This window comes from Oncorhynchus kisutch, linkage group LG8 (genome assembly GCF_002021735.2).
Source record: "Oncorhynchus kisutch isolate 150728-3 linkage group LG8, Okis_V2, whole genome shotgun sequence".
In the NCBI taxonomy this organism is placed as follows: domain Eukaryota; kingdom Metazoa; phylum Chordata; class Actinopteri; order Salmoniformes; family Salmonidae; genus Oncorhynchus; species Oncorhynchus kisutch.
The window spans coordinates 61,969,307-62,041,395 of record NC_034181.2 but is presented as its reverse complement, the minus strand read 5'-3'; the positions used below and the strand labels follow the sequence as shown (position 1 = coordinate 62,041,395).

Here is a 72,089-nt window from a genome sequence, read left to right as displayed (position 1 = left end):
GAGGGAAAGAAATTCAACAAATTAACTTTTAACAAGGCACATCTGTTAATTGAAATGCATTTCAGGTGACTACCTCACGAAGCTGCTTGAGAGAATGCCAAGAGTGTGCAAAACTGTCCTCAAGGCAAAGGGTGGCTACTTTGAAGAATCTCAAATATAAAATACATTTAGATTTGTTTTACACTTTTTTGGTTGCTACAAGATTCCATATATGTTATTTCATAGTTTTGATGTCTTCACTATTATTATACAATGTGGAAAATAGTTTTTAAAAAAAGAAAAACCCTTGAATGAGTAGGTGTGTGCAAACTTTTGACTGGAACTGAATGTATTAAGTAAGAAGTCGTCAAGCATTTGAGAAGAACAGAAAAAGTCCATCAAAAAGCTACAGAGAAAATGTCAAGCAGAAATGATGAGAGCAGTCATTTCTGGTGTTAATCATGCTTGATAACTTTATTAAGAGCATGGCTCACCTCTACTCTCATCTGTCCTTTTTGAGCTTTTACATGCAATGCCCATGGAGGTGATAATAGTAAGAGCAGCCTGTGGTGGTTTGGGGCTCATTCTCTATGTCATTATAGACTCTGCAGGGGTGACAGGTGGCTCTGACCATTCTGAAGCAGCAATAAGAATAGTAACAAGCATAGCAACCTGTCTCCCCATCAGGCCCAGAGATAATGAGACAGCCGGTACAGGGGTGTGTCATTAGAAAAACACTCTGGGTGTCCTCATTATAATTATACTGCCTTAGGTGGATATGATGGTGCTGGAAATAAGAAGGCTATGTGAATGGACACTACGGTTTTGTGTTTGCTCTCTGGATTAATCTCTAGCAATTGTTCATTAAAACATGTCTTATTGGCTTAGAAAGTATTTTACATTCTCCCATCCCTGTATATTTAATGTATTACCAATTCATATTCTGTGTTGTTATGATTCGGGAGTTTGTACTAGTTGGCGAGTAAATAATCAAGTTCATACTAACCAGAAGAGGGCAGTGGAAGACTATCTAACAGTCACATTAGGCTTGCAGAGACGCTCCTTCACTGGTCCTAATACATCTACTGCCTCCTTTTGCTTGTCGTTAAATCTGGATCGTCTTATTCCCTCCTCTCTTTCTCAGTGGCTATGAAGGATAATGTTAATCAGTGGTAATCTTCATCACCCCGTTTAGTTTCTTGTTTCACCTCAACTATGAGATACAATATTTAGGTTCAGCAAGCCCCATTTAGCATGAATGATGTGACCATTCATCCACAGCCTGTTGTAGGCATATACCCTAATGATCCTATTTGCAATCAACTGCAGATACAATAAAGCAGGGCTACTCAAGTAGGGGAGACCGGAGATGGTTGGAACACTTTTAGATTTTTTTAGTAAATTTCTCGGAGATTGTTTGAGTTACTACATTCAAAATGTGATGGGAACAACCTCCATCTGTCTGCTACAAATTGGTATTGGTATTATCACTCTAAATCAATTAGACAAGCTGTGACTTTGTCTCAAATGCAAGGAGTGAAATGTTACAATTTACCCCACCTCATGGGTCAGCCGTAACAGGGCTGGCGGTGAAATGCAACAGTTTAAATCATGACATGCAACAAGAAATTGAAAGCCTTTATTGAGAACATGATAACAATATTGTGTAACATTTGTGTTGCAGAAATAAGGTCATAATACAAATCATAAAATGTATATGATTTTTACACTCCATTAACTGGCCCTTCTCAACTAAACAACAACATCTGTACTAAACAACTGAATATGTGTGTGTGTGCGTGCATGCATGCGTGAGTGAGTGAATTTGAGAGAGATAGAGCAGTGGTGAGTGTGTGTGAATGTTGGACATGTTCACTCAATCAGAGTCACAGTTGTGACAGTGGGATGGTAGTCCTGCGGCATATGCTTGGTGAAAATGACTTTCTTACTAAATCTGATGTTTATCAATAAAATCTGCAGAGTTTATCGAAGGGTCTTGCTTCTTCACATGAGGGTTGAGGAATAAACTGAGCATGTGCACAGTGGGTCACATGACTTTATCTTGTTTCTGATTGGAGATATTGAGAGTGTTACAACCATCCCCGGTCTCCCCTACAGTAGTTTTTTAGAAGGTCCGGTCACACAGATTTCCTAGGTGGCAAAGGTCCGAATGGATATTGTCATTTATCGGCATAGTAACAAACCCTCCCCATGTAACCCCAAACTGTTCACACCTTTTTTGTTGGCAGAGAGCACATTTAGCAGTTTTAAGGCACATTTCCTGTAGTTCTACACATTTTGCATTGTGCTGTGATTTTTTTGTTTTCTGTTTTAAAGCTAATTTCTGGCAATTCTACAAGTTTTTTCATGTCTTATGTGTGTGTTTACATGATACTAGGGGTCAAAGCCCGACCAGGTTTTTGTAGTCGAGAACCGCAGTCTGTATTGACCCCGTTCTGCCAGCTGAGTATGGAGGCAATAGAGATGTGATAGCTCACCAATAAATTCAGTTTGAGATTTTTGGCATCACCCAACAGTTCAAAAAACAATAAAGTGTTAGAATTCTGCTGTTTCATGTTGTTGAAGTTGAGTCCATTCTAAGGTTTCCAGGAAAATCTACCCGTTGACACTTCTCTTTGTTATGAGAGCTCATCCAGGTCTATGGTCCTGAATGAGCTTAGCCGAGGTGCTTTCAATGTCTTTGTTAGATTCCCTTTTAGAAATGAACAAACGTTATAATATCTGTCCGCATTATACATAATTATCAATATCAGCATTAATTTGAATATGGTCTGTCATTAGATTTATTTCTCCAATAATTGTATGATTTTATAACATGATAATAAAGACAGAGGTCAAAAATAACAACATATCATATGCCACATATCTTCAAGTTAATATATATTGTTGATAACTAGAGGAGCCTCCAGTTTTGGAGAATAATTCATAAACGAATTTCAAATCAATCCTGCTCTGTGAAGTGTCAAAACCAGCGTGTGTTGGTGCAGAAAAAAATGATGGTTTCTAGCAGTGAAACTAGATCAAAGTCTGTTTGTTTTTCTTTTTGATTCATCTCTTGCGTACTCTGTATTCCATCTCTCTCTTTATAAGACAGACAAGGCTATGCTTTAAGGGGTCTGAGAGTAGCATACCCATCAGACCCCCTCTACCCCTGCGCCCAAACACACAGGCCAACCACAACACAAACGGAGCACAGACGGAACACAGAGAGGGGTGTTTCTAGACTGGCGAGGGTTAAAACCTACAGCCACCTGTCCAACCAGACATGTCCATTCTTCCTCCTTTAATGACCTCCCTGAACAAGAGAAGAGCGGAGAGAGAAAGGAATAGACACCCAGACTCGGGAAAGATCGCTCCATTCTGACATTAATCACTACCTACCTGAATAAGATCAGTCAGGATCAGGAGGGTCAAACAGCTATGGGAATAAAACACATGTAATAGCAAACTATTAACAATGACATGGGATGAAGCTGTGGGTTTTGAAGAGGGAGCACGGTTTTATTGAGAGACAGTGGTGGGCAGACAGACAGGGGAGGTTGAGCTAGCTGGAGCTCCACTAGCTAGAGCCAATTAGAGCTAACACATATGACACACTTGACTCCCTCGTTTGAACCGTGGGCTGGGATAATGGGCCTCTTCCTGCAGCTCAATCGATGACACCGAGTCCCTGGGCGGACATCTACCTCACTACACACACACACACACACACACACACACACACACACAGAGAGAGAGAGCATCTACCGCCTGTCAGGAAGGCAAATGTCAGCTCTCTCTTGTACACGTGGACACAATCAATCAAATTCAATCAAATTTATTTATGAAGCCCTTTTTACATCAGCAGATGTCACAAAGTGCTATACAGAAACCCAGTCTAAAAACCCCAACAGCAAGCAATGCAGATACACACACACACACACACACACACACACACACACACAATACATTGTAGGATAACAGATGGACAGGTAGACACACACAAATACATACTCACAGATAAACATACACAAATAACACAAGAGCCTTTCAGAAAGATGTTCCATTCTACAGCCAGCCATAAGCAACAAAGCATTCCTGCATCTATCCCCAGGGGGGTTCCTGGACTGTCTGAGGGCAGCCGTGTCATGGGGATTACACACATATTAATGCATATGTAATATACTGTATATAAGCCCACTGCTATAGAAAGGCCTCTGTCTGTGAGATACAGTTACTGACTGGGATCAGATACCTCTCTGCTGTTATTAGTCAAGACGTCAAGATGCTGTCATATGGTAATGTAGTACTGTAGAGTAACCATACCATGTATACTCGTGAGTCATTTTGAAATAGGCAAAATGAGAAGAAAACTAACCAAATCCAACTGAACCAGTGGTCAGTTTTTCCACAGTAACTCCAGGGCTGGCTAACAGTATTGTGAGAGCAATGTGACAGAAGAGTTGATTCGGGACTGGGTAGGTGTGTGTGCTTGTGTGTGTATGTGTGTGTGGTGTGCGTGTACATGTGCGTGTACATGTGTGTGTGTGTGTGTGTGTATGTGTGTGTGTGTGTGTGTGTGTGTGTGTGTGTGTGTGTGTGTGTGTGTGTGTGTGTGTGTGTGTGTGTGTGTGTGTGTGTGTGTGTGTGTGTGTGTGTCAGTGGGGACCATCCTCAGTGAATTTCATAAAAGTTAAAATAGAGTAGCCTCAACAGCACTCTGTAGGGTAGCACCATGGTGTAGCCGGAGGATAGCTAATTTCCATCCTCCTCTGGGTACATTCACATGGACTTCAATACAAAACCTAAGAGGCTTGTAGTTCTCACCCCCTTCCAAAGACTTACACAGTAATTATGACAACTTCTGGAGGACGTCTTCCAACCTATTAGAGCTCTTATAGCATGAACTGACATGTTGTCCACCCAATTAAAGGATCAAAGAATTAATCTAGTACTAAAAGCATAAGCTACAGCTAGCTAGCACTGCAATGCATGAAATGTGGTGAGTAGTTGACTCAAAGAGAGAGAAAAACAATAGTTCAACAGTTTTCAACAAATGAATTTCTTCAAAAAGAAGGAGAAGAAAGAGAAATAGAGCTAGCTATATTTCGTTAGATTTTTTTTACTTTCACTTACTTAGCTAGGGAATGCAGCTAGCTTATTTAGCCTACTCAAACACCCGGCTCAAACGGAGAGGGATGCTATGTTAGTTAGCTAGCTATGGCTATTCAACACTGGAACTTTTCCAAGTCAATGTAAGCTTCAGGTTTGATTAATTTATTGCCACCGGGGTCCACCAATGTAACTGCTAAACTGTTTGCTGTACATTGTACTGCATGATTGTAGGGGGTTTACTAACGTGTTAGTTCTTGGAGCTATGTTGACTATGAGTTTAGCTAATATGGTGACAACGATGCAGGCTGTGTGTAGCGGTTAGCGGTTAGCGGTTATGATATGAAGCTTTGACTTGGAAAGGTTTTTTCGCCTGGTCACAGACAGCTGTTGTGTAGTGCAATTCAGTCCACAAGCGAAAAGAATAGGTGAGAGGAGGAGAGTGCCTAGATTCAAGAAAGAATTATACAATGAGCAAAGTGATCATCCTGTTTTGTATGTGGCTGCTATGAAAGTGAACTGTATTTGCGGGTGATCAGGAGTGTATTAATTCCGCCAATTCTGTTGAAAAACGTTTCTTAAAGAGAAGCAAACAGAACAAAACATACCTGCATTGTCCAATAGACAATAGACTCTTGTTTACAACTGTTTTGACTAATGATTACACCCTAGATTAACTAGATGCAGGCAAAAGTGTGCAAGGCGGTATTCAATCAATCAATCAATCAAATGTATTTATAAAGCCTTTTTTACATCAGCCGATGTCACAAAGTGCTGTACAGGAACCCATCCCAAAACCCCAAACAGCAAGCAATGTAGATGTTGAAGCACTGCAGCTAGGAAAAACTCCCTAGAAAGGCCAGAACCTAGGAAGAGACCTAGAGAGGAACCAGGCTCTGAGGTGTGGCCAGTCTTCTTAAATACTCCAGATATAACAGACTAACACTAGCCCACCAACACATAAACTATTGCAGCATAAATACTGGAGGCTGAGACTTGAGGGGTCGGGAGACACTGTGGCCCTGTCCGACAATACCCCCGGACAGAGCCAAAAAGGCAGGATATAACCCCACCCACTTTGCCAAGGTACAGCCCCCACACCATTAGATGGATATCTTCAACCACCAACCTTCTACCTTGAGACAAGGCTGGGTATAGCCCACGAAGACCTCCCCCACGACATGAACCCGAGGGGGGCGCCAACCCAGACAGGAAAATCATGTCAGTAACTTAACCCACTCAAGTGACGCACCCCTCCCAGGGACGGCATGGAAGAGCACCAGTAAGCCAGTGACTCAGCCCCCGTAATAGGGTTAGAGGCAGAGAATCCCAGTGGAGAGAGGGGAACCGGCCAGCCAGAGACAGCAAGGGCAACAGTGCCTTTCCGTTCACCTTCACACCCCTTGGCCAGACTACACTCAATCATATGACCTACTGAAGAAATGAGTCTTCAATAAAGATTTAAATGTCGAGACCGAGTCTGCATCTCTCACATGGATAGGCAGACCATTCCATAAAAATGAAACTCTATAGGAGAAAGCCCTGCCTCCAGCTGTTTGCTCAGAAATTCTAGGGACAGTAAGGAGGCCTGCGTCTTGTGACCGTAGCGTACGCATATGTACGGCAGGACTAAATCGGAAAGATAGGTAGGAGCAAGCTTTGTATGCTTTGTAGGTTAGCAGTAAAACCTTGAAATCAGCCCGTGCCTTAACAGGAAGCCAGTGTAGATAGCCTTGCACTGGAATAATATGATCACATTTTTGGGTTCTTGTCAAGATACTAGCAGCCGTGTTTAGCACTAACTGAAGTTTATTTAGTGCTTTATCCAGGTAACCGGAAAGTAGAGCATTTCAGTAGTCTAATCTAGAAGTGACAAAAGCATGGATTAATTTGTCTGCATAATTTTTGGACAGAAAGTTTCTGATTGTTACAAAGATAGAACAAATCTGTTCTTGAAATATCCTTGATATGTTTGTCAAAAGAGAGATCAGGGTCCAGAGTAAAGCAGATGTCCTTCACAGTTTTAGTTGAGATGACTGTACAACCATCAAGATTAATTGTCAGAGCCAACAGAAGATCTCTTTGTTTCTTGGGACCAAGAACTAGCATCTCTGTTTTGTCCGAGTTTAAAAGTAAAACATTTGCCGCCATCCACTTACTTATGTCTGAAACACAGGCTTCCAGGGAGGGCAATTTTGGGGCTTCACCATGTTTCATCAAAATGTCCAGCTGTGTATTGTCCACAGAGCAGTGAAAGTTAACATTATGTTTCCGAATGACATCACCAAGAGGCAAAATATATAGTGAAAACAATAGTGGTCCTGAAACGGAAACTTGAGGAACACCAACATTTACAGTTGATTTGTCAGAAGACAAACCATCCACAGAGACAAACTGATATCTTTCCGACAGATAAGATCTAAACCAAGCCAGAACTTTTCCATGTAAACCAATTTTGGTTTCCAATCTCTCCAAAAGAATGTGGTATCAAAAGCAGCACTAAGGTCTAGGAGCACAAAGACAGATACAGAGCCTTGGTCTGATGCCATTAAAAGGTCATTTACCACATTCACGGGTGCAGTCTCAGTGCTATGATGGGGTCTAAAACCAGACTGAAGCATTTCGTATACATTGTTTGTCTTCAGGAAGGCAGTGAGTTGCTGCGCAACAGCTTTTTCTAAAAACTTTGAAAGGAATGGGAGATTCGATATTTTCTGGGTCAAGGTTTGGCTTTTTCAAGAGAGGCTTTATTACTGCCACTTTTAGTGAGTTTGGTACACATCCGGTGGATAGGGAACTATTTATTATATTCAACATAAGAGGGCCAAGCACAGGATGCAGCATTTTCAGTAGTTTAGTTGGAATAGGGTCCAGTATGCAGCTTGAAGGTTTAGAGGCCAAGACTGTTTTCATCAATGTGTCAAGAGATATATTATTAAAAAACTTGAGCGTCTCCCTTGATCCTAGGTCCTGGCAGAGTTGTGCAGACTTAGGACAACTGAGCTTTGGAGAAATACGCAGATTTAAAGAGTAGTCCGTAATTTTCTTTCTAATGATCATGATCTTTTCGGCAAAAGATGAATGAATTTATCACTGCTGAAGTGAAAGCCATCCTCTCTTGGGGAATGCTGCTTTTTAGTTAGCTTTGTGACATGATCAAAAATAAATTTTGGATTGTTCTTATTCTCCTCAATTAAGTTGGAAACAGGATGATCGAGCAGCAGTGAGGGCTCTTCGATACTGCACGGATCTGTCTTCCCAAGCTAATCAGAAGACTTTCAGTTTAGTTCCAATTTTCTGGGAGCTTGCTTCAAGGCTCGGTTATTCTCTGGGAGCTAGTTTCTTATGACAAATGTTTTTTGTTTTTAGGGGTGCGACTGCATCCAGGGTATTACACAAGGTTAAATGTAGTTCCTCAGTTAGGTGGTTAACCGATTTTTGTACTCTGACGTCCTTAAGTAGGTGGAGGGAGTCTGGAAGGGCATCTAGGAATCTTTGGGTTGTCCGAGAATTTATAGCACAGCTTTTGATGATCCTTGGTTGGGATGTGAGCAGATTATTTGTTGCGATTGCAAAATTAATAAAATGGTGGTCCTGTAGTTCAGGATTATGAGGAAAAACATTAAGATCCACAATATTTATTCCACGGGACAAAACTAGATCCAGAGTATGACTGTGGCAGTGAGTAGGTCCGGAGACATGTTGGACAAAACCCAGTGAGTCGATGATGGCTCCGAAAGCCTTTTGGAGTGGGTCTGTGGACTTTTCCATGTGAATATTAAAGTCACCAAAAATGTTTATATTATCTTCCATGACTACAAGGTCCGGTAGGAATTCAGGGAACTCAGTGAGGAACGCTGTATACGGCCCAGGAGGCCTATAAACAGTAACTATAAAAAGTGATTGAGTAGGCTACATAGATTTCATGACTAGAAGCTCAAAAGACGAAAACGCAGCCATTTTTTTTGTAAATTGAAATTTGCTATCGTAAATGTTAGCAACACCTCCGCCTTTGCGGGATGCGCAGGGGGTATGGTCACTAGTGTAACCAGGAGGAGAGGCCTCATTTAAAACAGTAAATTCATCAGGATTAAGCCATGTTTCCGTCAGGCCAATCACATCAAGATTATGATCAGTGATTAGTTCATTGACTATAACTGCCTTGGAAGTGAGGGATCTAACATTAAGTAGCCCTATTTTGAGATGTGAGATATCACAATCTCTCTCAATAATGACATTAATGGAGGTGGTTTTTATTCCAGTGAGATTGCTAAAGCGAACACCGCCATGTTCAGTTTTTCCCAACCAGACACTATCTCAATGGGGATAGCTGAGCTGACTACACTGACAATGCTGGTGGCAGACTCCACTAAACTGGCAGGGTGGCTAACAGCCTGCTGCCTGGCCTGCACCCTATTTCATTGTGGAGCTAGAGGAGTTAGAGCCCTGTCTATGTTGGTAGATAAGATGAGAGCACCCCTCCAGCTAGGATGGAGTCCGTCACTCCTCAGCACACCAGGCTTGGTCCTGTTTGTCGGTGAGTCCCAGAAAGACGGCCAATTATCTACAAATTCTATCTTTTGGGAGGGGCAGAAAACAGTTTTCAACCAGCGATTGAGTTGTGAGACTTTGCTGTAGAGCTCATCACTCCCCCTAACTGGGAGGGGGCCAGAGACAATTGCTCGATGCCGACAATTACTCTAGCTGATTTACACGCTGAAGCTATGTTGCGCTTGGTGACCTCTGACTGTTTCATCCTAACATCGTTGGTGCCGACATGGATAACAATATCTCTATACACTCTACACTCGCCAGTTTTAGATTTAGCCAGCACCACCTTCAGATTAGCCTTAACGTCGGTAGCCCTGCCCCTAGTAAACAGTGTATGATCGCTGGATGATTCTTTTTAAGTCTAATACTATGGGTAATGGAGTAGCCAATGACTAGGGTGTTCAATTTGTCAGAGCTAATGGTGGGAGGCTTCGGCATCTCAGACCCCGTAATGGGAAGAGTAGAGACCAGAGAAGACTCTGATTCTGACTAGTTGCTTAATGGGGAGAACCTTTTGAAAGTTTCTGTCGGCTGAATGAGCGACAAGCATTCCTACAGCATATCCTTCCAGAAGCCATGAGAAAATTGCCCTGCTGCAGGGGCTGTGTGAGAGGATTTATACTAACGTTACTATCTGTACTTACTGGTGGCACAGACGCTGTTTCATCCTTTTCTACACTTAAATTACCCTTGCCTAACGTTTGTATCTGAAGCTGGGCTTGCAGCACAGCTATCCTCGCCGTAAGGCGATCTATCTCCTGTATATTATAGAGTACAGCGACTGCAATTAGAAGGCATCATGTTAATGTTACTTCTTAGCTTCGGCTGGTGGAGTTCATGTAGAGTCATGTCCAGATAAAGTGTCCGGGGTGAAAAAGTTGAATGAATAAAGTTGAGCGAGGGAAAAATAAAATATATAAAATGGTCATTAAAGTTGGCAGGTAGCAAAGAACGTTAGCAACAACTGCACAGCAGCACGTCAACAAGTTTCCCACCCAAACCGGATATTGAATGTGTTACTGTCTGTTACCTTGATTACTACAATTTTCTCTTGTCCTGTGCACCTATGTTGTAAACTTTTATTATTATTGTAGCAACCTCATGATGGGTATAGGGAAAAATAGAGTATCATGTAGTAGCCTAAACCTATTAATGTTAGATTGAGCTGGGTGAATGAAATATGAATGACAGTCATGCAATATGCTGTAATAGAAATGTGTGTGTGAGACTGCCATTTTACCTTATATTTATAATATCAGCATGCCTTGTTATTTTGCCATCATCTCTATTTACAAGAGCCTTTCACTCAAGTGAGCTGTGTGTTACAATGATTGCCTCCACCTAATTTCTGACATCCTCACGTGTGAAATTGAATTGCATTAACTATTTGCTCACTCTCATGGTGTACTGTAATCTCCCAGATAGACATGAACTACATTGACTGGAGACAGCTTGTGCCAATTCCCTACGACCTCCTCCCTCCCCAAACGAATTGCTATACGGGCTCAGAACTAGAGTTAAAAGGAACTGGAACTTACCTTCAGGCGTCATTCGGACCGGGGACCTCTCAACTTATGGACGTCCACATCGTTATGCTGCTGCTCCTCTCTGCCTGCTGTGGGAAAAAGACACAGATCACAACGCTCTCTATAGCACTACTAAAGGAAAGTGATTGTTTCAAACGTCTGAGTGTGACTCCAATTGTTAGGCAGTACATTCTGTAATTGGATGTTTTCTGACCCCATGACTGCAGACACAGGGGAAACTGCGAGAGGCTACATCCAACACTACAACCCAGCAGGCCCGGCACAAATCGAGAGACAGACCAGCAAGCAGCCACCAGCAAATGATCCAGGCTACCAAGAGCTCCTCTTAACGCTCTCCATAGCACTACTAAAGGAGAGTGCATGTTTCCAGTGGCCAGTACATCCTCTAATTGTATGTTTTGTGTCCCCGCGACTACACACTACATGCCCAACGCAGCTGCGAGAGGTTACACCCAACGCTACCACGCAGCCGGGCTAGTGTGGAGCGAGAGACAGCCGGCGACCTGCCATTGACCACCGAACCTAATGACCCCTGTTCGGAAGGAAGAACCGAACCCTGTTCGGGTAGAGCTGAACAAATTAACCCTGCTCAGAAAGAGACAAATGAACGAACATTGGCCTCCGCTCTGTGAGTGAATTGACAACTATTGCATACATTTTCCCCCAGTGCTCATAGTTACCTTATAGCCCTAAATCCTAGCCCTTCGCCAAAGCAACACAGAGTTCCTGGATACAGCCCTTAGCCGTGGTATATTGGCCATATACCACAAACCCCCGAGGTGCCTTATTGCTATTATAAAGTGGTTACCAACGTAATTAGAGCAGTAAAAAGAAAAGTTTTCATGTCTGTGGTATATGGTCTGATATACCACGGCTGTCAGCCAATCAGAGTTCAGGGCTCAAACCCCCCCAGTTTACAATTGTATACAGTGCCTTCACAAAGTATGCACACTCCTTGACTATTTCCACTTTTTGTTGTTACAACCAGAATTTAAAATTGATTACATTTGGAATTATGTTTGTTTGTAGAAATGTTTATAAATTCTGCTGAAATGTCTTGAGTCAATAAGTATTCAACCCCTTTGTTAAGGCAAAATAAGTTAAGGAGTAAAAAGTCACATAAGTTGCATGTGCAATAATAGTGTTTAACATGATTTTTGATAGACTACCTCATCCCTGTACACCACACATACAATTATCTGTAAGCTACCTCGGTCGAGCAGTGAATTTCAAACACAGATTCAACCACAAAGACCAGGGAAGTTTTCATATGCCTTGTAAAGGGCACCTATTGGGAGATGGCAAAAAAAAAAAAAGCAGACATTGAATATCCCTTTGAGCAAGGTGAAGTTATTAATTACACTTTGGATGGTGTATCAATACACCCAGTCACTACAAAGCTAAAGGTGTCCTTCATAACTCAGTTGCCGGAGAGAAAGGAAACCGCTCCGAGATTTCACCATGAGGCCAATGGTGACTTTAAAACAGTTAGAGTTGAATGGCTGTGGTAGGAGAACTGAGGATGGATCAACAACATTGTAGTTACTCCATAATACTAACCTTATTGACAGTTAACAGAAGGAAGGCATTAAAGTAATACTGCAAAATAATTGACAAAGCAATTCACTTTTTGTCCTGAATACAAAGTGTTATGTTCGGCGCAAATCCAATACAACACATTACTGAGTACCCCTTTCCATATTTTCAAGCATAGTGGTGGCTGCATCATGTTATGTGTATGCTTGTAATCGTTAAGGACTGGGGAGTTTTTCAGGATTAAAAATAAATGGTGTAAGGGGTGCGTACTGGCGGCAGAGAAGTCAGACGCAGGAGAGCAAACACTGTGTTTCCAACGGCACAGTTTAATAATAAAAACCCACCGGAAAACAGAACAATCAATAAATGGGTACAAAACCCGACACACACCAGACATAACGTGCACAAGCACTTACAATAAACAATACCGGACAAGGACATGGGGGGAACAGAGGGTTAAATACACAACATGTAATGATGGAATTGAAACCAGGTGTGTGGGAAGACAAGACAAAACAAATGGAAAATGAAAGGTGGATCGGTGATGTCTAGAAGACCGGGTGACGTCGACCGCCGAACGTCGCCACAACAAGGAGAGGGACCGACTTCGGAGGAAGTCGTGACAAATGGAATGGAGCTAAGCGCAGTCAAACCTGGTTTAATGTGCTTTCCACAGACAGTTGAATTCACCTTTCAGCAAGACAGAAAACTAAAACACGAGGCCAAATCTAGACAAGTTGCTTACCAAAAAGACAGTGAATGTTCCTGGGAGGCCGAGTAACATTTTTGACTTAAATCTACCTCAATCTATGGCAAGATCTGAAAATGGTTGTCTAGCAATGATCAACAACCAATTTGACAGAGTTTGATGAACTTGGAAGAGAATAATGGGCAAATGTAGGAAAATTCTTACCCAGAAAGACTCAAAGAAGGTGCTTCTACAAAGCATTGACTTATGGGTGTGAATAATTATGTAAATGAGATTTCTGTATATAATTTTCAATAAATGTGCTAAAATTATTATGGGGTATTGTGAAAAAAAATCCTCTATTTGTCACGCCCTGGTCTTAGTATTTTGTGTTTATATATTTATTTGGTCAGGCCAGGGTGTGACATGGGGTTATTTTGTGTTGTGTTGTGGTATTGGGGGTTTTAGTAGGTATTGGGATTGTGGCTGAGTAGGGGTGTCTAGCATAGTCTATGGCTGCCTGAGGCAGTTCTCAATCAGAGTCAGGTGATTCTCGTTGTCTCTGATTGGGAACCATATTTAGGTAGCCTGGGTTTCACTGTGTGTTTTGTGGGTGATTGTTCCTGTCTTTGTGTTTGCACCAGATAGGGCTGTTTCGGTTTTCATTATTTCATTTCGTTAGGTTTGTAGTTTCTGTATGTATAGGTTTTCCTTCATTAAAATATATCATGAATCATCATCACGCTGCATTTTGGTCCGATCCTTGTTCTACCTCTTCGTCAGAGGAGGAGATAGAAGAGAGCCGTTACACTATTTAATCCATTTTGAATTCAGACCGTAACACAATGTGGAATAAGTCTAGGTGTGTGAATATTTTCTGAAGGCACTGAAAGTGTGTGTCTGCCTGCATGCTGAAATGGGGAGACAGAAGACAGTTTGGGGGTCAGTGCACACCGCTCCCATCTCGCTGCAGGGCAGGTGGAGGGGGCAGCGAGCGGCTTTTTGGGGTTGACAGTTGCCAGCGAGCGTGAGCCTAATCTCCTCCATCAGCTGTCAGAGCACGGGACGTCAGGGCCAGGGAGGCTCCACTCCTCGCCTCCTCTCCTCGCTCTCTCACTCCACCGGCAATGTCATGTTGTCATCCCACATATGCTCATCTGCACTGGGGGAGTTGTGGGGGAGACATGGGGACACGGGCAGCTTCCGTCTTTTTCCTGTCGCTCCGAACTCATCTCCTCTATGCTCCAACGTGGCTGCTCGCGCTCGCCTTTAACCCCTACTACTCTCCCCTCTCATGTTCTATCTCTCCCTCTTTCCCTCTCTATCTGTCCAAAAACACTTACATTCATGCTAGAATAGTTCCTCTGCCATTCAGTTTACAGTACTTAGGTAAAAAAATTATAATATTGAAAATCACACTGATACCAGCTTTTCTGATATTAGTCCTAGGTTTTTAAAACAAAGTGAATAAACGGTAAGTCTGTGTCCTAAATAACAGGAAGGCCCATATACCAATGACAGCTGAAGGGCATATGTCTGTGTTATTTAACTAAGGCTGAGGCTGCCCCAGTGAACTGTCCCCCAGCACCAACCACAGGGGGGTAAAATAAGCAGTGTCAATCATACAGAACACATGCAGAGCCCCTCCTTCAGTGTACAGGGCATTGGTAACTCATTACATATGAGCCTGGGATAGAGACACACATATGCCCTGATAAAGTGTTTGGAGCCGCATGTAGCGTATATGTGCCTACCGGAGCGCACAACATCTCTGTCTCAACATGCATGTTGAAAGAAATGAGCCCATGCATCATGCATGTTGGAAAGGTGCAGTGTAGCGTGTCACTGTACATGCTGTTATCATGCTCCTCTGCAGCAGTGCATGGGTCACGTCCTTGTCTAGGACAATTCACATTCATGTGGTGTTTTAGATGTTAAGCAATATTTGGTCAACTATCACACCACCGAGCCTAGACAGCCCAGGGGTATTCTGTGGCAGAAATGTGCATCTTCTGGAAAGGTGGGGAGGAGAGGTCTTCATTCTAGACCTCATTCTACTGCGTCTACCCATCTAACTTTCATATTGTGATATGGTTGACAGAGGGTTTATTCATGTACTGTTAATCTCATACAGCTTTTCATCAATAACCATACACACACACACACACACACACACACACACACACACACACACACACACACACACACACACACACACACACACACACACACACACACACACACACAGACATACAAAGCAAGGTTATTATTTTAATATATATATTTTTTTTTTCTTCTTATAATTTGAAGATTTGTATTGGAAACGTATCAATATTATTTATTTTTTGGTATATCTTACGAATCCAATTCATACAAAATGTTACAAGTTTTTTGTGCCTAAGATGCCAGACGTCATCTTAAAAGGACCCCCCCCCCCCACCTCAAAGGAAGTTGCTGCCACTATTTCAACATAATTTCCTGTCCTAGAGATGAAATGCACATTTAGGTTCTGACTCTCTGATGAATGACAAAGGCTACTTATACATATTCACCAATTGGGTCTAAGAATTCCCACATGGCGTTGATAAACATCAACAAATAGCTGTCAGTACAGCTAGGTATCTTGCTAACCTTATCTAACTAGCAAATGTTATCTGCAGTCGCTGTTGTTCACCGCATTCAAAAGATTAGCCAGCTGGCTATGGCTGATTCTGGAGCTGGATTTAACATAAGCATTGATTTGGGGAAAACTTCAACACAGATGTATAAGGGCACAAGGCCAGACCCAAATGCAGACACAGGAGGCAGATGGTTGAGCTCCCAATATTTATTACAGCAACAAAAGATGTAGGCAAAAGGCAGGTTGGGGACAGGCGAGAGTTCATAAACCAGGTCAGAGTCCAAACAGTGCCAGGCGATAGGCAGGCTCGAGGTCAGAACAGGTAGAGTGGGCAGGCAGGCAGATTCAGCGTCAGGACAGACAAGGGTCAAAACCAGGAGGGCTAAGAAAAAAACAGAGACTGGGAAAATAGGAGCTAGGAGAAACACTTGGCAAAACAAGACGAACTGGCAAAGAGAGACAGGGAACACAGGGATAAATGCACCGGGGACTAATGGGGAAAACAGGAGACACTTGTTCCATAAATTGCGGCCGCAAATCCGGCCTAGAAATAGTTAGAAAGAATAAGGTGAAGCTCCGCTAATGTGGATAAGAATAACTATTGAAAGATGGCTGGTATGTGTTTTTTTTACATTGTAATGGGCAGGGTGCAACCTTTGGTAGGCTGCTGGCAGGCTTCGGCTGCTGTACAGCAAAGCCAAGTCAGCCCGTGCTCATGGTTTTCATAGGGGAAGTGAAATGATAGACTACAATGACTTTACTCATGATCATGACATAAGCAGTGGTGTAAAGAACTTAAGTAAAAATACTTTAAAGTACTACTTAAGTCGTTTTGGGGGGTGTCTGTACTTTACTTTACTATTTATATTGTTGGCAACTTTTTACTTCACTACATTCCTAAAGAAAATAAATAATGTACTTTCTACTCCATACATTTTCCCTGACACCCAAAAGTACTCATTACATTTTGACAGGAAAATGGTCCAATTCACACACTTATCAAGAGAACATCCCTGGTCATCCCTACTGCCTCTGATCTGGCGGACTCACTAAACACAAATGCTTCATTTGTAAGTGTGCCCCTGGCTATCCTTAAATTAAATAAAAACAATAAAATTGTACCGTCTGGTTTGCGAAATATAAGGAAGTTGAAATGATTTTAACTTTTGATACATAAGTCCATTTTAGCAATTCCATTTACTTTTGATACTTAAGTATATTTAAAACCAAATACTTTTAGACTTACTCAAGTAGTATTTTACTGGTTGACTTTCACTCGAGTCATTTTCTATTAATCTTTACTTTTACTCAAGTATGACAAGTTCCTTGAATTTACGTTTGCGAGTACTTTTTCTTTATCTGGTTTCTAACTAAGCATTCACACGGAGTCACACGGAGTTACATGGAGTTACACGGAGTCACACGGAGTTACATGGAGTTACACGGAGTCACACGGAGTTACATGGAGTTACACGGAGTCACACGGAGTTACACGGAGTCACACGGAGTTACACGGAGTCACACGGAGTTACACGGAGTTACACGGAGTCACACGGAGTTACATGGAGTTACACGGAGTCACACGGAGTTACACGGAGTCACACGGAGTTACACGGAGTTACACGGAGTCACACGGAGTCACACGGAGTTACACGGAGTCACACGGAGTTACACGGAGTTACACGGAGTCACACGGAGTTACACGGAGTTACACGGAGTCACACGGAGTCACACGGAGTTACACGGAGTTACACGGAGTCACTCGGAGTTACACGGAGTTACACGGAGTCACACGGAGTTACACGGAGTCACTCGGAGTTACATGGAGTTACACGGAGTCACACGGAGTTACACGGAGTCACACGGAGTTACACGGAGTCACTCGGAGTTACACGGAGTCACACGGAGTTACACGGAGTCACACGGAGTCACACGGAGTTACACGGAGTCACACGGAGTCACACGGAGTTACACGGAGTCACACGGAGTTACACGGAGTTACACGGAGTCACACGGAGTTACACGGAGTTGGCAGTTCGGATTTGTCAGTTCGAGCCCAAATATATCATACTTTGACGAAAACGATGACTTATTGACTTAAAGCAACATCTGGCCATCGTCTTTCAACTTGAATAAGTGGTTTTCTACTGGCGTGTTTATTTAAGTTTAATAAAACATTTCAGTTGTTTTTATATTATTTACATTAGTTTCAGTTTTACAACCATGTTGTTGTCATGTTGTGTTGCTACCATGTTGTTGTCATGTTGTGTTGCTACCATGTTGTTGTCATGTTGTGTTGCTACCATGTTGTTGTCATGTTGTGTTGCTACCATGTTGTTGTCATGTTGTGTTGCTACCATGTTGTTGTCATGTTGTGTTGCTACCATGTTGTTGTCATGTTGTGTTGCTACCATGTTGTTGTCATGTTGTGTTGCTACCATGTTGTTGTCATGTTGTGTTGCTACCATGTTGTTGTCATGTTGTGTTGCTACCATGTTGTTGTCATGTTGTGTTGCTACCATGTTGTTGTCATGTTGTGTTGCTACCATGTTGTTGTCATGTTGTGTTGCTACCATGTTGTTGTCATGTTGTGTTGCTACCATGTTGTTGTCATGTTGTGTTGCTACCATGTTGTTGTCATGTTGTGTTGCTACCATGTTGTTGTCATGTTGTGTTGCTACCATGTTGTTGTCATGTTGTGTTGCTACCATGTTGTTGTCATGTTGTGTTGCTACCATGTTGTTGTCATGTTGTGTTGCTACCATGTTGTTGTCATGTTGTGTTGCTACCATGCTGTTGTCATGTTGTGTTGCTACCATGTTGTTGTCATGTTGTGTTGCTACCATGTTGTTGTCATGTTGTGTTGCTACCATGTTGTTGTCATGTTGTGTTGCTACCATGTGGTTGTCATGTTGTGTTGCTACCATGTTGTTGTCATGTTGTGTTGCTACCATGTTGTTGTCATGTTGTGTTGCTACCATGTTGTTGTCATGTTGTGTTGCTACCATGTTGTTGTCATGTTGTGTTGCTACCATGTTGTTGTCATGTTGTGTTGCTACCATGCTGTTGTCATGTTGTGCTGCTACCATGTTGTTGTCATGTTGTGTTGCTACCATGCTGTGTGGTCATGTGTCGTTCTGTCCATGAACAAGGCAGTTATTTGTTCTTAACTGACTTGCCTAGTTATATAAAGGTAAAATAAATGTAGCGATGTGTGTTTTGTCCTATATTTATATATATATTTTTTTTAAACCCTAGACCCCATCCCCGCTGGAGGCCTTTTGCCTTTGGGTAGGTCGTCATTGTAAATAAGAATTTGTTCTTAACTGACTTGCCTAGTTAAATAAAGGTTAGATTAAAATTAAATTTAAATTAATTCAGTTTTATACTGAACAAAAATATAAATGCAACAATTTCAAAGATTTTGCTGAGTTACAGTCCATATAAGGAAATGTCATTTGAAATAAATTAATTAGGCCCTAATCTATGGATTTCACATGACTGGGCAGAGGCACAGCGATGGGTGGGCCTGGGTGGGCCTCCGGTCCTCTGGCAGTCTCTATGGGGGTGCCACAGGGTTCAATTCTCGCACGCCTGACCAGCATCACCACCCTGGTTGGCTGCCTTTCGTTCCAGTACTCTGCTGCCTGTGACTGGAACGAATTGCAAAAATCGCTGAAGTTGGAGACTTTTATCTCCCTCACCAACTTCAAACATCTGCTATCTGAGCAGCTAACCGATCGCTGCAGCTGTACATAGTCTATTGGTAAATAGCCCACCCATTTTCACCTACCTCATCCCCATATTGTTTTTATTTATTTACTTTTCTGCTCTTTTGCACACCAATATCTCTACCTGTACATGTCCATCTGATCATTTATCACTCCAGTGTTAATCTGCAAAATTGTAATTATTCGCCTACCTCCTCATGCCTTTTGCACACAATGTATATAGACTCCCCTTTTTTTCCTACTGTGTTATTGACTTGTTAATTGTTTACTCCATGTGTAACTCTGTGTTGTCTGTTCACACTGCTATGCTTTATCTTGGCCAGGTCGCAGTTGCAAATTAGAACTTGTTCTCAACTAGCCTACCTGGTTAAATAAAGGTGAAATAAAATAAAAAATAGGCTCACCCACTTGGAGCCAGGCCCCACATCTGTGGTATTGTGTTGTGACAAAACTAAACATTTTAGAGTGGCCTTTAATTGTCCCCAGCACAAGGTGCTTCTTGATATGCCACACCTGTCAGGTGGATGGATTATCTTGACCAATAATAAAATGCTCACTAACAGGGATGTAATCAAATGTGCAGTGGTGGAAAAAGTACCCAATTGTGATACTTGAGTGAAAGTATAGATTACATAATAGAAAGTTAAGTAAAAGTGAAAGTCACCCAGTAAAACCCTACTTGAGTAAAAGTCTAAAAGTATTTGTTTTTAAATATACTTAAGTATCAAAAGTAAATGTAATTGCTAAATTATACTTCAAAAGTAAATCATTTCAAATTCCTTCCGATTAAGCAAAGCAGACTGCACCATTTTCTTGTTTTAATAATGTATGGATAGCCAGGGTTTTTGTGTTTAGTGAGTCCGTCAGATCAGAGGCACTAGGGATGACCTCGTGTTATCTTGATAGTACGTGAATTGCACCATTTTCCTGTCCTGCTAAGCATTCAAAATGTATCGAGTAATTTTGGGTGTCAGGGAAAATGTATGGAGTACATTATTTTCTTTAGGAATGTAGTAAAGTAAAAATTGTCATAAAAATAAATAGTAAAGTACAGAGACCCCCCCCCCCCAAAAAAAAATTATACTCAAGTAGTACTTTTAAATATTTTTACTTAAGTACTTTACACCACTACAAATTTGTACCCAGAATTTTAGAGAAATAAGCTTTTTGTGTGTATGAAAAATTCCTGGGATCTTTTATTTCGGCTCATGAAACATGGGACCAGCACTTTACATGTTGCCTTTATATTTTTGTTCAGTGTAGTTTTAGTATTAGGGACAGAAGGAAACCTATGCATGGGAAGCTAGGAGACAGTTTTTGTGTTTTTTGGAATGTCACTTTTTGCCACTGTGGAGCAGTAATGCACAAGGTGATGGGTCAGGCCATAGGATAGGATAGGTTAGGTTTAAAGAGTGACTGCCCCTAACAACCAACTAATCCCTTTGAAAACGGCCCATGTGGCATCGATATGAGTCAGAAACATTTATTCTAGTGTCAAAATTGAGTACAAAGTGTAAATATGATCATTTTGGTCACAAAGTCAGTCTCGTCTAAAATAGAATTTGGAACCTGAGTGTGTCACAATTAGTAAATTAAGGTTGCATTTGGTTACAGTTATGTTAACCAATCGCTCCTTCACGTGCAAATCGCCCCCTCCGCGTCCCTGAATGGGACATGATCACGGCCGTTTGAGATCACGGCCATTTGAAACTGAAAAGCCCTCTATACGGATTGATCATGCAGTGCATGCTTCCAGAAGGATACATATCCAAGAAATATGGCATGCCCTGCCGAAGGAACCTATCACATGGAATAGGTGGTTGGAGTTTGTTGGTCCCTAGTGGTGGTGAATATAGCAGTAGTTAGACCATAGACTGCTGGTTATGTATATTGATAATCATTATCACTAACATCACTAGCATAGCTGACATTAGCTAGCTAGCTACCTGACTAGTTCGCTACCAGCTAGCTAGCTGACTGGTAGCCTACCTCAATAAAACTCGGATTTGGCTTGGAAACACGATACCATTTCAAAAGAAGGCAAATAACTGGTAGGAAAACCTTTTGTCATGATTGTGCTATGATGGTACTAGATAACTCATGTCTGGCTACAACAGTGTACTACTACCTAGCAGCAACAAACTCAACCCAACCCAACCCAGGGCCATAGCAAAACATGTCACAGTTGGTTGCATAGTGTAACGACGTCACCGGCCTGAATCTAATCCAATCTGGAACAAATCGGTCTACATCTGTAAAGCATAGAATTAGCTTCCAAACGAGGTTACGTTATTTCTCGAGCTATGTTTATAACTGAGGGATGATGACAATCATCAACCCTGTTTTTCTGTGAAACAAAGTGCACAGTTGGATGCCAGATCGATCTCCTGGTCATGAACTGACCCCAGAGGAAGCAAAGGTGGGCATCATAACATGTCCGGCAATGTGATTGCAATGGTTTAGCAACCTCCGAAACTTCTTTAATTTACTGTTCACTTGCTATTTTCACAGCATGTCGGGCCAGACCTCAAAATAAAAGTTTGTCGGTACCCTTAACTCCTATGAAAGTCTCCCTCGACTACTATTAAAAGGACACGCAATCATGAGGCCTCTGATAGTGACCCGAGTTAATGCCCTGATTACACAGATGGCTTCATCAACAATGAAAGGTAATGTGTGTTAAAATAGTAGGCTAATTCCCCAGCCAAGCAGATACAAATGACTAGAGTAATTTTGGTTGGGAAGTGCATTAGCAAAAAGCTTTGTCCTTTCTTTAGAACAAAATGCAATTTACCACTTGGCTGCCTATTATATCACCTTGTCACAGGCCCTCCCAGTCAACACCACCGTTGTTAGATTGCCTGCTGCAGGGCCTCCCGAGTGGCACAGCGGTCTAAGGCACTGCATCACAGTGCTAGAGGCGTCACTACAGATCTGGGTTCAATCCCGGGCTGTGTCGCAGCCGTCCGTGACCGGGAGACCTGGTGTTTCCTCCTACACATTGGTGTGGCTGGTTTCCGGGTTAAGCAGTGCGGCTTGTCAGGGTCGTGTTTCAACTCTCCTGAGTCTGTACGGGAGTTGCAGCGATGGGACAAGGCTGTAACTACCAATTGGATTTCACAAGGATTGGGGAGAAAAAGGGTTAAAAAAATGTAATAATAAAAGATTGCCTGCTGCAGTTGTTTGAGAGATGTCCAGTTTGCAGCCGAACATGCAGCATAGAGAAGAGCAGCAAGGGGGCCCTCATCAGCATCATGCAGACATGCCCTCACTGTGAGGATTCCTATGAATGGAACAGTCAGCCGCATGTTGGCAAGTATCCGCCCAGCAACCTTCACCTGTCAGTGGCAACAGCTTTCACAGGTTCACCATTTGTTCAAATACAGAAGGTAACCGTCTTCATTACTTTGATACATTTGATAGGCCAATCGTGGATTTTAAATTATGTAACCTGACATTATTAGTTGCTTATGTTCTACTTCTTAGATGCATATAATGTCCAGGGCATAACCTAGCCTGGTGGATCCAGTCTGATTGCTGTGTTCACCATTCTATTTCACTTCACATTTTATGACATCTGAAGTTAAATAGAAAGGTGAATGCAGCGATCAGGTTGGTTCCATCAGGCCAATCATAACCACCATTGATAATGTAATCAGTGCTCTCTCTGTGTGTGTGTGTGTGTGTGTGTGTGTGTGTGTGTGTGTGTGTGTGTGTGTGTGTGTGTGTGTGTGTGTGTGTGTGTGTGTGTGTGTGTGTGTGTGTGTGTGTGTGTGTGTGTGTGTGTGTGTGTGTGTGTGTGTGCGTGTGTGTGTGTGTGTGTGTGTGTGTGCGTGTGCGTGTGTGTGTGTGTGTGTGTGTGTGTGAGAGAGTGACAGTGACATACAGAGAGAGAGTGAGTGTGAGAGAGAGAGACCAGTAGTATCTTTGATGAGGGGCCAGGAGCTGATTTACACTTCTATGGCTCTGGCAAAGACCTCACCAATTTACAAACGATCGTCGAATAGGAGAACATAATTAGGTAGGTTTAGTCTGACCTGTTCAAACTTCAATATAGCACCTGTTTGTGTGTCAGATATTACCGTACCTATCCTAACTGCCAATGGTAATAGAACAGTGACTGTGTTCACAGAAACATGTATAGAGCCAGCACAGCCAAACGTGCAAGATGAAGTCCAGACTGACAGACAGGCTTGACACTGATGTCTCTGAATGGAGAGAGAGCTCTCACTCTGCATTAAAATTGTATGGGACACAACTTATTATTATTGAATGGTATCAGTCAATGTTGGGAGGGAGAAACCCCGTGTATACTGAATCAGGGAACTGAGGTTGTATATGGGACTCAACACAGGTACAGTTGAAGTCGGAGGTTTACATACACCTTAGCCAAATATATTTCAACTCAGTTTTTCACAATTCCTGACATTTAATCCTAGTAACCACTTTATGTTAAGAATGTGAAATGTCAGAATAATAGTAGAGAGAATGATTTATTTCAGTTTTTCTTTCTTTCATCACATTCCCAGTGGGTCAGAAGTTTACATACACTCAATTAGTATTTGATAGCATTGCCTTTAAATTGTTTAATGTTTCAGGTAGCCTTCCACAAGCTTCCTACAATAAGTTGTGTGAATTTTGGCCCATTCCTCCTGACAGAGCTGGTGTAACTGAGTCAGGTTTGTTGACCTCCTTGCTCACACACGCTTTTTCAGTTCTGCCCACAAATTTTCTATAAGATTGAGGTCAGGGCTTTGTGATGGCCACTCCAAAACCTTGACTTTGTTGTCCTTAACCCATTTTGCCACAACTTTGGAAGTATGCTTGGGGTCATTGTCCATTTGGAAGACCCATTTGTGACCAAGCTTTAACTTCCTGACTGATGTCTTGAGATGTTGCTCTAATATATCCACATAATTTTCCATCCTCATGACTCCATCTATTTTGTGAAGTGCACCAGTCCCTCCTGCAGCAAAGCACCTGCACAACATGATGCTGCCACCCCCGTGCTTCATGGTTGGGTAGGTGTTCTTCGACTTACAAGTCTCTCCCTTTTTCCTCCAAACATAACAATGGTCATTATGGCCAAACAGTTCTATTTTTGTTTCATCAAACCAGAGGACATTTCTCCAAAAAGTACGATATCTGTCCCCTTGTGCAGTTGCAAACCGTGGTCTGGCTTTTTATGGCAGTTTTGGAGCAGTGGCTTCTTCCTTACTGAGCGGTCTTTCAGGTTATGTCGATATAGGACTCGTTTTACTGTGGATATAGATACTTTTATACCTGTTTCCTCCAGCATCTTCACAAGGTCCTTTGCTGTTGTTCTGGGATTGATTTGCACTTTTCGCACCAAAGTACTTCAGCTCTAGGAGACAGAACACATCTCCTTCCTGAGCGGTATGACGGCTGCGTGGTCCCATGGTGTTTATACTTGCGTACTATTGTTTGTACAGATGAACGTGGTACCTTAGGCATTTGGAAATTGCTCCCAAGGATGAACCAGACTTGTGGACGTCAACAATTAATTTTCTGAGGTCTTGGCTGATTTCTTTTGATTTCCCCGTGATGTCAAGCTAATTGACATCATTTGAGTTTGAAGGTAGGCCTTGAAATACATCCACAGGTACACCTCCAATTGACTCAAATGATGTCAATTAGACTATCAGAAGCTTCTAAAGCCATTACATCATATTCTGGAATTTTACAAGCTGTTTAAAGGCACAGTCAACTTAGTGTATGTAAACTTCTGACCCACTGGAATTGTGATACAGGGAGTTATAAGTGAAATAATCTGTCTGTTAACAATTGTGCCATGTACAAAGTAGATGTCCTAACCGACTTGCCAAAACTATAGTTTGTTAACAAGAAATGTGTGGAGTGGTTGAAAAACGAGTTTTAATGGCTCCAACCTAAGTTTATGTAAACTTCCGACTTCAACTGTAGGTATGACCACTCTGACATGTTTGCCCTGCCTGGTCTCAAAGACTAGACATAACTTAGTAAACGTAAATCCAGGACACTCAAATTAGTGTGATTTGGTATGGTTACATAAAACAGAAGGTTACCTAATTTAAGGCAAAAATGAACGGGGGGTGGTTGGTCAGGGGGGGTGGTTGGTCAGGGGGGGTGGTTGGTCAGGGAGGGTGGGTGGTTGGTCAGGGGGGGTGGTTGGTCAGGGGGGGTGGTTGGTCAGGGAGGGTGGGTCCTAACTCCTAACATTAACCCTAACCCCTCGCCTAGGTAATGTTAGCCACCTAGCTAATGTTTGCCACCTAGCTAGAGTTAAGAACAACAAATTGGAATTCGTAACACATGATACGTTTAGAAAAATCGTAACATATTGTACAAATTGTAATTAGTAACATATTATACGAAATGGATGTTGGACATCCACAAATGAATACATACCATACGAAATGTAACATATCATACTAAATGGGATATCTCAGATTTATGTACAGAATAACATAAAATATTTTGAGACCAAGTTGGTTTGCCAAGGTAGCCCCGTTACCACCAGAACAAATGCAGACAAGCACAGTACCTGTATCGGCTGGGAATGACAATGAAAGATGAACGGTGCACATTGTTATATTAGCAGAACACTGCGTCTATGGTATTATGTAAAGGGTTGTTTATTTTATATGGACCTGTTAATACATTTAGTTATCATAACACTTAGTTTGGATATCTACAATACCAGTCAATAGTTTGGACACACCTACTCATTCAAGGGTTTTTCGTTATTTGTTATATATTCTACATAAGTTATTTTGAACACCGCATTCATCCTGCAGCCATTTCCTGCATTGTGGGAGGTTCTGTTATCCACCAATCATTAGGGTGTGTTTGACCTACGTGAAGGTGGCCTAAGGCATGACAGAAACAGGAACTTTGTTGTGATTTATGTGCAGTGGTGGAAAAAGCACTCAATTCTCATAAATGACTCAAGTAAAAGTGAAAGTCACCCAGTAAAATACTATGCAAGTACAAGTTTTAAAGTATTTGGTTTTAAATATACTTAAGTATCAAAAGTAAATGTAGTTGCTAAAATAGACTAAGTATCAACATTTAAAAAATGAAACATTTACAATTCCTTATATTAAGCAAAACAGACTGCACACATTTTTTTGTTTAGTGAGCCAGATCAGAGGCAGTAGGGATGACCAGGGATGTTATCTTGATAAGTGTGTGAATTGGACCATTTTCTGTCCTGCTAAGCATTCAAAATGTAATGAGTACTTTTGGGTGTCAGGGAAAATGTAGTAAAACGCACACAACCTTCTGTAGGAATGTGGTGAAGTAAAAATACAAGTTGTCAAAAATATAAATAGTTAAGTGAAATACAGATACGGACAAAAACTACTTAAGTAGTACTTTAAAGTATTTTTACTTAAGTACTTTACACCACTGTTTGTGTACAGCTTGTCTGATTTATGTGCAATTTAAGAGACCTCATGGGCCTAATCATAGAACTACATATAGAACCCCTATTCATTCAATAGCATCTCTGTGGGCCTAATCATAGAACTACATATAGAACCCCTATTCATTCAATAGCATCTCTGTGGGCCTAATCATAGAACTACATATAGAACCCCTATTCATTCAATAGCATCTCTGTGGGCCTAATCATAGAACTACATATAGAACCCCTATTAATTCAATAGCATCTCTCTGGGCCTAATCATAGAACTACATATAGAACCCCTATTCATTCAATAGCATCTCTCTGGGCCTAATCATAGAACTACATATAGAACCCCTATTCATTCAATAGCATCTCTCTGGGCCTAATCATAGAACTACATATAGAACCCCTATTCATTCAATAGCATCTCTGTGGGCCTAATCATAGAACTACATATAGAACCCCTATTCATTCAATAGCATCTCTGTGGGCCTAATCATAGAACTATATATAGAACGTTCACACACTCACAACATATTTCCAGCCTCCAAACAGTGGTGAATGGAAAGAGACATACATAAAACACCAAAAAGTGTAATGACATTTGGTTATTGTCATTAGGCCAGAATTTATGCGTCAACTGCTGTCTCTCTGTCGCCACTCGTCTCTGCCTTGGAAAAATGTCAGTGTTCTCGCGGAACCACATCGTATTTTGGAGCGTAGGCAATTCCACCTGTTTTCAAGTCCATTTCCACATTTTTCATGCATCTGACATGCGGTAATGATAAAACGTGGTGTAATAGCCTACAGTTTTCGAGACCTTTTATTTTAAGAATGTGAAATGTCAGAATAATAGTAGAGAGAATGATTTATTTCAGCTTTTACTTCTTTCAACACATTCCCAGTGGGTCAGAAGTTTACATGCAATCAATGAGTATTTGGTTGCATTGTCTTTAAATGGTTTAACTTGGGTCAAACGTTTCGGGTCCTGACAGAGCTGGTGTAACAGTCAGGTTTGTTGACCTCCTTGCTCGCACACACTTTTTCAGTTCTGCCCGCAAATAACCAATTCGATTTTTGTCCCACCCCAAAAACATGACATAAACATAATTCATGATTTTTGTTCGTTTTGGAGTCAAAGTTCATAGTTTCAGTACAGTTTTTCAAACAGGTTGTTAATTATTTTATTTCAGTTTACTAAATAGTCATGATTCGTTTTCCTTTCAGTTTTTGTTTTTGATTACTATAACAACCTTAACACACAGACAGAAACACACTTTGACAGAAACGCACACACACGGATGGGCCCTGACTATGAGTGCCCTTGCCCTGGGCCTGAAAACACTTCCTGCTACCTCCTGCAGCCCTTCTGCTCCCAGAGATAGTGGTCTCATTGGTAGGGAGGCTGTCTAAATGCTTTATGTGTGCTATAACAGAGTAATCATTGTCAAAGTGAAAAAGATTTGTCAACATGGTGATACCCAAAGCAATTTTCCAGTATATATGGATATTGGCCCATCCTGGGCCTATTTGTGGTTTCCTTTCTGGGAAACGATAGTACTCCTGTTGATTCTCCCCTCCCCCCTCTCTTAGATTGCCTCGGCTCTGTTTTATCCTCCTCCATGTGGTTTGAAAACAATCAAAGAAAAGTGATGTGTCTTGTTCAGTCACTAAATAGCTGTCTCGTTTCCCCACCTGAGGTGGCTGCACATCACTGCCTGCCCCATTTATCAGGTCCACGCAGGGCCCTCAAACTTCCAGGAATAAAGATGATAAATACCTCACCCACTTCTGCCTGTACAGAGGTAAAGGGCAAGGAGAGATGGAAGGAGAGTGGGAGGAAAGAGAAATGGAGATAGAGAGAGACCCTGAAAGTGGAACTAAAATGTCCTTAAAGCACACCTGCCTCCCCAGTGCTCAGCCTCCCTCTTCCTCCCCCTTCTGATTAAATAGCATTTTCTCCCTCCTTATCTGTCGCTGTTCTTGCATGAGCGAGCTATCTGCAGCCTGACTGACAGGCGCCTGGCTGCTTGCTCTGATAGGATTCCACTTTGGTTAGATAAATAGGAACTTAACTGAACTGAAACAATTTAAACAGTCTAAATGCAGAGATTAAAACTGGTCAAACAGTGACTGAGCACACGGCAGCGTCATTTTCAGGGCGGTTGCAGCATTGCCCGAGAGAAACACAAACATAGATACACTCTGACAGAACCAACACCAGAATAGCCTGGGAGACCTTGGATGTTTTTGAGGCCCTAGTGACCCCTGATCCGGATCCACTCCAGTTCATCCCCATGCCTGTCCATGTCCACCATCCCCATTCCCAAACACATAAAGGGAGAGGGGCAGGCAGGATGAACCGCAGGACAAGTTTCCGCTTGGACGCCCCACCACAGCCAGCTCTGCCCAGAGGCCTTCCCAGACAGGCCGCTCGAGTGAGCGACCTACCCTGACTCTAACGCTGTGTGGCAGGGGGACCGAAAGACAGATGTTCTCTGCCACTGGCATGGTACTGGAGAGGAGATTTCAGCATGTGTGAGTGTGTGTGTACATGTGTGTGTTGCTTGGCTTTGTGCTTGAATGGCAGTGTGGTGAAGGGGGATGGTGGTGGTATAAGAAGGAGAAATAAATCAAGTCAAAGCAATTTGCGCCCAGGACGGCTGCAGTGTCATTAGAAATCCTGTCACGCAGCCTTACTGACAGATCACGCTGCTTACGCAGGTCGACAGTGGGCCAAAGAGGAATTTTAATTTCCCCTCCAACACCACCATTCCTGCATTAAAGATGTCCTGGGCTAGATGGAGGGGCTTGTGGAGACAGTGTTATGTAGAGATATACATCGGTATATCAAAGATTGATCTATTATATATAACGCTTACGTACAAAAAACAACAAACACACACACTCTCCCATACAGATACAGGAATGCACATCCACACAAACAGTATCAAAACACAGGAGATGAGAGTGACCAAAACGTGTGTTCCATCAGTGCTCTGGTACTGTGTGTGCGTGCGTGCGCTCGTCCTGCATTGTGGAGAGGAGATTGTGGTAATGATCCTGGCTATTGCAGCACAATGCTGCATATTTCTCCTCCCAGCTGCCACTTTAATGAGCAGATAAAATGGGCGCCGCTGAATAATTAATACCCAGACCCATTAACGAGGCATTAGAATGCATTTTACCTCTTATTGATTTTCCTTTTCTTCTTATTGAAAAATAAAAACCGTTGACATGGTCCGTGGTACACTTTGGGTCTGGTGCTGGAGAGGAGAGGGATGAAATATGGCTGGTCCTGTTTAAATGTCAGCTTTGTAATTACACATAGAGTGCCAGTGTGGCGATCTCAATGCCCCCTCTGATTTATGATCAGGACTAAACGACAACCCACCCGGCTCGGCACAGACACTCAGCTCAGCCTTAGTGGAGAGAACAGGCATGACATTACACATTAAGAGGCACAGCCCATGACTCATAACCATGGACAGTCACACAGCCAATCTGCACTAAGGCCTTTGACATTGTGAGATCCACATAAATATCCTTGCAGTTTTCTCTGGAAGATAATACTACTCAATCACATGCACCAATCCTCCATGTATCCCTTACCCCAGGCCTGCCTGAGCACCTTACTGAAGAGACTGTCCTGCCCCTGGCCTTACTGGCTGTATGTCTGAGGAACAGAACAAGACTAAACAGGACTGGGGCTCCTGTATCATGCTCTGAGAGCAGGACCCATCAGTCAGATACCCCGCACAGATAGCTGCACAGAAAATCAATTCATATCTGGATGGATGAGGACGAGAGGCCAGATCAATGTACAGATATTGATACACGCACCCATGCAAGGAGCTGCTACCTACATCTCCTCTACTCATTCTCCCTCAAATACAGATTGTGAATCTAGATTAACTGCTGAGTAAGGGAGGAACGGGTGTTGTGAGAGAAGTAGAGAGAGAGAGTTGTGGGAGATAGATGTTACCAACACAGAGTTTAGTATCAGTGCAAACGGGTCAATAAGGAATAGCTCCCTCCCATTTCTCCAGTCAGTGTGTGCGGCATTACTCCAGCACCTGCTGACTCCCAGATTTACCAGCAGATTTGTCCTGTATCTATTCATCAGCCGACAATGATCCTCACAGTGGGCGCCTCTTCTACACAGCAGCACACCCAGAGACACAGCCACACAGCAGTCTAGATTAACCACTAGAGAGAGAAACAAAATGACCATTTCTTTCACACACTAAAGGGATTCCACACCACAGCCATCTGCCCAGCAGGTTGGTCTGATAGAGACGCCTGTTTGTTTGTGAGGTTTTTTGATTGGACTGAAGAGGATACTGAGAGGACAGGAGCGTCTCTGACCAGGCTAGCTCACCTTGGGGCTGGGGATGACGGGACAGCCAGGTGTTTTATAGTATTTGTGGCTGTGATCATCCATCAGAGCGATCGATCACGCTCCCAGCAGCTTTTATTAATGATCTTGTCAGCCGCCCAGCTCCTGGGTGCCTGCGCTTGTCCAGAATGATAGATCATTAGCTAGTCTGCCTGCTATTTATTCTCCCATGACCTTGTCTTTCCCCATTGTTGAGTAGACCGAGTTATGAGTGCTGGAACATGATAATTCGATATTGATCCGTTTTGCTCCTCAAAAAGTTTGCAGCCCAGATCCTCTGTCCATTACAGATAAAAACTGCAAACCCACAACAGACACATTCGGGCACAGAGGCACTTGCATACACACACCCTCTTCAATGCTCACATATGCAGAAAGGAGAAGTATGGAACTGGAAACAATTAACCTCTAGAGCCGGATGATGAAGAAAACACAAAAAACAAGATAATACAATTGTATTATGTATATTTGTATATATTTTGTTACAGTATGTGTATTTCCTTTACAGTATGTATATTTTGTTACAGTATGTGTATTTCCTTTACAGTATGTATATTTTGTTACAGTATGTGTATTTCCTTTACAGTATGTATATTTTGTTACAGTATGTGTATTTCCTTTACAGTATGTATATTTTGTTACAGTATGTGTATTTCCTTTACAGTATGTATATTTTGTTACAGTATGTGTATTTCCTTTACAGTATGTATATTTTGTTACAGTATGTGTATTTCCTTGTCCAGGACACTTTATTCTTGTAATAAAGTATACTTCACAGCCAATCCCCATGAGAGCTGAGCCAGTTGTAACATTGTGTCAGTGGTGACGAAGAGTCGATCGCTCTCTGTCCCTTTAAAAGAGATCCCAAGTCAGCAGGAGTTGAATGAAAACCAAGCCTTGGGCAGAGCCACAGAGGTAGAACAGAATAAACATTAGCATGCAAACAGCAGCACTGTACTGCCTGAGTGAGCTGGCTTCCACAGCACATAGCCCAAGAAGACACTGGGGGGTGAGCGGGGAGGTGAGGGGTGTGTGCCCCCACCATGTCCCGTGGCTGGAAAGCGGCTGAGAGATAACATGAGGCCTGTCATCCTTCCATCCCTCACTCCACTACGTTTTATTAGCTCTGTCACATTAATCAATTAGCCACCGGCTTGGCACTCGGGCACTGCAATGTTCATTTGAACACAGCCTTTTGTTATTGTCAAAAGTGTGTACGTGTGCACGTTTGACTGTATATGTTTGCAGGCTGTTGTTTTCGCCTCCTCTCCCTCCCTCTCTCCCTGTACATACCATTTATGTATCATGTTTTTAATACATTTCATTCCCTGCATCTCGCAATTACTTCAAACAGTCAGACCTGTTTACTCTGCAGTAGGAGTGTTCAAAGAGGATCCAGCATGAACCTCTCTCTCTCTCTGAATCATTTATGATGGATCCCTTTCATGTGCCGAGTGACTTAGAAGACTCAAAAGAGAGAAGTTTGAAAAAAGAAACATGGAGAGAAAAATGAAGAAACACCTTGAGCTGAGTGGAAATACAAAAGCTCTCAATTAGCCAGGTATTCATACAAAGCAGCAGGGCATTCTCTTTGAAAGCCCACACCCTTTCAAATATTAAACCCCCTCGCTCATTTCAATTCAGTGTTAGATTGCGATGACATTTGGCTTGCTCTAGTCTCCTCCCTCTCTTTCTTCTCCCCGTGTGTTAGGGGAGAGGCTGTCTGTCTTTCTGCATGCAGCTATAGCATCATTCATTGCGGGCAGGCAGGCGTGCAGGAGGCAAGATGAGCCCAGTGAAACGCGGCAGAGGCGGGCAGCGCTTGCCCTTCTCTCTGCCTCCTCTCCCTGGTGGCCCCTCTGGGCCCTGGGGCCCAATAAGCAGCCATCTGCAGACAACCTCGACCACCACGCTCCAGCGGCTACACAGCCAGTGGGGTGGGGGTGTGTGTATCTGTGTGTGTGTTTGGGAGAGGAGGGGGGAAAAGAGGAGGAAGTAGTCCAAGGGCACAAGCACTCCATCACGAGTCCTGGAAGTGACCTCCCACCACCTGAATGTTGGGCCCACCCTGAGTGACTGCCATGCCGGCCAGGCCCAGCCGGCATGGCAGGGCGCTGCGAGGACAGAGCCTGTCCACTGGTGCCCCAGCAATCCTCCCAGCACATCCATCCTGCCCTGCCAGCCCACAGATCGATAGACCTGCTCTTTTAATCAGGTCTCTGGTGACTGTGGGTGGAGGAGGAAGAGGAGGGGGCTCATTCCTTCCACTCTCTCTCCCCACCTCTTTACCACTCTCTTGTTTTCCTCCCTTCCTGTCCATTTACTCCATACTTGTTTTATTCCTATTTCTCTCCTTCTCGTCCTCCCTCTCTCCATCCTGTACTGTAGGTGTGTGTTGTCTTCCTCTCTCTACTGTACCTCTCTCTCCATGCTGCACTGTAGGTGTGTGTCTGTGTTAGCAGGTTGCCAGGTTTCAGGGAGCCAGTATCCCAGGTTAGCCCAGCAGCACCACTGGCTCCCAGCCTGATGCTGCCAGGCTCCAGCCCTGCCTTGACACACACACTGTAATTGTGCTGATTTATTGATATGGAGTTGCGCCATACTGTAACATCATTTATACAAGATCACTCCCAAAGATGCAAACACAAAGAGAAGCAACGTTGGGGCTCTGATACATCGGCTAACTACACAGATCTCCCCCTGCCTCCGACACCTCCAACTGAATTTTACTCTGCTATTTTCAAGGGTGTGTACAGACTAACAAATTGTATATTAAATGATACACAAACTCTATATTCAAATTGAACAGGATGTTGCCTCTGGCTGCTCTTAACAAGCCAACACATCAATGGTAGGAGTACTATAGAGTCTGTCTTTCTCAGAATCCATGGAGTCATTATGTGTACTTGTATTACTATAGACAAAAATATAAACGCAACATGCAACAATTTCAATGTTATTAAGTAACAGTTCATATAAGGAAATTAGTCAATTGAAATAAATAAATGATGCCCAAATCTATGGATTTCACATGACTGGGAATACAGATATGCATCTGTTGTTCACAGATACCTTAAAAAAGGTAGGGGCGTAGATCAGAAAATCAGTCAGTATCCGGTGTGACCACCATTTGCCCCATACAGCACGACACATCACATTGTCCCACTCTTCAATGGCTGTGCAAAGTTGCTGGATAATGGCGGGAACTGGAACACGCTGTCGTACACGTTGATCCAGAGCATCCCAAACATGCTCAATGGGTGATGTCTGGCGAGTATGCAGGCCATTGATGAACTGGGACATTTTCAGCTTCCAGGAATTGTGTACAGATCATTGTAACATGGGGCTGTGCATTATCATGCTGAAACATGAGGTGATGGCGGCGGATGAATGGCACAACAATGGGCCTCAGGATCTCGTCACGGTATCTCTGTGCATTGAAATTGACATAGATAAAATGCAATTGTGTTCATTGTCCGTTGCTTATGCCTACCCATACCATAACCCCACCGCCACCATGGGGCACTCTGTTCACAACGTTGACATCAGTAAACCGCTCGCCCACACAATGCCATACACGCTGTCTACCATCTGCCCGGTACAGTCGAAACCAGGATTCATCCATGAAGAGCACACTTCTCCAGCGTGCCAGTGGCCATCGTAGATGAGCATTTTCCCACTGAAGTCGGTTACGACACCGAACTGCAGTCGTTCAAGACCCTGGTGAGGACGAAGAGCACACAGATGAGCTTCCCTGAGACGGTTTCTGACAGTTTGCAGAAAATCTTTGGTTGTGCAAACCCACAGTTTCATCAGCTGTCTGGGTGGCTGGTCTCAGACGATCCCACAGGTTTCGAAGCCGGGTGTGGAGGTCCTGAGCTGGAGTGGTTATGTGGTCTGCGGTTGTGAGGCCAATTGGACGTGCTGCCAAATTCTCTAAAATGACCTTGGAGGCAGCTTATGGTAGAGAAATGAACAAGAAGTACTCTGGCAACAGCTCTGGTGGACTTTCCTGCAGTGAGCATGCCAAATGCACACGTCCTCAAAACTTGTGTTGTGTGACAAAACTGCACATTTTAGACTGGCCTTTTATTGTCCCCAGCACAAGGTGCACCTGTGTAATGATCATGCTGTTTAATCAGCTTCTTGATATGCCAGACCTGTCACATGGATGGATTACCTTGGCAAAGGAGAAATGCTCACTAACAGGGATGCAACCAAATTTACACACAAAATTTGAGACATTTTTGTGCATATGGAACATTTCTGAGATATTTTAGCTCATGAAACATGTGATGCGTTTATATTTTTTACTCAGTATAGAAATGTCACCATTCTGCTAAGAGGGAATGCTCAAGTTATCCATTCTTGACCCATGATGACGGTAGCAAACAATGAATGGCATAGTCACTATCTCTCACAGTAGCCTGTAGGAGAGATGAAGGGAGAGGCGGATAATGGAGAAGAGAGGGAGGAGGGTGGAGGATTCCCAGCTGTGGGACACTTCTCTATCTAGACCCCTTCCTCTCTGCCTCTAGGCTCTCATCACACCTGTGTAACCACAGCTGCACACACCTACCTGCACACACATACACACTCGATATGTCACCCCTTACACAGTAGCTGAATATTAAGCAAGGCTGCAATCAATAAACCAAACACCAAAAACGGCCTTTCCATACATCATCCATTTTATTACATTAAAATAAACTTCATTGCCAATTCAAGGGTATCCATCTGGATTGTAATTATAAGCAATTTAAGAATGCACTGTACTCCCCTCTCTTCTTCTGTGTATAATGTCAAGGATCTCTTGCTGCTCTTATCATTTTCACGGTTTCTTAATGTACTTGTGTGTTGGCATAATTATTCATGCCAATGATCTCCAGTCATGCTAATGATCGCAGCACTCAGTCTTTAAAGAAGGCACCGCAGCCTTATCGTATTAAATCAGTTCGCTGTCATAGCAGCCAAACTAAATATATCTCCACAGCAGTTTAATCACGTGTAAGACAGCACTGTTGAGCTCAGTGCCTCCAGGCCCAGCAGTGAACAGTCCTACGGTAACTCAGAGCTGAGTGGGGTCAGTGGTGTAGTTAGTGGGATCCTCAAGGTCTCTTCATTCTTCCCCAGACCACTGTCTGGTGAGTCAGTCACTTGGAGCTCATCTCGATGGTTCACTGTAGTATGAGGAGGGTCTCTGCTCCTGCTGGAAGGAGGTGTCGTTGAGGAGGTGGGCCGTGAAGGAGGTGCAGGCTTCTCTACTAGTTAGCTGGGGAAGAAGTGCTTGAGTAGGTCCTTCTTGTTGACCTTCCCCATCTGGTTCCTTGGCATCTCCTCCACAAGGACCAGGCCTGTAGGGATGGTGTATGGAGCCATGTGCTCTCTGAAACACAACACATGACAATTAACACAGGACTGAAACACCACACATGACAATTAACACACAGGACTGAAACACAACACATGACCATTTACACACAGGACTGAAACACAACACATGACAATTAACACACATGACTGAAACACAACACATGACAATTAACACACAGGACTGAAACACCACACATGACAATTAACACACAGGACTGAAACACCACACATGACAATTAACACACAGACTGAAACACATATAAAGGCATGCAGATATGAACTCTTCTACTGCTTAACACACAGGCACGCACACACAGGCAGGCACACACAGGCACAAAGCCACGAGACACTACTTGAGTGTACACACAATAACAATTACAGTGGAACAAAGGCTGAGCCTCTGGTGTTGCAGTCAGTTTGAGAGATAAGAGAACGTCCTTCATACGCACTAGAGCGTCTCTCTCCCACGGTAATATCCCCCAGACTGCTTCAAGACATTTCCTATTTGGTTAATACAAAACAATGTAATCAGCATGAAATAAAAACAAAATAGTCAAGGCAAAAACACAAGGCTGAGCTAATTAAATGTCTGCCATTTTGAATGCATGGTTGTTATGTCGAGCCGTGAAGCCTGAAGCGTTTTTATTATCTAATGGCTGTGTTGTGGCGATAGACAGAGAATAGTCAATCAATAAATCATACTTCTGTCCCTCGCAGCAGATGGGTCTGTCTCTCTCTCTCTGCATTACTCGCTATACATATGACTTCATGACTGTGTCACACAACTATATATGTGTGTCTGTCTGTCTAATGGGGCTTGTTCACACACCCATCTCTTGGAAGCTCTGCCTGTTGTGTATGTATGTGTGTGTTAGTGTGTGTCTGCACTAGCCAGTGAGGAACACAGCGATTGACAGAGAAACAGGGTGACAGCTGAAGCCGGGGCACTGAGGAGTGAGCATCCATGCACTCCCCCCCCCCCCCCCCCTCTCCATCTCCTTCACCCTGGCTGGCCCTGCCTTGGCCCTGTTCTTGCCCGTCCGCAGGCAGCACCTGTGGGTTGGGGGGCAGGGTCATTGACAGACAGGCAGCGCTGCTAATCCACCATGCAGGACCAGCAGGGCACAGCAGTAGGGCCTGCACACCCCCACACCATATGGAGCCCACAGCACACACACACGGGCACACACACTCGAGCACACACACACAGGGTGGGCAGAGAGTGATAGAGAGAAAGACAAAGACAGATGGAGGGAGAGAGACAGAGAGGGAGACAAAAATAAATAATATAGACAGCGAGTGAAAGAGGGGGGGGGGACAAGGAGAGAGAGAGAGAGATGCCCTGAGCCACTCCACAGAAAGGGAAATGTGTCTTCTGCCAGAGTTGGGGGGCAAAATAAACCACAGTGACATTTAGAGAAAAAAGAAGCCAAGACCGAAACAGCAACGGCTTGCCTGCCAGACAGACAGTCCTCCATCAAAATCCCTCATTTCCTCATTCTCCTCCTCTCTCTATTCTCTCCTCAGCTCCCTTCATCAGTCCACATCTGCCCTTGGCCCCTTCAGTTAAATGAGAGTGGTCTCTCTCTCTCTCTCTCTCTCTCTCTGTCTCTCCAGTAGTTAGATTGCTATTGATTTTGAGGCTTCAGCAGCAGTTACTATAAACAGGTCTGGATGACTCCCCGGGGGACTGAGCAGTGAAGTCTTCCTCTAATTCAATAAATGCGGTGGACGCAATTCTATTTTCAAAAACACACAATTTAAGGTTTGTCGCATGTTCCCAAAGAGTAAAGCCACAGAACCCTGAACGCCAAATGTTTGATGGAATGGAGCAGCATGACAAAGCACAGCTAGCTAGCAGACATACCAATAAATGGAATATCTATTAGAATTTGGTCTGGCACACGTCTGTAATACAGTGGATCTACAATTTATAAGCACCTTTATGGACGTGGTACAATGAATGGTTTTGAAATAAATACTTCTACAGTTATTGGGAGTTATAGTGTTTATAAATGGTTTTAATAACACTGCTTTATGGTGCTATAAAACTAGTGTGACATTAATGTCCTTCGTGTTGCCTGTTACCTGGCCCAGGTCTTCAGCTCTGACAGGGTCATGCTCTGCCCCCTCTTCAGCTGCACCACCGCTGTCACCTTCTGTCCCCAGGTGGCGTCCCGAGCACCAATCACAGCCACATCTGAGAGGTCAAGGGTCACCACACATCAGCATAACACCCAGAAATAAGATACATCCTGAAAGCTAGTGTAATATTTCAACGAGTAAAATGATGAATGTTGTTTAAAACCCAACCAGTCTAATGGTGCCAACCATGGGAACACAAAAGCCTGAGTCTTCAGGCCAAGCGCCGGTGTAAGTCTCTGCAGTGGAAAAGCACCATAAAGGAGCCAATAGAGGGTGTGTTTACCTGTGATATCAGGGTGGGCTAGCAGGTGTCGCTCCACCTCCAGAGCACTGATCTTATAGCCTCCACTCTTTATGATGTCCACCGAGGTGCGGCCCATGATCCAGTACACTCCATTCTTATAGACTGCTGTGTCCCCTGCAGGACACCATACAAGCACAGGGAGACTGGGCTTCAACGTAGGAGAAACACAGCAAAACAAAAACAAAAATTGCCTAACAGTCCTCGTCTATCATAGGTATGCACATCTACCACGCACGGAAAAACACACACTCCATCATTCAACCCCTACTCCCACCGGGTTGTCACATGACTTGGCATATTGTGTGGCTTGTGTGTGGAGGAGGGAGAGAGGGTGGGTGGCATAGTGAAGCAGGCCTGCTCAGTGTTTCAGAGAGTCACAGTACCACAACACAGGCCTGCTTCATTAGTGTGTCAGAGACTCAGAGGAACCACAGTAAACAGACCACAGACCACAGCAGAACAGCTATGACGGAGAGCTCCATCAATCAGCAGGTGAATGGCAATATACTGGATGCTACACACATAGGCTGCTGATGCATTCAACCTGCTTTGCCTCTATCTCTTGGGCAAATAGCTGAGAGGAGAGAGAGAGAGAGCGAGAGAGAGAGAAGCTCAGCTGGAGTTCCCCTTAATTACCTCCCCATGCCCACCACTGATTAGCAGCACAACGCCAAGACTCAGGTGTGCCGGGCCGTCTCTGTGGCACTGTAAAAACAGCAGCCTATATAATATAGGAAAACACAAACATCCGTGGACCATATCTGGGAGCTGGCTGACATCCAGGCCACCTGACACCTCATCACTAGGTAACACTTTATCTCAGTGGAAACGCCACACCTACCAGCCAGGGCTCAGAGAGAGGCTGAGGAGAGGAACACTGACTGACTGGCATACTGTGACCTCAGACAGAAGAGCCATGATAGACACCTACTGGTGTGACCACAGGGGAGTACTGGAGGGGTGTGTGTGTGTGCCTGTTTGGGAGTGGTGTGTGGAAGGGGTAGTTTCTGTGTGAAGTGTGGGGGCTGGTTATTGAGTGTGATACGGGGCTGGTTATTGGGTGTGATAAGGGGCTGTTATTGAGTGTGATAAGGGGCTGGTTATTGGGTGTGATAAGGGGCTGTTATTGAGTGTGATCAGGGGCTGGTTATTGGGTGTGATAAGGGGCTGTTATTGAGTGTGATAAGGGGCTGGTTATTGGGTGTGATAAGGGGCTGGTTATTGGGTGTGATAAGGGGCTGTTATTGAGTGTGATAAGGGGCTGGTTATTGAGTGTGAGGGCTCAGCTGGGGCTGGGGGGTGATGAGGAGGGGAAGTGGGTCATTGTGGAGGATGAGTGTGGGACTGAGATGTGGCGAGGGGGAGGTGTGGAGAGAAGGCGAGAGTTCTGGTGGATCATTACAGAGTCCCCAGCTGAGGCAGGGAGAGGGAAATGAAGGCTGTGTGAGAGGTGTGGGGGTGTATTGGGGTATGTGAGAGGTGTGGGGGTGTATTGGGGTGTGTGAGAGGTGTAGGGCTGTATTGGGGTGTGTGAGAGGTGTAGGGCTGTATTGGGGTGTGTGAGAGGTGTATGTGAGAGGTGTGGGGGTGTATTGGGGTGTGTGAGAGGTGTGGGGGTGTATGTGAGAGGTGTATTGTGCAGTGTGAGAGGTGTGTGGGTTTATTGGGGTATGTGAGAGGTGTAGCGGTGTATGTGAGAGATGTGGGGTGTAGCGGGGTGTATGTGAGAGGTGTGGGGGTGTATTGGGGTATGTGAGGGGTGTAGCGGTGTATTGGGGTGTATGTGAGAGATGTCGGGGTGTATTGGGGTATGTGAGTGGTGTGGGGGTGTATTGGGGTATGTGAGAGGTGTAGCGGTGTATTGGGGTGTATGTGAGAGATGTCGGGGTGTATTGGGGTATGTGAGAGGTGTGGGGGTGTATTGGGGTATGTGAGAGGTGCAGCGGTGTATTGGGGTGTATGTGAGAGGTGTGGGGGTGTATTGGGGTATGTGAGAGGTGCGGGGGTGTATTGGGGTATGTGAGAGGTGTAGCGGTGTATTGGGGTATGTGAGAGGTGTGGGGGTGTATTGGGGTATGTGAGAGGTGTAGCGGTGTATTGGGGTGTATGTGAGAGATGTCGGGGTGTATTGGGGTATGTGAGAGGTGTGGGGGTGTATTGGGGTATGTGAGAGGTGTAGCGGTGTATTGGGGTATGTGAGAGGTGTGGGGGTGTATTGGGGTATGTGAGAGGTGTAGCGGTGTATTGGGGTATGTGAGAGGTGTGGGGGTGTATTGGGGTATGTGAGAGGTGTAGCGGTGTATTGGGGTGTATGTGAGAGATGTCGGGGTGTATTGGGGTATGTGAGAGGTGTAGGTGTTTTGGTGGGGGGGGGGGGGGGGGGGCTGGCGGGTGGTGACTGGTAGAGGACAAGTGGAAGGTGCAGCTGTTGACACATCCACAAGGTCACCCAGCCTCTCTCTGTCTCAAGGTCACGCCTCCTTCATTAGAGATACAGCATCAGGAGAAGAGAACTATGACATTACCATCTATTCAGTCTCACTTCTACCAGACGATATAGTCACCTCTACATTCTACAACTTATGTCAGTGTACATTATCATATGCATAGTACACACTTGCCATCGTATATGGTATCAAGGTAAGGAAATACTAGATAAAGACTTAAGCATAAATCAAAACCAGTTTAGTTACAGTCTCATCTCCTCTCTATCACTCGCGCACTTAATCATCTCAACCTCCCAAAATACATTCATCTATCCTCTCAACTCTTCTCTACATCCCTCTATCCCATCCTGCCTCTTTCAGTACTGCGACTCCTCCATCCCCTCCTCTCCATCTCCCCTTTCTCTCTCTCTCCTCTTGCTCTCTCTCTCCCCTCCCCCCTCCTTCATACAGTGTCTCTTCCTCTCCCATTGCCTGCCCTCCTCTCTCTCTCTCTCTCTCTCTCTCTCTCTCCTCCCTGCCTCCACCGAGCACAGCATCAATAGAGGGCCCATCTGTTCCCATACATCACGCACTTCATTTCAGTTTATTAGCCGGGATAAATCATAAATATTTCATTATACATCACGGGCGGCTGTCGCAGGGACGCCGCAATTTATCACCGCTGCCCTCTCTCCCGGCTCCACGCCGGAGCAATAAGCTTTCCAGTCTATTAAACAAGATTGATACAGTGTGTAAATTTAGATATTGGGAATTTCTTCACAGACCACTGCTCTGCACTGATAGACCGGGGCAACGGGGGAGGAGAGGAGGATTGGGGGAGGAAGGGGGGAGCAGAGAAACTGGATGGGTGTTAACATCAGTAATAGTGTATTTACAGTTTCCCCTTCCTTCCCTTCGGTTTTAAGGAAGAAAACCCCAAAAGCCAGGAATAATTTGGTCACAGGCGTGTAGCCCCGTTCTCATGTAAATAGAAAGTAGAATGAGAACATGTTTTACATGACTACAGATAAGTGGGATGCCATGGGGTTGGAGGGGAATATATGCAAAGCTTTTCACTTCACCCTTCTTTACGGCTCCATGATGTCTGAGGGGAAAGGGGACTACACAACACAGCAGACAGACACATTACTAACATTCAATACAGTCAAACACTCTTCAGCTGACTTCGACACACTTGGTGCTCACTTGACGATGGCTGTTGTGACCTTATATCTTTGAGGAACGGGAAAATAAGGAGAGAGAAACAGCGCCTGTTTGGAATGAGGGACCAGTGGGAATAGTGATTGGAGAAGACACTGATAGAAATGGAGAGGGCGGCTTTTGGACACACTGAAGAATACTTGTGATTTGACATCCCAGTCTCAGTCTCTGTACTGTCGTGGAGGACAAGTGGAGGAGGAGTGGAGATATGGACGATTAAAACGATAATCGATAAGAAGCCTACTTGCGCCGGGCTTTCATCTCCTTCATAGGCATGGGGAAAAAAACGATGGATGGCACGGAAGAAATTAAAAAACGTGGAATAGAATAGAAGATGGTGGTGCAGAGAAAGTCTCCTGGTCTGCAGTGACATGTCTCCTCTCCTTTCTCCTCTCAGCACCTTGCCAGTGTCTGTCTCCCTCTGCCTGCCACCATGATCTCACGCCAGGCTGGAAGTCAGACAGGGAAAAGGCTGGGAAGTGACAGTCAGCACCACCCAAAGCCAAAACAAAAAACGCAGAGGCACAAACATACACTAACACTTGTCTTTGGGTGCTCTGGGCACACTCAGTGGTAAGGTTACACTGTGGGAGGTTTTGGTGAGGGGGGGACTCTAGAAAGGGCAGAGTGAGACAAATGACAAAGGCCACGCTCAGCGTCACACACACTTCCTGTCAACTCCAGGCGCCGCTGCTCTAGGTGTTAAGAGAGAGACACATGGAACACGTGGTACATTTTCTGTGCCAGTTGCAAGTTTAAAGATATCAAGTTGGTCCTGTATCAGTCAGTCAGCATTTTCACCTCACACAAGATGCCATCAACTAACTAAGTAACGCAGTGATGAAGATAAGCCAGTAGCCATGTTCTCAGTGAGAACATCCAGCATCACACTAAGAGGAGAAGGCCTTATCGGCACTGGATGAATGGGGGGTCTGCTACTCTGTTCACAGCCATCTCTCTTTAAGAACAACAGTCAACACAAAGCAGGGAGACATTAATATTAATGCCAACATTAAAACCCAGGCGGCTAAATGGAACAGCTAATGAGGATGAATAACAGACAACCGCCCGACAAAAATCACCAGCTCTGATGTTATTTATCATCCTTAACTTTTGTCACAGCTCCTTTTTTTTGCGTAATTAATATCGTACAAGAAAGCGGCTTGGCACTCGGATGAGTGATCTCATTTGTTTAATACAATGCAATTAAAGGGAGAGAATTGCTTTATGTTAATGTTCCTGACTACGTTGCTCGCGGTTGATATAGCGAGATAGCGAGCAAACTTTTACGATTGATAACCTCTCCCGGGAGATCTGGCGTGTACTTACACTAACTACTTGACTACAGTTTGCATGGAACTGTTCACCATGTTTGACACACAGAATCTAAAAAGTAGCTATTTATGCCAAGACATAGCAGAGATCAACATGGCAGCACACTGCCTACACTGTAGCGGTAATGCTGGTATGCCAATCAATGTACTGTAGGCATTTTCCTGCCTTATCAGTGAGTCTAAAAATACTTACAGCCTGTTCCTTCCATCCTACCTATACCTCCATCCTCTCCTCTCATCTCATGGCCAACTCTAGCAGAACAGCACAGAGGTCCCTCCATCCCCTTCCATCTGCCATCAGCCACAGCATGTCTACAGTTGACAGCCAGCTCAGAAAATATTCACTATTTATCTATCAGTCTTTCCGCTAAAAAGAGAAAATCAATGCCAAGACAAAAGTAGAGTAGGTCAATAAATCTAATGTGGGCTGTCTTTGTTTCTTCTTGGGGCACACAGAATGTTTATAGCATTTCAATGTAGAACTGGTGGTTTACCACATATCCTGCTCCACATGTCAACACCTTGATTGGAACATTTCATTGGAATGGAAGTGTAGCCTTACCATAGGGGAAATGGAACAAGGGGAGGCTGGGTGGTAGAGCCGTGAGGGGAATGTGACATTGGCGGGGCGCCGTGTTGTGACCAGAGGTGAAATGTGACATTGGGGAGGGTGGGAGGGGAGAGGGAGGTAAAGAACACTGCTGGGAGCAATGGAGGAATGCTTAAATCACTAGTGATGGCTGCCTGCCTGGAAAATAAGGCTGCTGACTGTCCTGCAGACACTAGTTTCACCTCAGCTGAGAGGTTAAAACTGACAAAACTTTTTAAACCTAACACGCACTGAGCACACACACACAAATGTTAAAAATATTTGCAGATTGAATGCAAAATCCGGCCACAGTACAAACTACACACAAAATCAACGGCCCACAGACTAGTGATCGGGGGTAAAAAAAAAATGACACGAGAGTATTGCAATACTATTTTTGATTATATTATATTGTATATACTCCAAGTATCATAAAACAAATCAAATATACAGTATATACAGTGCATGAGGAAAGTATTCAGACCCCTTGACTTTTTCCACATTTTGATACGTTACAGCCTTATTTAAAAATGGATTAAATCATTTTTACCGTTCATCAATCTACACACAATACCCCATAATGACAAAGCAAAAACTTGTTCTTTTTTGTGTGTGATATTTTTGTAAAAAAAAAAAAAATGGGACTTTACATAAGTATTCAGACACTTCACTCAGTACTTTGATGAAGCACCTTTGGCAGCGATTACAACCTTGGGTCTTCTTGGGTATGACGCTACAAGCTTGGCACACCTGTATTAGGGGACTTCCTCCCATTCTTCACTACAGATACACTGAAGCTCTGTGCAGAGAGGTTCTGCTCTCTTCTCTGCCCTGAGATGAGCTCCACTCCTCTCCTCTCACCCTAGTTAGCATTCTCCCCACTCCCTTCAGTGGCCTGCACACCCACATCCAAGCCTGCCTGTTATTACGAGCACAGCAAGGCTAATGTGCAGTCCCCAAACAGTGCTTACCTGAGAACTGGCAACTTTTAGGACCCCTCCATTATTCATAGGTATGTGCACGCAGCATTTGGAAAATTGCTAATGCTTTCCCTCCCAGTCATCTTTATTTATTGATAGGTATAATTATTTATTGTTTTTCAGCGTATAATCCATTCACGGGGAAAGAGAGTCAGCTGTCCTGCTAGAGTGCTGGAGACCAGCTGATCCCCACTTCTCCCAGTCGTTCCCTTTTCTTCCTCTACCTCTCCCCCTTTCCATTTCTATCTCCGCAGCGCTACGGCTAATAAAATGAATGGTCTTGTTTACGAGGGACAGTCTTAAGGTCTGCACTGGCACAATGGAGAAACCTTATTCGTTAGAGCCTAACCACACAGGCAGGCAGCCTGCACACAAACACCAGAGGCAGAAGAAATCTGACCACAGTCAATATTTTATGGAGGGAGTCGAAGATAACGATCCATCCACAACGCTGGTTATGAATTCATGATGGCGCTAGGCCTTGGCAGCATTCCTCACACCGTCTGGGTGCTTGTGTGTCACCATGGTTGTCCCGAGGTTGATGTTAAGATCCTGATAGAGGGATGTGGAGGCAGGTTTCAGTTACTATGTCCAGAGACTGGCTCATCATTAGTGTTGTATACTTGGGAGGCCATTGGCATGGTAGAACCCAGTCAAACAGTCAGTAACTCTAAACCAGTGTGAATGATCTGCTCAATAGGTGGCCTGGAGCCCCTGGCCAGTTAAGGAGACTGACACACACTCTGTCCCCCTCCCTGGTAGGTAATCTAGCAGACACAGACAGCTGAAAGGGAGCTACTGAGGAGTACGTTTAAAAGCAGGGCAGATTGGAGGAGAGAGGAGAGGCCGAGCGAGTGAGTTGACACAAAGAGAAGTGAGGAAAATCAATGGGAACAAACGTGGTGTGGAGATGGGCGCAAAGTGAGCGCTCAACATGGTGACAGCTTATCCATAGAGGTGCCAGTCAGGCTGCAGCAGGGCCACACTTACCCAATTAAAGAGACCGCCAGGCAAACAGAAACCATGTTGAGCTCTTGGCTCTCCCTGTTCTTTTCTCTTCATCTCCCTCGTCCTCTCTCCTTACCCCTCTCTCTCTGAGGGAGACTGTGTGTATGGTAAAGGGTGAGCACACGGGGTAAAATCCAGAGTGGCGCATCAGGCTAAGGCACTGCATCTCCGTGCTAGAGGCATCACTACAGACTAGAGGTCGACCGATTCTGATTTTTCAACGCCGATACCGATACCGAGACCAAAAAAGCTGATACCGATTAATCGGCCGATATTTATTTGTAATAATGACAATTACAACAATACTGAATGAACACTTATTTTAACTTAATATAATACATCAATAAAATCAATTTAGCCTCAAGTAAATAATGAAACGTGGTTTAAATAATGCAAAAACAAAGTGTTGGAGAAGAAAGTAAAAGTGCAATAGGTGCTATGTAAGAAAGCTAACGTTTCAGTTCCTTGCTCAGAACATGAGAACATATGAAAGCTGGTGGTTCTTTTTAACATGAGTCTTCAATATTCACAGGTAAGAAGTTTTAGGTTGTAGTTATTATATGAATTATAGGACTATTTTGCTCTATTCCATTTGTATTTCATTAACCTTTGACTATTGGATGGTCTTATAGGCACTTTAGTATTGCCAGTGTAATAGTATAGCTTCCGTCCCTCTCCTCGCTCCTCCCTGGGCTCGAACCAGCAACACAACGACAACAGCCACCACATCGCAGCAGTGTTACCCATGCAGAGCAAGGGGAACAACTACTAGAAGGCTCAGAGCGAGTAACGTTTGAAACGCTATTAGCGTGCGCTAACTAGCTAGCCATTTCACTTTGGTTACACCAGCCTCATCTCGGGAGTTGATAGGCTTGAAGTCATAAACAGCGCAATGCTTGACGCACAACGAAGAGCTGCTGGCAAAACGCACTAAAGTGCTGTTTGAATGAATGTTTACGCGCCTGCTTCTGCCTACCACCGCTCAGTCAGATACTTGTATGCTCAGTCACATTATACGCAACGCAGGACACGCTAGATAATATCTAGTAATATCATCAACCATGTGTAGTTAACTAGTGATTATGATTGATTGTTTTTTAATAAGATAAGTTTAATGCTAGCTAGCAACTTACCTTGGCTTATTGCATTTGCGTAACAGGCAGTCTCCTTATGGAGTGCAACGAGAGAGAGGCAGGTCGTTATTGCGTTGGACTAGTTGTAAGGTTGTAAACTGTAAGGTTGCAAGATTGGATCCCCCGAGCTGACAAGGTGAAAATCTGTCGTTCTGCCCCTGAACAAGGCAGTTAACCCACTGTTCCTAGGCCGTCATTGAAAATAAGAATGTGTTCTTAACTGACTTGCCTAGTTAAATAAAGGTATTTATAAAGGTCAAAAATAAATAAAAAATCTGCAAATCGGCGCCGATTTCCGATTGTTAAGAAAACTTGAAATTGGCACTAATTAATCAGCCATTCCAATTAATCGGTCGACCTCTACTACAGACACCCTGGTTCAAATCCAGGCTGTATAACAACCGGCCGTGATTGGGAGTCCCATAGGGCGGCGCACAATTGGTCCAGCGTCGTCTGGGTTTGGCCGTTGTAGGCCGTCATTGTAAATAAGAATTTGTTCCAAATAAAAAAATACAATAGGAAGATGAGAGGGTTAAAAATGGAGATGGTGAGAGACAGACAGCTAGTTCAGGTGAGGGTAAAGAAAGGGAGCGAGGGAGGGAGAGAGGGAGGAGTGTTAGATGGAGACGTGAGCAGGCGGAGAGGGGGAGAGTGTAAGAGGGGGAGCAGGTGTAAGGGTGAAAAGGGTATGAGTGTGAGAGGAAGTCGGTGGAAGTGAGGGAGAGTGTAAGTAGTACTCGTCTTGAAACTCACACCTTTTCACCCTGCCTACCAACAGAGCCAAGATCACACACAGTGACAAACAAAGAACCAGGCACTGGACAGGAAATAGCACTGTGAAAACTGACACTGTGTCATGAGTTGATCATTACAGTAAGGCCCTCCGCGCACATTCTCCAGCCTCCCTATTCAACTATAGGAACTGGCCACCTCCAGTGTCAAGGGGAGGGGGGGGCAGCAGAATATAGTGAATAGGCCTGGGCATATAAGGTATGTCAAAGGTATGTCAAAGTAAAGGTAAAGTAGTGCTGTAGTGAGCAGAGGAGGCTGCTGGGACAAGCTATAGGAGGACAGGCTCATTGTAATCGCTGGAATGGAATAAATGAAACGGTACCAAACAAATCCAACATATGTTTGACTCCGTTCCATGAATTCCAGTCCAGCCATTACAATGAGCCTGTCCTCCTATAGCTTGTCCCACCAACCTCGGCTGGTAGTGAGGATATAGCTGCTTTTGGAGCTGGTGGATGCAGGGTCGCCATGGCAAGCAGGCTGCCTGAGGTGATGGTGAGTGTGACTGTGTGTATGTGCATTTGTATGTAGGATGGAGCAGGCAGTCAGGCGGGTGGGGCAAGCAGGCAGGGTGCTTGGCAGTAGCAGTGGCTGCCTATGGGACTGACTGGCTGGCTGGTTTGTCTGCTGGGAGCTGATTGTGCTGGCTCTCATTATCCGGCCAGTGGGCCTAATGGAGTGTGACAGCAGCGTGCGGCGCACTGGAACTCTGTCCTTCCAGCCCTAAAAGCCAATTAAACCCACTCCACCCTGCCAGCTCTCCCTGACTCTCTCCCTCTCTGCCCCTGCAGCCCCCTCTCCTTCCTTCCTGCCAGCTCTCCCTGACTCTCTCCCTCTCTCCCCCTGCAGCCCCCTCTCCTTCCTTCCTGCCAGCTCTCCCTGACTCTCTCCCTCTCTGCCCCTGCAGCCCCCTCTCCTTCCTTCCTGCCAGCTCTCCCTGACTCTCTCCCTCTGCCCCTGCAGCCCCCTCTCCTTCCTTCCTGCCAGCTCTCCCTGACTCTCTCCCTCTCTGCCCCTGCAGCCCCCTCTCCTTCCTCCCTGCCAGCTCTCCCTGACTCTCTCCCTCTCTGCCCCTGCAGCCCCCTCTCCTTCCTCCCTGCCAGCTCTCCCTGACTCTCTCCCTCTCTGCCCCTGCAGCCCCCTCTCCTTCCTTCCTGCCAGCTCTCCCTGACTCTCTCCCTCTCTGCCCCTGCAGCCTCCTCTCCTTCCTTCCTGCCAGCTCTCCCTGACTCTCTCCCTCTCTGCCCCTGCAGCCCCCGCTCCTTCCTCCCTGCCAGCTCTCCCTGACTCTCTCCCTCTCTGCCCCTGCAGCCCCCTCTCCTTCCTTCCTGCCAGCTCTCCCTGACTCTCTCCCTCTCTGCCCCTGCAGCCCCCTCTCCTTCCACCCTGCCAGCTCTCCCTGACTCTCTCCCTCTCTGCCCCTGCAGCCCCCTCTCCTTCCTTCCTGCCAGCTCTCCCTGACTCTCTCCCTCTCTGCCCCTGCAGCCCCCTCTCCTTCCTTCCTTCCAGCTCTCCCTGACTCTCTCCCTCTCTGCCCTTGCAGCCCCCTCTCCTTCCTTCCTGCCAGCTCTCCCTGACTCTCTCCCTCTCTGCCCCTGCAGCCCCCTCTCCTTCCTTCCTGCCAGCTCTCCCTGACTCTCTCCCTCTCTGCCCCTGCAGCCCCCTCTCCTTCCTTCCTGCCAGCTCTCCCTGATTCTCTCCCTCTCTGCCCCTGCAGCCCCCTCTCCTTCCTCCCTGACAGCTCTCCCTGATTCTCTCCCTCTCTCCCCCTGCAGCCCCCTCTCCATCTGTACCTCCTCCACTCTTTCTTGCCCACTTCTCTCCATCCTTTATCCCTGCCCATCTCTCTCTCTCTCTCTCTCTCTCTCTGAGCAGCTCCTCTCTCCCTGTAGCCCTCTACTAAAGCGGGGCTCCTTGGGGGAATGCACTGGGCCAGAGAGGGCCTAGTCGGCCTCTGCACCACTGACAGCTCTGCTCTTCCTCTCCCCAACCCACAGAGGAGTCACAACCACTTAGAGAGAAGAAATGCCTCCCAGCACCAAAAACACACATCCTCCATTTATCACAAGCCAGTCACTGAAGGGGAGCGAGACGCCTTCTTCCTAAATGTTTAAAAACAGCTCCTGGAGAAAGAGAGGTCATGACAAACATAGTTCTGACAACGTGCCTCCTCCAGTGTTCTGGGTGTAATTGGCGAAGTAGCGAGAACATGGTGAACCCCAGCCACCACAGACCTGGTGGTCATGTGAAACATTCACTAGTCTCAAGGTATGAGCCTGTTTAGCAGCATACCAGTCAATAAATCATGAGATGACGGTGTGTTCCTGACAGACAGTGTACTGTACCCGTTTTGAACCAGCCGTCCTCGGTGAAAGACTCCCTGGTGGCCTCTGGTTTGTTCCAGTACTCTGTGAAGACCTGGTCTCCTCGCACCATCAGCTCCCCCTCCTTCCCCTCCAACCCTGGACGCACCTAAAGACAGATACACACACTACAGTGGGTGGCTAAGACAGACAGGGTCCTGGACATGCTAACTGTATATGTTTTTTAACAACATGAATACACTCTTTAGACAGATATTTTTCCACAGAATCTGGGAGTCCTACTGTATCTCTGGAGTGTTTCGGACTGCTGAATACCTGAGTTTCTCTGCTGTTGCCCTCGGCGATGGTGGTGCTGGTTGCATTCGTCATGACAATGCGAACCTCCACTCCTGGAAGAGGGACACCGACTGCACCTACACACACACACACACATACACACACACAAACAACGGTAAATACTCACATCATGTATACAAAATGGAACTAATTACACTATCACAATTAATGTTAATGGTTGTAAATAAAACCATTTTCACCCCCAAAATATTTGCATCAACAAATAAAACAAAAAATATAGTGAATTAATGACAATCCTTCTCCTACATGTGACCACCAACACATATGAATGCACACAGATTCCCCTCTCCTGAGGCATTTTCTCCTTCTGTCTGTGTGACCTATAGAGAGATAAGCTCTAATGACTGCCACCGCCAAAAGAGAAGGAAACCTTTGTGCAGCCTGCTCTCTCTCTCTGTGTGTGACACTGTGGGCCATGTCATTTCACAGGCCACTGCTCTCCCAATAAAGAACAGGGCAGACAGGCCATAATTACAAAATAACTCCCTGCTTCAAATTTATCTAATCAACTTTAGCCCTGATTGGCAATGCCAATCAAACACACTCCATTTCCACTTCATCAGCAGAGCGAGAAACACAGAGATACAAACTATCCTCCCATTGTTTCAAAACCAGACCAGCCTAGTTTATCTCTGTCTTCTCTCGAAAGTTACTTCCTGTCCCTCCTGTCCCCTTCATTTGAGTTTTTTGTGTGAGAGGATGACGTCCATCTCGGTCCCCGTCTTTTAGTTTTTCTCCCAGGGTTGTTTCCCAGTGTGCTGGGTAATCGTCAGCGTGTCCTCATTCCTCCTCACCCTCCAAACACAGCAGAAAGCTGCCAACGACGGGGGTGATAAAAAGAGCTTTCTCTCCTCAATCACAAAACTAACCAAAATCCATTTATACTTGAGCCCGAGCAATCTCTCTCTCTTCCCCTCTCTGTCTCCCTCGCTTTTTCTCTCCATTCAGGAGGGTGGCCAGACATATTTTGGAGCCATGTAACATTCAGGTCACCGTTACTTTACTGAGAATTGAGATTGACTGCCACTTCAAAGGCTACAGGCAGAACAGAAAGACTGGAGGGGAATTACAAAAAGGGGACGAGGGCTAAACGAGTGACTAGAAACTCTAAATAGAAGACAGGAATATTAGAGCCGTGTTCTACCCACATTCCACACAGGGTACAATTACTAACCATGCAGGGGAATGAGGACAGCACTGAGAGGGACATAAGGTCGTTGAGTGACAGCTGGAAACGACTAATGAAATGATACGCCCAACAGAAGCCCTCAAAAATAATCAATTCAAACAATAACAACAACAACATTCCAGTGGATGCTGACGTCCTCATTACTGCCCTTTTCTTCACATATAGCTTTACGTACGTATGTACGTACGTACGTGCGTACGTGCGTGCGTGCGTGCCGTGCGTGCGTGCGTGCGTGCGTGCGTGCGTGCGTGCGTGTGTGTGTGTGTGTGGTGGAATGTAGCCGGCCCTGTGGCGACAGCCCTGTCAGAAACACAATGGCTCCCCTGACTGCACAGAGGCCCATTAACAAGGCTCCATCAGTGGGCCCATCTGAACCTCTAATTACGACTGCAGCATCAGCCATGCCAGCCAGCCAGGCAGCCACACACACAACCTGCCAGCTAGAGTTTTCAAATGAGACCAGCCAGGCAGAGAGGAGGAGGAAAAGGAGAGGATGGAGGAAGGGAGAGGAGCAGAGAGCTGTGTGCGGTGCAGCTCCACGCCTGCCTTCCCCATGCATAATTCAGCAGCCTTCCTTCACACTGTGCTCTCTCTGGACTGCCCTGGGGAGCTGACAGCCCTGCGCCCCCTGGTGCCCTGCTGGAGCACTGCTGCTCAAACCCCCTAACAACCTCCCCACAACCTCCCCCAAACACAAAGCACAGGGAAGGGAGAAAGTGGGATGGAGAGGGGAGAGGAGAGAAGGGGGAGGGGGGAAAGGGTGTGAAGTGAAAGGGTGGAGGTTGAGATGCTCAAAGTCATTCTGCTGAAAGGGGACATGTGTCTCCTGCCAGGGCTGGTGTTAGAGGGGGGAAACAAAAGAAGGATGAAGGATGAAAGAAAAAATACAAATGAGATGGAGATGAATAGCTTAAGAGAGAGATAGCTTTAGGGTATAGCCTGCTCCTCAGTGTGAGGCCAAACATGAATGAAATTACAACCACCAACACGATACAAATATGACCATTATTTGTGTATTATTACACAACTGTGTGTATACTCACTCGTAAAATAACAAATACATGTCTTCAATAGATTGTCATAAATAAATTCATAATAAAACACTATTTGATTGGTTAACAGTTGACAGTTGTTTTGAAGGGGCGGCGTGCCGTGGAGGAAGAGTGTTCTTTTCTGAGAGCTCTGTGGTTGTTATTGATTTGTTTAACCTACTTGAAAAAGGCGACGGCATCACATGCGCTCTTCCACAAGCGTCTCATAGACTGCTGCTGGAAAGACGTCGATGCGACCGCAGCGTCTCAGAGCTGGTCTTAATAACCACCTCCCAGGATTAAATAGAGTCTGCCTCTTTATTTCAAACAGGCGCTCACAACAACAGAGACCGCATTAGCTGGGCTACAGACAGTCAAATTAGCCTGCCTTGTCATACCGCTGCTTTGAAGATCCTCCACTCAAAAGACTAGAGGAGGAATGGAAAGACTGAAGAAAGGAACACAGCCCTCCAGTCACCGGAGGATCGAACCAGAAACAACAACAACAGCAGCATAGAGCTTTGATACTAAACCACCTGGAATAAGAACATAGGTAAACCAGACAGAAATAGTCTGATCAACACCATGTTCCTCAGACAACTGAGACAACTGTCAGACAGGGCAAAAAGACAGCGCTCCAACAGAGCCTAACGACTGTTTGCATGTTGTAATATGAATTAAAGACAGTCTCACTGTCATACAGTTTCTGGATGTGTGTGAGGTTATGACATCACTGTACAAAGGAAAATGGTGGTGGTCAATGGTGTGTGTGTGTGTGTACCTGGGATGCGAGGACCCTTCAGGGGGTTGGACAGGGCCATGCCTATCTCTGTCATGCCGTAGCGCTCCAACAGGGTGTGTCCTGTGATCTCCTCCCAGCGTAGCAGGGTGGGCTGGGGCAGGGCGGACGAGCCAGACACCATCAGCCTGGGGATAGAGGGGCCAGTCTGGGTCACACTCAGTAAAAGCCCCAGGCTCTGATGAAGCCATCTCTTTTCAATGCCCTTAGCATTGACTGTAGTAGCTTCAGGTTGGCGTAGGGTTGCAAAGGGAGGGTATATTACTGTAAACTTTCTAAGTTTACTAGTCAACTACCAGAATGTTGGTGACTTTCAAGTTTTTGGGTGAATTTTACAAGATGACATCTAGTGGCCTTTTGGAGTACTTCAGATCATTACAGGTGTCTAATGATCTGTGGCCCTCTGTGTGGCCTTATCACATGTCAAATAAACAAATAAGATGATTTTCAACAACAACAAACATTTGACAAAGCTGTAAAACTTTATCCCAGGATTCCCCATCTGGCGGCCTATTTTTTTAAATGAAAAAGCCATTACCCTTAAACGCTTTCAAAACAGCTCAAGTGGCATCGATGAGTCAGAAACATATTCCAGTGTCAAGATTGACTACAAAGTGTAAATAGGATAATTTTGGTCATAAAGTCAGTCTCATCCAAAACAGAGATTTGCGAGATGATGGGATAAAATGGTATGTCACGGAATGAAGGCTGCTATACCAGTTTTCCTTAGGTTTATTTTAATCTTGCCCAAATGCCCACAGCACGCAAGTAATCATTCATTCGGAGAGCAGCTGCACGCGACCCAATCATAATGCCCATGGCCAATTTGGTTTGACGTTCCCTATGGGGCTAGTGAAGGACCATCAGTAAATTACACAATGTACATTGGACAATATTTTAAAATGACAAAACCTCAAACCAACTTTCAATTGTAGAAATTCATAAACAATATTGAAAGCATTTAATGTGCAACAAATTTATTTTAAGGTCCCTAACTAGCCCCACAGATAGGCTATCCAATGTCAAACCTACTTTGCCACGGTCGCACACCAGCCGGCTGAAGCTAATTGGAGAAAGAAGTCTAGTACAAGCTAACCTATGTGACTTCAAGACCTGGTTTGACTGTTTCAAGTTATCTAGAAAGGTGAGTGACTGCAACTGTGTACTGTTTTGGCAGAGTGAATGTACAAACACTTATCACCTGCAAACACACAAAGACACCTCCATTAAACCACACCCCTTGACAACTCCATTAAACCACACCCCTTGACACCTCCATGAAACCACACCCCTTGACACCTCCATTAAACCACACCCCTTGACAACTCCATGAAACCACACCCCTTCACCCCTCCATGAAACCACACCCCTTGACCCCTCCATGAAACCACACCCCTTGACACCTCCATTAAACCACCTCCTTTGACACCTCCATTAAACCACACCCCTTGACACCTCCATTAAACCACACCCCTTGACACCTCCATTAAACCACACCCCTTGACACCTCCATTAAACCACACCCCTTGACACCTCCATTAAACCACACCCCTTGACACCTCCATTAAACCACACCCCTTGACACCTCCATTAAACCACACCCCTTCACACCTCCATTAAACCACACCCCTTGACACCTCCATTAAACCACACCCCTTGACACCTCCATTAAACCACACCCCTTGACACCTCCATTAAACCACACCCCTTGACAACTCCAATAAACCACACCCCTTGACATATCCATTAAACCACACCTCTTGACACCTCCATTAAACCACACCCAAATCAGAGGCCAAATCAGATGGGGGTTTCAGCAGGAATATTTATTTATTTTACTATGTCAATATGTCTTTGTTGTAAATGTTTTGGCGCCAAACTGGTGGCAATTGTGAAAAAAGTAAATAGTTTCAAGAGTTGCAGAGTTCATTAAAAACAATGCCATTGTTGATTAGATGCTTTTTTCATTAATTAGGCCATTTTCTCTTGAACCAAATGGTCTATCTACTAGAAGCATAAAAACATGTATACTTTATATGAACATTTAAAAAAAAAAGGTTATTCAATTATACATGATCAAAGTTACCTTCAATGTTCTGTTAATTACCCAAATCACAGAAGATTCAGGTCACTTTGGTAAATGACCGGTAGCTTTGCAACTTTAGGTTGAGGTAACATAAGTGCTGGGCTTTATATAGAGTTTATAACTCTATTCCATCTACTGCGTCCCACTGCTTTCTTCACTTCTCTCTCTTGAGCATAAGCCCTGGTACATTTGGAGAAAGCGTCTGTCACATCTCACTACAAAGCCCCGTCGCTTTTTAAAAACCCATCCCTTTGATCTCTGACACATATCCCTTCCCCTTCAAACTATCGCTTCACTCTCTGACGGAATGAGAAACCACTGTCCAGATTCATGAGAACCCATTCGCTCTGAAGATGTCTTGTAAGAATGCAATTTCATCACAATAGATAAGCAATGAGCTTGTTAAAGATATTCGTCCACTTATATGAATATTATGATACTGCTACTGATGGAGATCTACTCCTTTCCTGTGGTATTGACACTAGTATAAGTAGACTACAAGGTTCTTGTTACCTGATTCTCTCCTTGCAGGCAGCCCTGACAAAGTCCTGGACGCGTGGCTGGGTGAAGTGCTGCTCATAGTGCCGGATCAGCTTGGAGTAGATGGTTGGAACAGCCATGAACACAGTCACCATAGGAGCCTTGGAGCTGAGCAGGACCTCCCATACCTGAGGGAGAGGGAGGGAGTCAGAAACAGTCTCTTACATTGTGCATAGATTGATTATCCACCCCATATTAATGCCAACAAAACCATCATCAATGAAGAGCAAGGCGAGGGCCTGGCTAAAGATGAAAACTGTCAACTGGCGAGTTTATTACAAAAACGTTGACAGGATCGGAAAGGTCAGTCTAACAGCTTCTTAGAGAGGAATTCAACAGGAATGTTATTGAGGTCAGTCGTAACGGTGGGTCACGTTTGCCTTTTAAAAATACCCTTTACATGTATTTTATTATATATATTTTTTTACAAATGTGTTCCAAGAGTATTTGTGAAGGAGCCCAGGGGCAGTCACCCTCCTCCTCCTCCTCTTTCGTACACAGAGACAGATGCACATAAACAGAGAATAACTGATACATGGCTACACATTTATACATAAGCGCCTCGCATACACTCACGCAAGGACAAAGCTACTTACACAGTATGCACACATACAAACACATACACACAGATATTACGAGTCCCTCATACACACCCCCGGCACGCCTGGCTGCACCCCCAACACACAGTGGGAGGACAGTGTGAATTAATTGAAGGTGAACGACAGATTCTCCTTGGCTCTGTCCCCCTTGGGAGGCATGTGCACGTCTCTCCCTCCTAGAACCTCCTCCCTCATTCTTCCTCATTCTCCCTCCCTCTCTCACACACTCTCACTCTCTCCATTTCATAATTTCCTGCTTCACTGCCCCTACTCTTATCAGTCTTCCTCTGTCTGTCCCTCACTCCATCACCCCCCCACACAGATTCCCTCCTCATCTGCCACCAATTTCTCAACTTCCCCTCCTCCCTGTCCTCTTAACTCACCCTCTTCTACTTCCTACTCCCTTAAGCGTTCTCCCCTTCTCAACTTACCTGCTTCGTCGCTCCTCTTCCCTTCATCAAGCTCTAAATATTGCAATATCAAAATAGATGAAGGTTTAAAAATGATGTATTAAATAAACAGGCAGAAGTGTGGACTATCCCACAGAGACCCATCTATTCACACAAACTCACAAAACTTTATCTATCTGCTCAGCCACACACTTCCACAACCACGCGCACACACGGACAGACTAGATAGTGGGGTTCAGAGGGGAATATTATTTCCTGTGTCTGTTCTGGGCATTCTGGGCCGTGTCTATCAAGCGCAGTGGAGCGCTTCCCCCAGCAGCCACTCAGGAGGGGGGAAAAGCCAATTTATGTCCGTCAAAGAGCTGCCCTCCACCTGGGGGAGTGTATGTTGGAGACCCTCGGCTGCAGCCTGCATCCCAAACAGCCCTTAACCCAGCAGCACCCAGCTACTCTCTACTAGCCCTGTAGTCAATACCTTTTCTCCACCACCACCACATAATGCTGCAGTCAGTTCAGTTGTGTGAGGATGGATCATGAACTCTCAGCCATTAACCTCAAGTCCTCTGCTCTCCTGGCCTCTGGTCCATGATTCCAGTCCTGGTATGTTCTGTTATCACTCCTACTGTACTCATGGCTGGAGCCCACTGACATTACAACCAGTAGATAGTGCTAGCACTGACGTCATCCACGTATTCCTATGGAAATCTCCCGATGGCACACGAAGCCGGAAGTATTTGAAGCGCACCATATTGCTGAATGAGGCTGAATGGCACCCCCCCCAAAAATCACTAAGAATCATCATTAAAGTGACCATAACTAGCAAAGGATCATGGTCGATGTAATCCTTTTAATCCTGCCTTAGAGAGTCAACCTTAATGTCTATGGCATTTAAAAACATTTTTTTTAACTAGGCAAGTCAGTTAAGAACAAATTCTTATTTTCAATGACGGCCTAGGAACATGGGGGGGTTAACAGATTTGACAGATTTTTACCTTGTCAGCTCAGGGATTTGATCTTGCAACCTTTTGGTTACTAGTCCAACGCTCTAACCACTAGGCTACCTGCCGCGAGCCTCCTCATAGCCTGTCGGACCATAATTGGTCTGTGTCAGCCCGCAGTGTTGCCAACTCCTCAGTAAGGAAAGTAGCTATTGGCTGTCCTAAAAGTCGCTAATTAACATTTTCACCTAATTTGTATAATTGGCCAGGTGCATGTAATTGTGATGGACGCTGTAGGAGAGACAAAAAGTGAGTAAAAAACTGCCTAAATATGTTTAGAACTACAAATGAACTTTCTTCTGTCGATTCTTGTTTTTTTTTATGTCACAATTCCAACCCTCCTCGTTTATCCGGGCTTGGGACCGGCAAAAGTGATCCAAAAGAGACACTCTGGCGGAGTTATTTAGTTATTTAAAAAAAAAATAATAATAATTTAAATAATAAAAAATCGTTTTTTTGTTTAGTTTTCTTAATTTGGTTTTTAACCTTATGGTCCGCTTAGGAGCCTACAACAAGTCACAGTAAAACATTAACATTTTTAACCATAACATTTTTTACATTTTTTTGTATAAAATCTACATTAACAATCTAAATGGACCAAAAAGAGACAATAGAAAAAACTGTCAATGGCAATGTGAGAAAATTAGGTTAACTAATCTGGCCCTAATTCAGGTTAATTGTTTGTTTTTTCCAGACCCCCCCTCCACACACACACAGGCTGGGCTGGCTCACAGAAAGAGTGGGCCATCGTCATTTTGGTCAAGGCTCTCTATGGCAGGTTCAGCAACTGAGGGAGCTGACTTAAATGAGTAAGCAGCTGATGTGCCAAAAAGCTGCAAAACATTATCAGGCAGCTGGTGCTCATAGCAAGCCTCACCAGACAGCTTCGGTCCATATCGAATGTACAGGATGGAGTTAAGGGTCTGCAAGGACATCCGATTTCTAAGTTTGCTTTCTACCACTCTCATCTGGCTGAATACTCTCGACTTCAGCATTCGAGTGTAGCAATGACAACACAGACACAGCAGCCATGGCAAGTTCTTGAAACGGGTTGATTTCAGCTGCATCCCTGAACTTCCAAATCTCAGCTTCGATATTGTCCGGCAGTCTCACCCTCAACTCATTAGTGAGGGAGATGGTGAAGGCTACTCACCGCTTTTGGATATTGTTTCATCCTCAGGCGCAAGGTGGAGCTCAGCTGCCTTAGACTTCAAAAGGTAACCAAGGTACGGTTTGGGACTGATGTATCCATCTATTGGCCCTTTGAGTACATCAACATTTGCCAGTGGATTCAGCACCCTGCTGCTCACAGACTTGATCAGGCTAACCAAGCTGACAAGTTGCTTAAGAGGATCTACTTGCTCTCCCTCAAAAGCCTTGATGGCCAACTGTACCTCACCCAGCACTACTGTACCTCACCCAGCACTGACTTCAAAAAAGTCAGATACAATATGTTTTGAGGATCACTGTACATGGAGTATAAAACCTCAGCCATGTTGCAGTGTTCACTGGACTTGGTGACTGAGAAATACAGCCTAAGCTCCTCCCACTGGTCCAAAATGCGTGAAACCGCGGGTTCAATGGAGAGCCAACATGTGGCACACACCTTGGTTATCTGTAAAGGTTTCCCCCCACAGTTGATGGTCTCATATATGGCCTTGTAGGCCTCCCTGCGCTTTGGAGACACTGAAAAACAGTTATAAGTCTCTTGTACCAAGTTCCCCACACTACGAGGGATGGTGTCATTGGAAGCATGACTTACAGCAAGCTGCAGAGAGTGGCACACACAGCGAATAAGAACCAGATCTTTGAGGCCATACTCCTCCTTCAGCACTTTATGGACCCCATTGTTAATCCCCGTCATAATAGAGACATTGTCAGTCCCTATCCCCAGGAGTTTCTCTTTTTTAAGACAACACTTCTCGAGGAAAGCCACAACAGCACGGGCATAGATTTGGCATCTCCTCCCTCCAACTCAACAAGCCCCAGAAATGTTGATACAATTGACCTGCTTGGTGTCACTAAAGTACCTTATCACAACCTCCAGGTACTTAGAAACACTTACATCCGTGGACTCATCGAGGAGGAGGCTGAAACGCTGGTCACCCACATCCGCGAACAACTTTTTCAGAAAGTATGGTGCTAGAACACCATTTCTGTGCACTTTGAAGTGGGTAGCAGCAGTATTGAGTATGATTTAAAATGTTGAGACAAGAAGGGAGAAGTGTGTGGCGAAGACATGGGTCGAGATCCTTTTAACACGTACATTTGGATAGCCACGCTTGCTTCGCCCTCATGTTGGTGCTAGCAAGCAGGCTAGGTAACCCAATCCAATAGTGGCTGGAAACTATAGAGAGCTTCGATTGATCAATAGCAACACGATTTCTCTGAGTATTAGTATAAAGTTCAACTTTCCCCAACTGTGGTTCTGGCCCTGTTCACATCCCATGCTCGCATCGCCCAACGGTCCCCATGCCCACTTCGCTTCCTTAATTCAAAATGAGTGCACTTCCGTTGTTTCATCGCCCCCAACGTGATAGAAGTACCTGGCCTGCTGCGGGGAAATGTAGGAAAGTGCCCATTTGGGGTTGTCTGATTGTCTTAACTCACCAGGTCAACCACTATTAAGTTGAGATTCAAATGAATATTTTCTTCACACAGTAAGTTAATTAAGTCCGTTTTTTTTATATACCCATTGCTAATGATAATATATTAAAACCAGGGGCGCAACGGTCACTGGGGACGGGGCCGTTGCATTTTGACTTGTTTTAAGGACATTACATCAAAGTTGGATCAGCCTGTAGTGTGGTTTTCCACTTTAATTTTGAGTGTGACTCCAAATCCAAATTTCCATTGATAATATTTGTGTGATTTTGTTGTCAGCACATTCAACTATGTAAAGAAAAAAGTATTTAAGATCTAGGATGTGTTATTTTAGTGTTCCCTTTATTTTTTTGAGCAGTGTATATATATATATATATATATATATACACATACATACACTACCATTCAAAAGTTTGGGGTCACTTAATAATGTCCTTGTTTTTGAAAGAAAAGCACATTTTCTGTCCATTAATATAACATCAAATTGATCATTGTTAATGTTGTAAATAACTATTGTAGCTGGAAACGGCAGATTTTTTATGGAATTTCTACATAGGCGCACAGAAGCCCACTATCAACAACCATCACTCCTGTGTTTCAATGGCACATTGTGTTAACTCATTCAAGATTATCAAAAAGGCTAATTGATCATTAGAAAACCCTTTTGCAATATGTTAGCCCAGCTGAAAACTGTTGTGCTGATTAAAGAAGCAATACAACTGGCCTTCTTTAGACGTGTTGAGTATCTGGAGCATCAGCATTTGTGGGTTCGATTACAGGCTCATTAGAGTGTCTAGTTTGAGAAACAGAAGCCTCACAAGTCCTCAACTGGCAGCTTCATTAAATAGTACCCGCAAAACACCGGTCTCAATGTCAACAGTGAAGAGGCGACTCCAGGATGCTGGCCTTCTAGGCAGAGTTGCAAAGAAAAGCCATATCTCAGACTGGCCAATAAAAATAAAAAATTAAGATGGGTAAAAGAACACAGACTCTGGACAGAGGAAGATTGGAAAAAAATGTTATGGACAGACAAATCTAAGTTTGAGGTGTTTGGATCACAAAGAAGAACATTTGTGAAAAGATGCTGGAGGAGTGCTTGGCGCCAACTGTCAAGCATGGTGGAGGCAATGTGATAGTCTGGGGGTGCTTTGGTGGTGGTAAAGTGGGAGATTTGTACAGGGTAAAAGGGATTTTCCTCCTACAACAGGACAATGACCCAAAGCACAGCTCCAAACTATGCAAGAACTATTTAGGGAAGAAGCAGTCAGCTGGTATTCTGTCTATAATGGAGTGGTCAGCACAGTCACTGGATCTCAAACCTATTGAGGTGTTGTGGGAGCAGCTTGACCGTATGAAGTGGCCATCAAGCCAATCCAACTTGTGGTAGGTGCTTCAGGAAGCATGGGGTGAAATCTCTTCAGATTACCTCGACAAATTAACAACTATAATGCCAAAGGTCTGCAAAGCTGTAATTGCTGCAAATGGAGGATTCTTTGACGAAAGCAAAGTTTGAAGGACACAAATATTGTTTCAATAAAAACTTTTGAAGGGTAACACTCACACTTCCGGTCAAACGTTTTAGAACACCTATTCATTCAAGGGTTTTTCTTTATTTTTACTATTTTCTACATTGTAGAATAATAGTGAAGACATCAAAACTATGAAATAACACATATGGAATCATGTAGTAACCAAAAACGTGTGAAACAAATCAAAATAGATTTTATATTTGAGATTCTTTAAATAGCCACCGTTTGCCTTGATGACAGCTTTTCACACTCTTGGCACTCTCTCAAGCAGCTTCCAACAGTCTTGAAGGAGTTCCCACATATGCTGGCTGCTTTTACTTCACTCTGCTCATCCCTAACCATCTCAATTTGGTTGAGGTCAAGGGATTGTGGAGGCCAGGTCATCTGATGCAGCACTCCATCACTCTCCTTCTTGGTAAAATAGCCCTTACACAGCCTGGAGGTGTGTTGTGTCATTGTCCTGTTGAAAAACAAATGATAGTCCCACTAAGCCCAAACCAGATGGGATGGTGTATCGCTGCAGAATGCTATGGTAGCCATGTTGGTTAAGTGCCCCTTGAATTCTAAATAAATCACAGACAGTGTCACCAGCAAATCACCCCCACATCATAACACCTCCTCCTCCATGCTTTACGGTGGGAAACACATGCGGAAATCATCCGTTCACCCACACCACGTCTCACAAAGACATGTTTCTTTTGGACTCCAGAACAAAAGAAACATTTCCACCGGTCTAATGTTCTTTGCTCGTGTTTTTTGGCCCAAGCAATTCTCTTATTATTAGTGATGTCCTTTAGTAGTGGGTTCTTTGCAGCAATTCGACCATGAAGGTTTGATTCACAATCTCCTCTGAACAGTTGCTGTTGAGATATGTCTGTTACTTGAACTCTGTGAAGCATTTATTTGTCCGATTTCTGAGGCTGGTAACACTAATGAACTCTGGGTCTTCCATTCATGTGGAGGTTGAAGGTTTTGCGACTGCACTTGAAGAAACTTTCAAAGTACCTTGAAATGTTCCGTATTGACTGACCTTCATGTCTTAAAGTAATGATGGACTGTCGTTTCTCTTTGCTTATTTGAGCTGTTCTTGCCATAATATGAACTTGGTCTTTTACCAAATAGGGCTACTTTTACCAAATAGGGCTATCATCTGTATTCCCACCCACCTTGTCACAACACAACTGATTGACTCAAACGCATTAAGAGGGAAAGAAATTAACAGGCTCACCTAACAGGCACACCTGTTAAGGAGTATTGTTATTGACCAAATACTTAGTTTCCACCATAATTTGCAAATAAATTCATTAAAAATCCTACAATGTGATTTTCTGTACTTTTCTTCTCATTTTGTCTGTCATAGTTGAAGTGTACCTATGATGAAAATTACAGGCCTCACTCGTCTTTTTAAGTGGGAGAACTTGCACAATTGGTGGCTGACTAAATACTTTTTTGCCCCACTGTAGATACTTTTGTACCTGTTTCCTCCAGCATCTTCACAAGGTCCTTTGCTGTTGTTCTGGGATTGATGTGCACTTTTCACACCAAAGCACGTTGATCTCTAGGAGACAGAATGCATCTCCTTCCTGAGTGGTATGACGGCTGCGTGGTCCCATGGTATTTATACTTGCGTACTATTGTTTGTACAGATGAATGTGGTACCTTCAGGCATTTGGAAATTGCTACCAAGGATGAACCAGACTTGTGGAGGTCTACAATTATTTTTCTGAGGTCTTGGGAGATTTCTTTGATTTTCTCATGATGTCAAGCAAAGAGGCACTGAGTTTGAAGGTAGGCCTTGAAATACATCCACAGGTACACCTCCAATTGACTCAAATTATGTCAATTAGCCAATCAGATACTTAAACAACTAAAACCAGATATAAAGAATGTAGAAAAGATAGACCTATATATTTTTAAATAAGATCATCTTTGAGAACTAACAATCACCAAAATAAAAGCTAGACAGTCAGGGAGAATCAAAAATGTTATGCAATGATGCATTCAGGAGTGTTTTTTTCATGGCATGGGGCCCCCATTGATTTTGTTATAATGTTTGAGTCACTCAGATAGCATTAGCCATGGTGAAATGTGTAGAATTGCAGGAAATTAGCTTTAAAACCTCAAATGTTCTCTCAGCCCAAAGGTAAGATGTGTAGAATTGCTGGAAATGTGCTTTAATTCTCAGCCTCATGGCAAAATGAGTAGAATATCCAGAAATTAGCTTTAAACAGATACATTTTGTCACTGCGGCCTACAAGAGGGCCTCTAAAACTACCGGATAGCAACCACACCCACCAGCTATGCTCCATTATGATCCAGAAAAAGCCCTGCACACACAAACACACACTACCTCAGTCAGTCAGCACTCAATATCCATGTCTAGCCTCCCTTCTCTGTCTCCTGGTCTGTACTGGTTATCCTTCATCTAGTTCCAACCACAGGTATGTCCATTAGAGGCAATAATGCATGTATTTTTCACAATTATCATACACTACATGACCAAAAGTCTGTGGACACCTGCTCTTCGAACATGTCATACCAAAATCATGGGCATTAATATGGAGTTGGTCCCCCCTTTGCTGCTATAACAGCCTCCACTCTTCTGGGAAGGCTTTCCACTAGATGTTGGAACATTGCTGTGGGAACTTGCTTCCATTCAGTCACAAGACCATTAGCGAGGTCAGGCACTGATGTTGGGCGATTAGGCTTGGCTCGCAATCAGCATTCCAATTCATCCCAAAGGTGTTCGATGGGGTTAAGATCAGGGCTCTGTGCAGGCCAGTCAAGTTCTTCCACACCGATCTCGACAAACCATTTCTGTAGGGATCTCGGGCCCATTGTCATGCTGAAACAGGAAAGGGCCTTCCCCAAACTGTTGCCACAAAGTTGGAAGCACAGAACCATCTGGAATGTCATCAAACTTTACATTTGGCACTATGCATTGGGCAGGTAGTGTTCTCCTGGTATCCGCCAAACCCAGATTCGTCTGTCGGACTGCCAGATTGTGAAGTGTGATTCATCACTCCAGAGAATGCGCTTCCACTGCTCAAGAGTCCAATGGCGGCGAGCTTTACACCTTTCCAGCCGACGCTTCGCATTGCGCATGGTGATCTTAGGCTTGTGTACGTACAGCTGCTCGACCATGGAAACCCATTTCATGAAAGTCCATACTAACATTTCTTGTGCTGATGTTGCTTCCAGAGGCAGTGTGGAACTCTGTAGTGAGTGTTGCAACAAAGGACAGACAATTTTTACACGCTACAGTACATGTTTCAGCGGTCCTGTTCTGTGAGCTTGTGTGGCCTACCACTTTGTGGCTGAGTCCTTGTTGCTCTTAGATGTTTCCACTTCACAATAACAGCACTTACAGTTGAATGGGACAGCTCTAGCAGGGCAGAAATTTGACGAACTGACTTGTTGGAAAGGTGGCATCCTATGATGGTGCCAGGTTGAAAGACACTGAGCTCTTTAGTAAGGCCATTCCACTGCCAATGTTTGTCTATGGAGAATGCATGGCTGTGTGCCCGATTTTATACACCTATCAGCAACGGGTGCGGGTGAAATAGTCAAATCCACTCATTTGAAGGGGTGTCTACAAGGTTTGTAAATATAGTGTACTCTCAGTAAAATGTCAAACCGGTCTATTAGACAGTCACTCAGAAAAAGCCTGGAGCTACATTAATATATTACAGTATATTGATTTGTATCTCATCATGACTTCAAGAAAATGAAAGAAAAATCTACAAGGCGTCCTTAGGGATGAGAGCAAAGCGTATGCTGTCTATTTTGTACACAAGGTCAGGTGAGGTACAAAGAAAGTGAAATGCTCTGATACTACAGTAAACCTCCTCTTTATTGGTTGTCCTCTACAGCCCTTACCTGTCAATCATACCCTTGACTCCCATTAAGTTCTCCTAGACCTTAAAACCCCTCTGACACCACCCCCCTTACCTACTCCACCACCACCCCTCCAAACAAGCACTATCATCCTTCAATGTCACCTCATCGATTGATCTGGCTCTAAAGCCTGTGCTGTGAGTTGGCGTGGTCAGATACAAAGCCACACAGGGCAATCCATCACCCAGCCCCAAACGCTTAGTGTGACAGTCTGGGGGGGAGCACTGCCTGCCTGCCTGCCTGGCTGCCTCTACCCCTGACCCCCAGCGGCCCGGCGGGATGAGGCAGAGGGGGCATCATGGACCTGTCCATGTCATCTCAGCTCCAGGCTCTGTTATTGACACTACCGGCCCGGTGCTTTCAGCACAGCAACCCTGCTACAATTAGCGCCAATTGCTGACAACTAGCCGATAAGGTTGAACAGCAGCCCCCGTCTACTCCCCACCCACCTCCCACCCCAGTGTGTCTCCATTGTACAGGTCTGTGGAGTGGATCCCCGCAAGTCCCTTACAGAGCACTACTTACTGCTAACACACACAAGGCAGACAGCAGTAGAATACCTGACAGCACACAGACAGGACATGAGGTGGGAGTCAACTGAAACAACATGTTAGAAGTAGTAGTACCAGTAGTAGTGTACTATAGTTGTAATGTACCTTCTGAGGCTGGAAGGTAGGCAGCATGACGGTGGTGGCACCCACCCAGAGAGGGCAGAGCAGCTTGTTGACGATGCCGTGGACGTGGTGCAGGGGCAAGGTGTGAAGGATGACATCATCTCTGGACCAGCCCCACTCTGACACCAGACCCTGAACCTGGGAGAGAGGGAGACATGAGAGATCCACTGAGCTATTAGGTCATACAATGTTTTCCTTCCAGTTCTTTGGACATTTCCTTTCTATATAATGATGGGTAGCTCACTCAAAAGCTTTCATGGTGGTCCTGCCTGAAGGTTTCTTTCACTCCTTATCAAACATAATTATGAATGTAACCACCGTGCAAGAAGAGAGTAAACCCCTGTCTTTAGTGAGCAGGGCCAGATAGCTGGAAGGAGCAGAGGGAATGGATAGTGTCCCTAAGCGCTCAACCTTCCAGGAACCATCTCTTCCGTGTTCCCTCACTGAGCTCCCTCCCTGGGCTTGTCATTTCCAAATGAAGCTCCTTAATTGAGGGTGATCTAATTTTCCACTCTATTGGACATGCAGGTCAATTTTGGTTGAAAATGTACCAAAATAAATCCTCCACAGCCTGAAGTGCCCCATGTAATGAAATAATTTGGCTGATTATTCAGAAAGCTCATGTGGAACAAAAGCAAAATGACACTGTGTCCGTCGTATGTGTAACCCCCGACAACCCAACCTTACGTACTACCAAAGGGCTACAGAAAAATGTCTCAGCAGAAACCCTATTAATACTTCAAGAGAAAAAGACTTCTCTGATGTTTGCAGTACCGACACCAGGAAATAAAACATTTAAAAAATACTAACATGAACTACGTTTCCATCCAATTGGCGACAGGCATGCGAATATATTCAAAAATACTTATATAAAAAACAATATGAGTTGTGTTTCCATCTAATAGACTTGTTGCAGATAAAAGGCTGTGCGTGATGACGAAGTATATATAAACATGTTTTTTTGCGGTTAAATGGGTTACCATTGCATTTTCAACTCTACTGACAGTTGTCTCAAAACATTTTGTGTTATAGCCTACACGATGAGATTATGGAAAAAAGAGCGATATTTATTTTGATTTGTCAAACGGCAGCCAAGCTCCGGTGATCATGTCAGAAGAATAAGACCCTCGATATTTAGCATTGAAAGCAGCATCAAGCTCATCACCTTGCACTTTCACCACCCTGTGAAGTTAATCATAACTTATTTCACCTGAAGCTTTATAAACTGCATGGTTTCCCAACGAGTTGTAGTGGGAGGACCACACAACATGTCCTCACGTGACTCTAAGTTTACTTTGATATGATGATTATTATATCAATATTTAATCAGCGTTTCCACCTATATTTGTTGCATTATTCATTTTACCGACACCTTGTCTAGCGTATTTTGTTTTGTCGATGTTTGGAAGGTTTCCCGAAAAATATTATGTTTCCATCAGGACTGTCATGACATTCTTTTATCTGATACGTACTTTACTCTAAATTGTTATTTTATTTAACTAAGCAAGTCAGTTAAGAACAAATTCTTATTTACAATGACGGCCTACACCGGCCAAACCCATACGACGCTGGGCCAAATATGCGCCGCCCTATGGGACTCCCAATCACGGCCGGTTGTAATACAGCCTGAATTCGAACCAGGGTGTCTGTAGTGACGCCTCAAGCACTGAGATGCAGTGCCTTAGACTGCTGCACCACTCAGGAGCCCTGAAAAGGTTGGATCGAAACCTGGTTAGTATCAGTAATGAAAAAAAAAGCTGAAGTTTAACTTTCAAAATTCAGTCCAACCTTCAGACTGATCAAATATTCAACATGCCTCAGTACATCATTATGATAAAAAGCAGTGTACAGAATAACAATAGTATTCATCTTATGCTCACAATTCATGCATATAACAACTGAATAATCAATTTACCATGGCCTGAATGTTGCTGTGAGTGTGGAGAACCCCTTTGGGCCTGCCTGTGGTGCCGCTGGTGTAGATGATCATGGCAGGACGCTGGGCCCAGTCTGTGATGCCAGGCTCAGGCTGGTTCTCTGGGGCTTCCAGCAGGGAGCTGAGGCTGGAGGTGGGGGGCAGCTGCAGGTAGGGCAGTCCCAGTCTGTGGGCGAGGGGCTCCATGGTGTCTGCGTACGGCTGCCCAGCCACCAGCAGGGAGCTCTGGGAGTCAGAGATTATGTACTCCAGCTCAGACGGAGGGTGCTCCCTGTAGAGAGGCACGGCCGTGCCGCCACACATCCAGGATGCCCACTGGGCTACCGTGTACGAGGCATCGTTGGCGCACAGGAAGGAGATGCGCTTCCCCTGCAGGTCCCCAGAGGGACAGTCCAGAGCTGCCTTGATACGCCCAGCCAGGCCCCTACTACTGCCGTACAAGTCCCTGTAGCTGTGGCTCCCACTGTCGTCCACTATGGCCAGCTTGTCCCTGTACACTTGGGCTCTGGAAAACACAGGGGCACTGTACCCTGCTACAGCCTGCCTTGCTCTTGTGGAGGTGTAGGCTCTCCTCAGGACCTGTCTGAGCAGCCATCTCCCTGGCCCTGCCTCACACTGCAAGCAGCCAGAGGCCAAAGCAGACCGCCACAGAGGGACTGAGAGACATACTGCCCCTGGCAACATGATGGGAGACTATGCTGCTCAAAGCTACCAATGTTATCCTCATAAAAAGTCCATCCTCATCATGTCAAGCCACACAATGGTCACATTGGAATACCTGTTCATTTTGAGAGAGATTCATAATTAACATAGGCTAAGTGAAATTGTTTCATAAGAATAGACACTATCCCTGCTATAGTGATAAGACTGTATTTCTGACAGGCTTGCAGTTAGCCTTTATTCACAGTGACACCTCTATGAATACTGTGCAGGCTAGACTGCTGGCAAATATCTTGCTATGCCAAGCTGTTTATTTTGAAAGGACAAATCCTTCAGGGACAGGCAGTGGCACAGAATAATAATCCGTTTGTGGTGTGAGCACACTGTTGGTTTTTGCTTCAATCACTTTGTTATACAGTTTAGCTTTTACAGATACAGTGACGTAACTCTGACTTGATCTTTGGACATGGGGGTAATGGTGCAGCTAACTGGCTAGCTAACGTAACACCACTCAATGAATATGCTCATAAATAGCAGCTAGCTTAGCTAGCTAGATCATGCTGGTGAAGACTGTGATTTTTAGCGAGAAAACCCGACTGTGTTTTACATTCTAACATGCGATGTTAGTGTGTTTAAACGATATCCATTTTCTCAAAGAGCGCAATGTTGGCTAACCTGGTAATTCAAACCTACTGCTAATGTAAATATTCACCTTACCCAAACATCGGTTATTCTTGTGACGGTGCGTCACAATAAAACTCCGAATGGAAACTGGAGCTAGATTTTAGGGTTCTGGTTGTGAAACACGGAACAAAGCAATCTGAGACTGAAAATCCAGGTTTTGTTAAATTTGCAGGATATATAAACAATAGTACAAACAAGTCCTTTTCATTCTGCAATGCTTGACTACTTTAAAACACAGATGTATCTGTGCTTTATTATGATGTTAGGCTACACTGTCCAGGAAAAGGTGTCGATTTGGAGGAGATGCTACTCCACTTTAACACAAAAGAGCCAATAACCTTGTTGTACATTTAATTGGGTTATGTTTATGCAATTTGGTAATTCTATTTTCTTTGGGGGGGGGGGGGGGATTTGTTTTCCTGGATCAGGAGTGGTGAGGAATCAACTGGTAGAAGACTTCACTGACCTCTTAAAATAACCTCTATGACTTTGGTAACCCATTCATTAATGTAAACGATGTATAATCTCAATGTTTGGAGTTTGCAAACTTGAATCTCTTTCCACCTCCTCTTGCCTCAACCTGGTGGCATCTGTTGTTGAGAATCTCACTAAGACTTCAGTTGTGAACACGTGTCAATTCAAACTGAGACATGGGCCATGAGGGAGATGGAAGAGGAGAGAAAGTGGGATATGCACCACACAGAGTTGTTTTGGCATTAGATCACTCTATGCCAGTTCTCCAGTGTGCCAACTAGCTTGGCATCATCTCACAGAGCCGGGCACATTCAGCCACCAGCTGGCAGTCGCGGGCCTCAGATAAGAATTGTTCAGACATGGCACTCATTCAAAAAGTTTTCACTTCCCTGAACCCCTATATTGCAAACGAGGATGGC

At 44.5% G+C, this 72,089-nt stretch overlaps 1 protein-coding gene across 3 annotated transcripts; it reads right to left on the bottom strand.

Annotated features, from left to right (window-relative positions):
• Positions 1–36,243: 36,243 nt before the first annotated feature.
• acsf3 (acyl-CoA synthetase family member 3) lies at positions 36,244–71,317 on the bottom strand. 3 transcript variants are annotated; one of them, XM_020489152.2, is made up of 10 exons: positions 71,230–71,317; positions 69,832–70,630; positions 67,899–68,054; positions 57,179–57,333; positions 54,562–54,707; positions 51,519–51,616; positions 51,225–51,351; positions 39,376–39,510; positions 39,036–39,147; positions 36,244–36,960 (listed from the first exon to the last, which is right to left on the bottom strand). In XM_020489152.2, exons 2-10 carry the CDS (start codon positions 70,534–70,536, stop codon positions 36,843–36,845), a joined length of 1,752 nt encoding a protein of 583 aa, XP_020344741.2. In that variant the 5' UTR covers positions 70,537–70,630; positions 71,230–71,317; the 3' UTR covers positions 36,244–36,842. The 3 variants fall into 3 exon arrangements, with proteins under 3 accessions (XP_020344741.2, XP_031686642.1, XP_031686643.1); XM_031830782.1 differs by having other exon boundaries at positions 71,225–71,247; XM_031830783.1 differs by lacking the exons at positions 39,036–39,147; positions 39,376–39,510.
• Between the last annotated feature and the right edge of the window lie 772 nt (positions 71,318–72,089).

Excerpts from the sequence above, each read along its gene's own strand:
- acsf3 (XM_020489152.2), bottom strand. The coding sequence starts at position 70,536 with ATGTTGCCAGGGGCAGTATGTCTCTCAGTCCCTCTGTGGCGGTCTGCT. Across the intron at positions 54,708-57,178 it reads GCCTGCAAGGAGAGAATCAG|GCTGATGGTGTCTGGCTCGT; the intron begins GTAACAAGAACC and ends CTCTATCCCCAG. Across the intron at positions 51,617-54,561 it reads GAAGGGTCCTCGCATCCCAG|GTGCAGTCGGTGTCCCTCTT; the intron begins GTACACACACAC and ends GTGTGTGTGTAG.